The following is a 72,089-nucleotide window of genomic DNA, read 5'->3' as shown; positions in this document are numbered from 1 at the left end:
ACAAGCTTTAATGCAATTACTTTCTACATCTTTGTGTTCTGTGCAAAGTCTTTCCTAAATGGATCAGTGAAAATCATTCAGCTTGTTCTGCTGACCCTCATCTCCCACTTCCAAGATCACATTAGACTGCTGGAGCATTCATTAAAAAATAGTAAGGCTACCACTCATCTCATCATTGGCATTTCCTTGGGACCCAAACCTCTGTAGTGCCAAATGAAGGGCGCTATACAAATGATTTTGAATTATTCAAATGATTTTACTCAAAATGTTTTTGAATAATCTTTGAAAAAAAATACAGGATTTCTTACCAAAAGTTCATTAGCATTTAGGATACATAGGTTGTTTTATATAATTCTTCAAGGATTCATAATTTGTGAAAATTAATTTGTAATTGACAAGGAAGTGGAAATGTCTGGACTGGACTACTCTGTTCTTATTCACTGTCAACACTGTGTGTGTCCCTATTCAGCTACTCTGAGTGTGCATGTGTTTGTGCACATGTGTATATTAACATGTGTGGTTAACCACATATAATACATATATAAATTATTGCAAATTTTGACCATTGCATTTTCTCTTTGAGTTAGTAGAACATCCAAGGTTGTGTAGCTACAATTATGAACATGTGTCAACCCAAATCAATTTAAAAAAATTTCTTCAACTTTGGTTTTCTCATTTGTTGAGAAAATTATTTTTACCACCACACTTAGCTAAATGATAAAAACACTTTAGCAGGAGACTTCACATTATCCTCTATTAATTCCATGGCAGAACTCCTGAGTGTCTCAACCAATATTGGTCTCTCAACCAATATTTTATATTTAACTCACCTATAATTTCCAGTGTTTTCTACTGATCCTACCAAGGCTGATCTCTTATCTTTGTTCCTCCAGGAGGACACAGCACAGATCAATGCACTGTGCCAACAGACAGGAAGGACATGCATCAAATATTTCACCTATCACTTCCTCTGGCTACATGGAGTGAATGTTCCCAGGATGTAAAGGTAGAGGGCCAGGAAAGCAAGAAGGGGTTTTACAGTTCTCTCTCAGGTTTAACTAATAGTTAGAGTTAGAGCTCTGTTTTCCATATAAGAATCACATAAACTAAGACCAGGGTAGAAGATGGGAGTAAAAATCCAATAAATGTAATTGTAACCATCATGAGTTCCTTAAATGTAGCTGTTATTAAAAATTTGGAATGGGAATGTCTTAAGCTTTTCTACTATGCATGCACCCCCATAGTATTATGGAGACAGTAAATTTGTTTTCTACTTATTTTTTTCCACAGATAGAGATGAATTTTGCCAGAAAATAGATTCTACAAACAGTGTCACCTATACTTGACATTGATGATTTAGATGACAATTTGAGAATTGTGAGCTTATGCTATTTAGATGAGGTTTTGGAATTGCATTGAGGCTTCAATGTGTTGAGATGTTGGCATGAGAAGAATGTATTTTGCATATGGGATAAATGAATAAAATTGGGGGTGAAATATAAACACTGGAGACTGAATGATAGCTTGAAAATACCTGGTCCTGAATATGGTACCCACGAGTGTTACAAAAACTCAGAGGGGAAGGAAATGGAAGGGCAGAGTCTAAAGGGATTTGAAGATGGTGGAACTTGAATACTGGATAAATGTAGTAAAAAACAAACAAATAAACAAGGGGTTTTGGCAGCCACAATGACTGATGGAGGTGAGGGATATATTCTCCCCAGAACCATCTGACAAGAGTATGTCCTTAGAGACACCTTGATTTCAGACTAGTGATACTGATCTCAATTTTCCAGCCTCCAGTATTGTTAGAGAGTTTATTTTTGTTATTGTGAATCATCAGGAGTCTTCTAATTTATTAAAGTAGCCACAGAAATATAATTTAATCATTAAAACTTAATGAATAATTGAGAAACAAAGGCATTTTTTGATTGAGACACGAAAGTGCTACTAATGGCAATAATCAAGTATTTTCTATGTATTGGGTGCTGCTCAAAGTATTTTATGTGTAGTGATACATTCTGCCTCAAAAAATCCTACAAAATAGCAGCAAATTTATATCCATTATACATCTGAAAGACCTTTCCACAGAGAAGATAAATAATTTACTGAAGGACACATGGGAAGGAGATTTCAGATATGTAAAAAAACCTGATACCTAATGGAAGAAAGTCCCTGGGGAATTTGCAAACATTGATAATTAGGGTTAGATAATTGGGGAATGGCCCTTAATAGGAGGAAAATGACTGAGAGTAATCATTTTTTATCTTTCAATTTTTTTTCAATGAACATAGGAATGAGAAAATGCATTGGGATAAGACCAAACAAATGTAGCACGTAGTGCCTGCTTGCCCAAGTCATTTCCTCTCACAGCAGGCAGGTCTCTGTTTACTTAGACTATGCAAACTTTGAGATGTCTCACTCACCCTGGGAATGTCTGAAAATGCACATAAAAGATGAGACAAGTTCCTGTAGAGCTGCCTTCCCTTCTGTACATCAGCATGTAGTCTCATGTGCTGCCAACCCCTTTTGGGTGCTCTTACTCTCAGACGCAACTTGGGTGAGCCCTATGGCCATAGACAAGTAAAACCTTCTTCCTGAAACTTCAGAGCCTTGGTTTGATCTATTTCCATGTAATGTTTCTGGAGGCTTGCAGCCTTGTTCCTGGTTTCACACAACACAACTACAATCAGAAAACCCTCAGGTGAAAGGCCTGGCTGAAACTGAGGCTCATGTATGTAAGGCAGGAGACAGGCAGACAAGATCACTGGTGGAAATTTTGAACCTGAGAAGATCTGTCTTCTTATCTTGATAGTGGATTTGGAGGATAGTACCAGGGAGGGGAGATAAAAGATGAGGAATTGAAGGAGATGGAGAGGGAGTTAACATAGGTAGGTTTAAGTCAGGAAGGCACAAGTAATTGGTAGTTGATACAACAGGGTAGAAAACTCTCTGACCTTGCATGGCAGAGGGCAGAATGACAGCTTTGCTATTTCACTCATGAGCATCTATCTCTGACACAGGCAGTTTCTGGTGATCCACAAATCTCCTGAAAGTATAACAAGGGTACATTGAGAAGGGATGATAGGTAAATGTCCAACCTATCTAAAGGTGTCATCGCTATAATCCCTGGATTATGTGCACATGTTATCTTACATGGCAAAAGGAACTTTGAAGATGTGAGTGACCTTGAATGGAGGAGATGTCACAGACTTCTCACACCTCCAAAAATAAGAGAACCTGAACATGAAACACAAGAGTAACTACAGAATCACAGACAGCAGATAAGTCCCATTAGACTTCAGATTTTCAAATTTCCAACATTTTATTTAAGAAAATGATAAAAATATTTGTAAAGAAAAGAAACTAAGTGACTATATTGCACTCTTAAAGAACCTTGCTCCCGAAACATACAGAGCCAAGTCTTTTCCTTTGTTCGTTATTTGAATCATACTTGCATGTAAACCCATGTTCACAGGCTTTTTAAAAATGTGACTTTTAGTTAATGCATGGAGAACTGAATCAATTTGGGTTTTAATCGGGATTACTGGAGTTGTTTATAAACGGAATGAAATTCAGATGTAGGGGTAAAGCCAGAGAGCAGCAAGACATTGGAAAACAACAGAAGCCAGCAGAGACAGAAGATGTGGCTATGTGCATTCGCCTGTGAGGGGGAAGTCAAAAGCCAAGGGTTGCTGGCAGGCAGCACAGGGATACCAGATCCTCTGTGGAGAAAGCAGAGCCTTGCTGATGCCTTGATTCTGGGCTTGCTTATCTCCAAAGTATAGGCAAATGGTATTTCCTTATCGCAAGAATCCCAGGGTCTGCCTCCTTCTAGACTGGTGGGCTGCAGTGGTCTGGGGGAGACATGGAGACACCTATCTTCAGGAAAAGAGGGAGGGAGGGAACAGTCCTGACACAAATATTAGCCTACAAATAGAATAAGATGCAGGGACCCACAGCCTTAGTCCCTTGTGGACAGGCACTCCCAGCAATGTGGGACAATTATCCCCACATACAAAAATAAAATCAGAAGGTCACAGAGCAGAAAACATAATGTACCTATGCAGGGCTGTGTGGGACAGGTGACCAAAAAGCACCATCTCCTTAGAAGACTGGGGAAGTGCAGTCTTAGAAGCTGCTTTCCTGTCCCTTTCTCTATGGCATTTTGGAAGGGGACTGCACTCCATACATGGGAATACGGCACTGGTTAGGCTGCAAAATACAGCAAAAGGAAACCTTCAACATGAGCCTAATCAAAAGCCAAATCTTGCACAAGAGGGAGAAGCTGACTTTCAAGATAATCTTGTCAAGATAATTAGATGTCCAGAAATCATAATCAATTACAAGGTACATTAACAAACCTGAAGATATGGCCACTCAAATGATAAAATCAAAAAGTTAAAGGAAACAAAGAATTTAGAACATCTAATCAAATAGGTTCATGCAAAACTCTTAATTTCTGTAAGTCATTAAAGAGATAAAGGATATCAAAAAGATACAAGAAGATCATAAAGAAGAATTCTAAAGAATACACAATAATAGCAGTTTTATAGAAATGAAAGGTACTGTAGAAGAATTTAAGAATATTCTAGAAGCACAACAGCAGTTTTAAAGAGCCACAAGAAAGGATTAGTGAACTAGAGGACATAGCATCTATAACACGCGAAAGAATCACTGGACACAAATATGGAAATATTTGAGCTGGATCTCAGGGAAATGGTTGACAAAACAAAGCATACAAATATTTGAATTATAGGTGTCCCAGAGGGAGAAGAGACAGGCAAAGGGCCAGCAAGGATATTTCCAACATGATGGCTAAATACTTCCCATCCATGTAAAAGACAAAAATATGCAAATCAAAGTCACCTAATTCTTTCAGTTTGCTAAAGCTCTTGGAGCACAGGATACTAGAAATGGATTGACACTTTGCAAGGGGATTTATTACATTACAAACCTGCAGTTCTAAAGCCAAAACAATGTCCAGTTCAAGGCAGCCAAACAAAGACATCCTGATTCTGAAGAAAATTGGATGGTATCTGTATTTCTGTCACATGGGAAGGCACATGGTGATGTCTGCTGGCTCTTCTTTCCATGAGTTTTTGTGTGTCCTTGCTTGTGTCTCCTTGGACATTTATGCATCTCAGCTCTCTCCAAAATGTCTTGATTTTATCCTCTCTTAAAGGACTCCAGTAAAGATGATTAACAACAACCTTGAATTGGGTGGGTCCTATCTCCATTGAACAACTTAAACAAAAACTTACCACCAAAAATAATGGATTAGAAGACCATAGCTTTACTGGGGGTACATAACAGATTCAAACCAGTGAAGCAACATACTCCAAAATAGAATAAATCTGCATCACTCCTGCACAAATAACTAAGCAGACATAAAAATGCCAAAGAGGAGAGAATCCTGAAAGAAGCAATAGAAAAGTGATTCATTACATATAAGAGAAACCATATATCTAAATGCTGACATTTCATCAGAAATCATTGAGAGAAGAAGTCAGGGGTACATTTATATGTTTATGTTAGTGAAAGAGAAAATTTGTCAACCATCATTAAACAAAGTGATACTTAAAAAGCAGGGGAAAGCTTAAAATAGTCACATATAAACAGAAGCTGAGAGAGTTTGTCAATAATATCTTGCCCTTCAAAAATATTAAAGGGAATTCTGCCAGCTGAAAAGACAAGCAGGAGATAGAGTCTCAGTGTAGTGTATAAAAATGATGATTTTCGTCAAGGGCAGGAGGGGAACTCCTTGAAAGTGAACAATGGACTGGGTGAGACCAAGGCAAATTAAACAAATTAATTGGCTCTTGCTCTGAAGAGATATAGAGGATACATAGAAGGAGCAGCTCTGGAACTATCAGTTTTAGGCCATCCAGGCAAGGACTCATGGGCCTGCCTTTGGCTGTGGCTGACAAATCACCCCAAGGCCTGAAGATGGCTCGTGTTGAGAAAGGAGACTATGTTGACTGTCTTGTCCGAGCTGTGACTTCCAGAATTTCTCCAAGGATTTCATAATATCTGTGCTGGTTTGAAAGGCTGTATGTCCTCTAGAAAAGCCATGTTTTTTTCAAAATCCTATTTTGTAAAGGCATAATAATCCCTGTTCAGTCTTGTATGTTTGAACCTGTAATTAAATCATCTCTCTGGACATGTGATATAATCAAGTGTGGTTGTTAAACTGGATTACCTGGAGATGTGTCTCCACCCATTTGGATGGGTCTTGATTAGTTTTATAGGACTGGAATCCTATAAAATGGAATGACATGAGAGAAACCCAGACAATTCAGAGAGAGAGCAGAGAAGGCTGCAGCACCATGAAGCAGAGAGGCCACCAGTCAGTGCTTTGGAGATGAAGAAGGAAAGTGCCTCCTGGGTAGCTTCATGAAACAGGAAGCCAGGAGAGAAAGCTAGCATATGATGCTGTGTTCACCATGTGCCCTTCCATCTGAGAAAGGAGCCCTGATCATGTTCACCATGTGCCTTCTCACTTGAGGGAGAACCCCTCAACTTCACTGGCCTTCTTGAACCAAGGTATCTTTCCCTGGATGTCTTTGATTGGACATTTCTATTGACTTGTTATAATTGGGATATTTTCTCAGTCTTAGAATTGTAAACAAGCAACTTATTAAATTCCCCTTTTTAAAGCCATTCTATTTCTGGTATATTTCTTTCTAGCAGTTAGCAAACTAGACCAACATCCCTGAGTGAGGGGAACATTTTTCTGGACAGAGCCCATACAGAGGGGAATATTCCTGCTGGGGTAACAGGGCACCCCATGAACAAAGGTCCACTAAGATCTGAGACCCTTATGTTGCTGTTGTCTGCACTGTGGTCACTCACCTCCACAACCCTGTGGTTTAAATTGTCCTATCCTTGATGCTCAGTGGCCAAGGATCTCATGGGAAAATGCTAGTGACTTGAGCACCTTGTGTGGGCTCCACCTCAGACCTGTAAATGAGTTTCCACCTTACTGAAGAAAGGTGAGACACCCAGGATTTTGGGATGGGCTTGGTTGAGCACCGCATCCTGTCAGCATGGTAGAGGGCTGTTCTCAAGAGCACGGGGTCTCGGAGCCTTGCACAGTGGTTCAGCCACTTGGAAGGTGAAACCTGTGGGTCCTACCTGCTTTGACCTTAAGCAGGACACCTTGGAGAGAAAGACAGCAGAATCTGAGACAGGACAGAGGGACCAGAAATGTTTTTCTTAATGACCTAGATTAGCAAAACCTGGAGTACAAGAAACAAATTATGCAACCATAAATATTACCAGACTAGAAATTCAAAGTTCTCGAAGGATTTGTTCAGAAGGAATGAGAAGCAGCAGCTGGCTGGCAACCTGCATTTGTGCCTCATCACCCAACGAACTTTCACATTACTTTCAAAACACACTTAGAGAGCTGACTTTTTCCATGATAACAATTAATGTTAAAGACACTAAAGTGTTATCTTCAAAGAGGTGAAGAAAATATCTTCATGTCAAGAATTCTAAATGTAAAAATATACTACAAGAAAGTGAAATCACTGCCCTCCCTCTACCTGGGTCATGGTATCCAGGGGTGAAATTCTCCCTGGCAGTGTGGGAGATGACTCCCAGGGATGAGTCTGACCTGGAACAGTGGGATAAACATTCCATCCAGACCAAAAGGGGGGAAAGAACTGTAACTAATAAAGTATCAGTGGCAGAGAGTATTCAAATAGAGTTGAGAGGCTACTCTGAAGGTTACTGTTTTGCAAGCTTCAACTGCACAATTGCTCCCTACCACAACTTGCCAAACCCTAACCAAAACCATTCCAGCCAATCCTAAAGAACACCTAGGGCAATATATAAGATTCTACAAAGATTTCATACACTTTAGTAACATTCTAGAAAGGCACAACCTCCATGTGGGCCACTGGACCAGATAAGCCCTGAAATTTAAAGGCTGCAGCCCCTCCAAAACATAAGCTACTTCCCTCTCCCTACCCCCTATTAGTGACAGATCCTTCAAACATGAACATGTTAGAATGGTCATAGCCCAAATATCCCTTAAGAGGAAGATGTAAAGATCAAAGTTGATGCTAGAGTTATACAGAGAAGAAAGGATTTAACAAATGTATATGATTGCTGAATCATTAAATTGATATGTTTTTTATTGTATCTTAGAGCAGTTAGACATAAAATTCCAAAATTGTGGAATTGTGAGCCCTGCCAAACTCTGAAATTGGTTCTACAACTAATTGTGATGCTGTGCTTTGAAATATATTGTTTTTTTATATATATGTCATTTTGCACAAAAAAGAAAAAACATCTATTGTGATATTTATTCCATCTAGCCTCCAAATACTGGAGCAGCTAGATGAAAAATCTGAGAGGATCACATAGTAGCCCATGACAAAACCTGGGATCTGTCCTGTAAATATGTGTTGAAGAGTGCTTTGAAAACTACTGCTTTTTTCTTTCTTTGTTTGGTATATATGGTATATTATACCACAAAAAAATTTAAAATATATGTATATATACTGTAAGAAGAACAGCTATCTGAGGAGATTTCTTGACAAACGAAAAGCAAAAGTATACATTACTATCAGAAACTTTCCAGAGAAATTCTAAAGGATCCTTAAGCTGATCAAAATTATTCATGGGGGAATTTTGTGAAACAAAGACCAGTAGAAAGTCATGATAGTGGTTAATAAATATGCATATTAATTGCATAATCAGTAATAGTGATATTTAGTGACATGTAAAGGTAAAGCAATGTACTTAAAATAACTGGCAAAATTGTTTAAGTCAGTATGGGAACTGAAGAGAATTTAAGTGATCTAAGGATATTGCTTTAGCCATGAGGACAGTGGAACATTGCATTAGTTTGTTAAGTGCTGACAGAATGCAATATGCCAGAAATGGAATGGCTCTTAAAGAAGCAGTTCATTAAGTTGAAAGTTTACATGCTAAGACTATAAAAATATCCATGCCAAGGTATCCTGAAAAACATAACTTGACTCAAGAAAGGCTGCTGGGTCGGCACACTTGGTGTGGTTCTGGCTGATGTCTGTGGGTCCTCTGACTTCTCATTTAAAACAGCCTCCCTGGAAGCATTTTCTTTCTGTATCTCCAAACATCTGGGCTCCTGTTGACTCTGACAACTCGGACAGCTGTGTCTGCTATGAAGTTTTTTCCAAAATGATTCTCTCTTAAATGACTCCAGTAAGCAATTCCACCTTGAATGTGTGGAGACACATCTCCATGGAAATTACCTGTTCAAAAAGTCCCACCCACAACTGGGTGGGCCACACCTCCATGGAAACAACTTAGTCAAAAGTTCCCACCAAGCAATATTGAATCAGGATTAAGGAATCACTTTTCTGGGATACACAACAGTTACAAACCACCACAGAGATTTTTATTAATTTTAGACATTAATATTGTTATGTGTGTTATAATTTCTTGAATAACCACTAACAGAATTAAAAGCACATTATATATAAGGTGCTAAGAAAAAAGGGACAATAAAATTACCCAGTCAACATAAAAGCATAATAGGATCTTATGTATCGTATTCTCCAACTAAAACAAATGTCTTCACATTTTATGAATCTCACTCACACAGAATCATAGTCCTTAAAAGGAGTAATATTGAAAGCATCATAAAGCTATGGAAAGGTTGAAAGTAAAAGAAAGGAAAATGACATATATATGTTCAAAATTGTAACATTAACAAAAAAATAATAAAACTGTTTACGGTAGTTATAATAACATCCAAAATTCATATGCCTTAAAGCAAAAATTGTCACTAAGTAAAGCACTTCATGATGACATCTGTTTCAACTCATGAAGAAGATCTAACAATACTGAATTTTACCCATCTAATAAACAAACCTCAAAATATAGAGAGCAAAAAATGAGTAATTATAAAGAGAAAAAGCATAAATGTACAATGGGAAAGTGGTATCATTAATCCCTAGTTTCAGCTTTAATAAACACACAGGAAAATTGTATAAAAATAAGAAAATCTGAAGAACCAGCAAAAAGAAATATCAAAACATTAACAGATTGACACATTCACTTCAATCACACCTGGAACCACATTAAAAAAATGCTCATACGTAGAGAGAGCAAACACACATGAGCACGTTTCAGAACACTGGACACTTTCAAAGCAGATTTTTTTACTTTCAGGCAGCTAAGCTACAGACCAATAATAAAACATGGTTTTAAAATGTCCATATATCTTTAAAATAGTAATTTCTTATTTATGTTCCACATCTGACAAGCACAAGTAAGCTCCTACCAGACAGAATGTTCCATAGACAAAATAAACTCACCACAAAATTAAAAATAATAGAAGCACTGGAACTTAACAAAGCCTGGTAAATCCTGGAAGAGAGTCAACAGTTTGGAAAAGGGATGTTTAATATAAAGAATTGCTAAACTGACAGAGAAGCAACTTTGAGATGAAAGAGAACTCCACATGGTATCTGAGCAGAGGATGCATCCCTGAGAGAAACACAGGGAAGTGGGGAACCCTCCCCAAGACTGCTTTTAGACCTTCTTGGAGAAGGTGTCATTTCAACCCTCTGAATGGCAGGGAAGTTTGCTGGATTGCACAGGCCAGAGCTGTCTGCAGTGTCTGGGCAACAGGAAGGAATCCTCCAGGCATGGGAGGGGCTCAGGAGAACCACAGGTAGGGTCAGAGTGCAGGTGTGCAGAGGGAGTGGGGACACAGGTGCAGGCAACAGGCATGGAGCCCACAGTGGCCGCATCAAAGGGACCCTCAAGGCCATGGAATTTATGGTGTGTGAAGAAAACTGTTTAAAAAAGAGTTGATTTGATACATTTTGGTGGATTCACACAGTGAACTTCTATTCAGCAATGAAAGTGAATAAATTGCAGATGCATACAACAGAAGAGATGTTCTATAAACATTGAATGAAAAAAGCTAGCAACAAAACAATGTGCATTGGGGGATGATTTCATTTATATAAAACTCCATAACAAGACAAACTATATGGTTTTGTGATGTGCATGTGGCATTTCAAAGTTTGAATCAAGTTAGTGATTATTATGAGATTCAGAAAAATCAAAAAGAAAGAGTTATGTTTGGTAAGGGAGGAGTGGATTTCGGTAGGATGTTGGGCAGAAATATGCCAGGTCATGGTGAAATCTTGGTGACTGCTAGGTTGTTGTTAATCAAAATTGTGTAGATGTGTGCGTTTTATGCAATTTTCATCAAAGCACCCCACAGTGTATTTGACAGTCTGTCAATTAAAATTTGCTGAGTAAATTAAAAAAATAAAAATAAACTGAAGGTAGAAAAGCTTTAATTCTATCAATAATCATGTTAGTTGATAGAACAGTTATATCTTGTTCTAATTTATTTATACTGTCAATTCAAACTTCTCTTCTGAGTTATAAATTCTTCCCTCCCATGTGTCTCTATGGCACTTCTCGCTCAGTATCTCTGACACTTATCTCATGAGCTTTACACCTCCACACAAGCCAACCCCACCCAATGCCACCCAAGGGAAAGGGCAACACATATCCTATTGTCTACACCAGAATCAGTGGAGTCATCCTCAGCAATACTCTTTACTGCAGCACTCATAGCCAGCTCCTGTCAATTATGCAACTACATATTCCCCAATGCATTCACTTCCTCCTGTCTCCACTACCATGGCTTTAGATCAATCCACTGACATCTCTCTCCTGGATTCCTGAAATAACTTTTTAACTGGTCTTATTACTTCTATTCTTGACATTTTTTATAATAAGTTGACTTCACTAAAACCAGATTGTTCTTTTTAAAAGTCACATTTCTCATGGCATCTGGCTGCTTAAAAACCCTCTTTAAGCATGACATTTTCTGTAAATATGCCTATGTTTAAACAAACTAATGTACCCATTGTTGGTCATTCTAAGTGTATTGTTTGTTTTCATAAATAAAAAAATGAAATTAAAAATAAAAATAAATAATAAAAAAACCCTGTGAAACCTGGGGTGCAATCGTAGATCAATGGTAGAATTCTCGATTGCTGTGTGGCAGGCCCGGATTTGATACCCAACCCATGCACTCTCAAAAACAAACAAAAAAGCAAACAAAAATCAACAAATCATGCTGCAATAAAGGGATACTCACCTGGAAAAAGAATGAAATGTGACCCTGCCTTACAGGATACAAAAACACACAGACACAGACACACACACACACACACTCAAACATAGAAGGCACAGCCTTATTGGCCTCAAACATGCATATCTTACATCAAATTTTGCATTTCCTAATTTTCTTTCATCAATATCTGCTACCCCTTCAAACTTAAACTCTGACAGACAGACTGATTTTTTAATTCCTTATTACAATTATTATAACACATACCCAGAAGTGTATTTGGCATATAATAGATTCTCAATTAGAATTTATTTAATGAATGAAAAAGAAAAGAAAAATCAATGAAGAAAAGTCTTAACTATAACAAATTCATGCACAAATATAACACTAAAATAGAATAATCAATTGTTTAATGCATCAATGTTAAGCATTCCAGCTTTAATGGAAGTGTAAATAAGTTAGCATGAAATAAATACCCAGGGGAAAGAAACTTGGTGAACACCTAGTGCTGTCACATATGAAAACAATGTCTCATTGTTGATAAAGATTGTTTCCATCTCAACCAAAATACCAGCCTCACTCCTTCATGCCCCTTTCACACTGATTCCCTCCTCCTCACCACCTTCACACCAGGGAGAGCAGAGAAGAACAACTTGAACTGCAAGGAATAGACAGAAAACATGGCACATTCAAACTCTAACTATTTTAAATACCAATGTACCAGGAATTCCCCATTACATTCCCCCCACAGCCCAGGGAGACTCCTAACTAGGCAGCTCCTTTTCTCCCTCTTCCTGTATCTCTGCCCTTACAGGCTCCAGGTAGCCCCATTACCTCAAAGGAAAAATTTTTGAAACCAAGTTGTGAGAACTACAGAATTGCCTTTGAAAGAGTAAGTAAAGGAAAGGGAAAAAGTGAAGGAAAAAAGGCAGTTAGAAGGGAGGTAGAGTATAACTATTTCAGTAACAAAGAGAAGGAACACTTGAAGGAAAGACAGAGTCCACTGAAGGAAAAAGTAGGACAAGAAGACTAACTACTAGGCAGAAAGTTTCAATATGAAGAGGCAGGAGGAGGGGGAGCAGCTGCTGATGCAGGACTCAGTGCCCTACAGCTGGGAGAGGAGGTTTGTGTTCGAGGCTGAAGCACTGTGGGAGGAGAGCTGATGGTTTGCTGACAGTAATAAGTGGCCACATCTTCAGCCTGGGCTCCACTGATGGTGAGAGAGAAATCTGTCCCAGACCCACTGCCACTGAATCGGTCAGGGACCCCAGATGCCCGTGTGGATGCTAAGTAGATGAGCAGTTTGAGAGAATGTCCAGGTTTCTGCTGGTACCAGGCTAAGTAGTTCTTCTGATCAGAGCTGTACAAAAGACTCTGGCTGGCCTTGCAGTTCATGGTGATGGTCTCCCCTGGAGTCACAGCCACAGAGACTGGAGACTGGGTCATCACGATGTCCCCACTGGCACCTGCAGGCAGAAGAGAACAAGATCACACAATAAATCACAAATATATGAAATGTATATTCACATGTAGGCTTCCTCATTTATCATATATAATCAGATCATTTTGAGATGGAATAGTCTGTACACTCTGCATGTGAAAACCATCTCTCCAACTTTATAAAGACATTGCTCTTCTGAAGCTCTCACCTGAGACCCAGAGCCCCAGGAGGATGAGGAGTTGGGACTGTGACAGCATCTTGCTCACCATCTGGTGCACTCAGGCCCTGTCTCCAGGGAATCCCCATTAATAGAGTCTGAGCAGCAGCCGAGTCCCCAGGAGTCTATGCAAATAAGTTCAGGGTATAAAGGGAAACGTGCTGTGCAGTAAACTGTGAAGACAGATAACGGAAGGAAGGGGACAAAATAACATTACCACAGTAAATGTGAGTGTGGTCCTGCAAACGTCCCAGAAATCAACTGCAAACTATACTTTTCAACAAACTGTATCAGAATTACAAAATTTAAAATACTTTACTACTCATTTTATGGTTCAAACTAACTGCAATCATCTTGTGTGCCTAAAATTAATTTTGTAATAGAATATATGTATCAGTGAGTGTAAAGTTTCTGAGCTAATTGAACTTTTAAAATATGGTAGCAGGAACTATGTGGAATATATTCATATCATGGGATAGAATGAGGACACAGTGCACAAATTATGCATCTATCTCAGCCTATTCTGAACTTTAAATATGTATATGAGGTTCTTTTTTGACATCTCAGTGTCACCTCCGTATGTCCACAACACAACCTCTGATACTGCTCTCAACCCAAATAATATCTCTGAAAATGAGTCACCTGACACGTAAGAATTACCCCTGGCCCTGCCCATTAGACCCCGAGTTTTCAAATCACAGGTGAAGAGATTTCACAGCCTAAAAAGAACTGCGCCATCTTGTGGTAATAGGGAAAATAGCCTCCCTCCCAAGGTCTCAGAGTAGGTTCTTTATTTACTCCTTCCAAAAATAAAACATACGTGTTGAATTATACAAATAATAATATGAACCTTTCTACGCTTAGGACATTAAATTATGAGCAAATGAAACAGAGCTGCTGACCCTTTAACTTTTCATTTATCTGGGAGAGACAGACAATGAACAAGGGACTTATCCTCAGCCTCTCATATCTGGCTTATCTGAGATTTCCCCCCTGCTGCAAAACTGTTGATACAGGACAAGTGGGGCGACGTATATCCAGGTCCATTTCATAGTCATCCCTCATCATGAACAGAGTCAGAGGGAGAGAGAAAATTTGAGAGAGTTTAGCAATCTTATACACAACACAGTCCCTCCTGTTTCATAATTTCCACTTTTTCTGCAAAGCAACCCCCCTTCTGCCACCAAGAAGCTTCCCTTAATGTGGTACATACTAAGGCAGATATTGTTTCAGTTCTAATTAATAATACATTTATTTTTCAGTAGCTGTTTCCATATGAACCCAGTACATCAAGTGAAAGTGCAATTTTCAGGCATTGAGCAATGGGGTGGCCCAGACACAACCCCCCAGGAAGACATTCCTACTCAGTCAAAGGTCCACCATGTTCTTGGTCCACCATATATATGGGTTTTAAAGATGCCAGTACTTGCTTCTTGTTTGCCTTCATCCATGGTTTATTTTTGGTGCTTTTCCATGAAGGTAATATGCATATATTCTTAATTTAAATTTCTACTTTGTAATTGACCACTTTCTTGCCTCAGTACAATAGAGGCTCCTTTTTGTGCCTACATGCATTAAATAACTTGAGATTGTCATAGATGACATGGTGATGACGCAGGTTGTGTCATGTGAATGACAGTGTCAGGGGTCCACATAAAATGTGTGGGAATGTTCTCTCTGAAGAGTAGGCAGTTGACCTCATGCATGAATAAATACAGACTTGGCTTGCAATGCTCAGGGAAAAACACTTCCAAAAATGCACAGGATGTGGTCTTGTATGATTAAGAAAGTCAAAAATGTGAAAAGCAGACAAGGACCTGATTCTAGGCACCCAATAAAGTCTGGATGAGAGCTGTGGGTTTAGATTAAGGGCAGTGAGATTCCATGGAACATGAGTCAGAATTCATTAGTTGTTCAGCAGATATTTTCTATGTCATTTTATGGGCATTAACACTGTGAAGAAGTGGGTAATGTGGAATAATTATCCTTTCTGTGCCAGCTGGGAAGATAAAGCTGGTATCATCTTCTCTAAAGCCATATCATGACTTTTTAAATTTAAGTTTTCCCAAACTCCTCACTGCCAAAAATTAAAATTGGGGCAAAACAATACTTCATAAAACATAAAAAGAGCATTGAGGTAAGTAGAATATAAGAGGGTACTCAAGTTTCCTGGCTGCCAGCAAGTACAAACCATGTCCCAGATGTTCAAACACTAATTTAGGTTCTGCTATGAAGTGATTTTGCATACTTAATGAAATCTTTTGACATTGATTGCAAATGAAATAAAATCTGTTGACATTAAAAAGCAGAAACTATTCAAATGGGCTTGACCATTTCACAGGAACCCTTTACATATTGCTGTAATGGCCAGAGATGAAGAACTCAGCAAAATTCGTAGATAATTAGGATGTGACATGGCAGAAAATATCCAATGTTGACTGTGGAGGTTGAGGTGCCACATGGCAAAGAATGAGGGCAGCCTGCAGGAGATGATGACACCCAGCCAACAAGGAATAGGATCTCAATCCTACCACCCAGGGAAGTGATTCTGTCCAACCACATCAGCTTGGAAGAGAACTCCAAGCTCTGAAAAGAACAGAGTCTCACTGATTACTTGATTTTATCCTAAGACCCTGAGCAGAGAACCCTTCACACTGTGCTCAGACAGACTCCTAATCTACAGCACTGAGAACTAATGAACTGCTCACTGGTTATTAACTTATAAATGCTAATATGTGTTTATCAACATATCTCATGTTAAAGGAGATTCCTGAACTCGGAGAGAAGAAACTGTTATCCCATTTACTTCATTGTTGAGTGATGCTGATTCCTCTCTCCTCCATCCAGTACAATGAGTGTGTTTTACACCTCTGTTACCCATGAATGATATCCTTTCATTAAACCACATTCACAGGATAAGGGCTGAATACTAGGCTATGAAAACACAAGGAAGAACAGAATTAGCTGTAAGGGTGGTCAGAATTTGTCCCTTCTTTGACTATATCATCATGCTTTCACATTGATAGAATTCCAGACATGGAATCTGTCATAGAGGGGAGTGATCTTGGAACATTGCTTGAAGAACTGAGCCACTCTGCTGCCTATTTTCTCACACTGCCCCATGCCCTTAATTAGGGAAATTCGGCACATGTGTTCCTGTTGCAGATGTAACATCAGGCTAAGTGAGTTATAAGAGTTGATTCACACACAGACAGCTTTAATATGCATCAGCATTCTCAAAAATTGTGGTCAATGTAATGTTCATTCCTGTTGTAGCTGCAGGGCCTGATGAAAGCACCCAATTATGTTGTAGGATGAATGAGTGCATATGATGATTTAGCCAATTGTTACTAAAGAAGGGAAAGCTAATTGTTCACACAGTGGATACTTTGCATTAGCAAATTAGAGAAAGGTCTTTAGAAGGAATATGGATGAGAGAAATGACTTTCCATCCTTTTGGTTTTGCTGTCTTTTGTTTTAAGAAGAAAAGACAGAATTGAGCAAAGGAACTAAGCAGAACCACAAAGAACTACAGTCAGAAAATGATGAGCAGAAAGTCCTGGCTGGAAAGAGGGCCCAGTAGGAAGGGACAGTGGGAAGCTGTACAGAGCCACTGGTGGGGATTTTTAATCTGAAGTGGCCAGGATTATATCTTGAAAACCCTTTGATGTGGGAGAAAATGACAAGGAAAAATGGGAGAGAAAGAAATTGAGAAAGAATTAAAACAGAGAGGTTTAATATTCATTCATCAGAGTATAAATCTCACTGGGTCTCAAACAAGTCAGGGCTGCACGGACTTTGCTTGCTTCAGTCATGTGCATCCATCTATACAGAATTTATTGACAATGGGCCTGACAATGTGAGAAATGCAGATGGTTTTGTGAGTTAGATTAATAACCCCCAAAGACATTCTCAAAACTAATTTTGAGTCTGTAATCTGTTACCATATATGGCAAAAAGGACTTTGAAAATATCATGAAGTACATGGACGCTGAGATGGGAAATTACCCTGGTTATCTGAGTGCCCTTCTGAAAACATACGAGCCCCTAAAAGAAAAGAACCATGGGATGTGACATTGGTTCAGTGGCAGAATTGTCTTACCTGCCATGCTGGAGACCAGGGTTCCATTCTCGGTGCCTGCCCATGAAAAAAATAAAGGAAAGAATCTCTCAGGACTGTGGTCAGAGAAACACATGATAACAGAAGCAGGGTCAAGAGATGAAGTGCTGATTACTATGAAGAACAGTGAAGGGGGCACAAGCCAGGGAATTGGGAGGTCTCTAAAAGTGGAAAAGGTAATAAACAGATTCACCCCTTGAGGCTATGATAAGGGGACACTGCCATACAAGCATTTTAGCTGAATGAGATCTATTTTGCTCTAATGATTTGCAGAACTGTAAATGAGTCATTTCTAATGTTTGTGGGAGTTGTTACAGGAGTAATAGGAAACTAAAACAGAGATCTTTACTGCATTGTCCACAGTGATCATCACAAAAAGGGTTTAAAGACACCAGACCTTTTAAATGTCTTCCGGACTCTGAAAACCTCTTTGAAAAGTAATCAGGAGGAAACTTTCAAAGCAGATAGAGGAGGTAGGCAAGTCCAGGGTTGTGTGAACAGGAAACAGCTACTTTGTAACAGACATGCTGACAAGCAGCACAGAGGAGCATACTGTATTCAACAGTGAATCACCACAGGAAAGTTATAATACTTCAGACAGAAGTAATCTGCCCATCTTCAGCCTGGAGCCCACTGATGCTAAGAAGGAAGTCTGTTGTTATCAACTGCCAGGGACCTGTCAGGGGTGCCAAATGTCCAGTGGATTATGAGGTAATGTGCAGTTTGCAGCCTCTCCTGACCTCTGCTTCTGCTGTGTGACAGTTTGAAAGTATTATTATCCCCAGGAAAGTCATGTTTGAAACCTATTCCTATCTTATGGGAGCAGCCATTTCTATTAAAGCTGATTCAATTTCTAGGTTGGAATCTTTTGATAAGATTATCTCCATGAATTGTGAGACACCCAATTGTTGGGGTGACTTTCAATTAGAGAGAGATGTGACTCCACCCACTTCAGGAGGGTCTCGATTATTTTCCTGGAATCCTTTAGAAGGAAATATTTTGGAAAGAGTCAAAACTGACAGAGGCCTCAGAGCTGACAGAGTCATGAGAAGACACTGGGAGAACAGAGACATGGGTGTCTGGAGATGTTTAGAGCCTGAGAGATGTCACTATGAGATTTTAAACAAGCTAGACCTTAGGGGAGACAAGGGAAGCCAAAGGATGAAAGCCAGCCCTGGAGAAGAGAGGAGCCCATACAAGAAGAGAGGCTGAAATCAATGGAGCCCAGGAGCAAGGGAACAAAAGATGCCAGCCATGTGACTTCCCAGCTGACATACATGCTCCTGACCCATCAGCTTCCTTTGGTATCTTTTCTTGGAGGCCTTAGTTTGCACATTTTTATAGTTCAGAACTGTAAAATTGCTACTTATCACATTCTTCTTTTTGAAAGCCATTCCAGTTCTGGTATATCACACTCTGGTAGCTTGCAAACTATCATATGCTAGTACCAGGCTAAGTAGTTCTTCTGACTGACACTCCATAAAATACTAGGGCAGCTGAAGATGACCCTCAGACATGGAGACACAGCCAGGGAGACTGGAGGCTCTGTCTTCACAAGGTCCCCACAGGCACCTGCAATTAGAATGAACAAATAACACCAATGCACAGGTTATGCCAACAAATTCAAAAGCAGCTTATCCACACTGTTTCCTTGTGATTATACATACCTCAGAGACCTATTTCACTCAAGATTGTTTATAATACTATCTGGAAATTACAGCTGTTTTCATGTGTATCTAAAGTAGCTTTTCCTTATCTGCAAAGATTTAAACCTTGTTTGCTTGAGGCTCTTTCACACCTTCCACCAGAGCAGCAACATCAGAGAGAGGTAGGTAACTGACCATGACAGTTCACCCCTTGTCAACTTGGCAGCTTGAGCAAAATGGATACCAGTAGCCAAAAGAGTGAAAAAGGACACTTACCTTACACCCTATACAAAAATTCATTTAAGTGGATCAAGCACCTAAATATAAGAACTAGTACAATGAGACCTCTAGAAGAAAATGTAGGGCAACATCTTCAAGACCTAGGAATAGGAGGTAGTTTCCTAAAACTTTTTATACCCAAAGCACAAGTGACTCAGCATACCTCATCTCAGACTCGCAGCTTGGCCCAGGTCTTTGGAGATGCAGAAAGGAATCACCCCGGGGAAAGTTGTTGGAACCCAGAGGCCTGGAGAGAAGGCCAGCAGAGATCACCCTGTGCCTTCCTGTGTAAGAAAGAACCTCAGATGAAAGTTACTGCCTTTCCTCTGAAGAACCACTTGCTCTTAATAAATTTAAAAATTTGACCTTTTATTAAAAGTTAACCTATATCTGGTGTGTTGCATTCTGGCAGCTAGCAAAGTAAAACACCTTCAAACTTAAACCCAAGAGGCAGACGCATGTCTTTAATTCCTTAATACAATTATTATAAAGCAAATATAGTAGATTCTCAGAATTTAATAACTGCAAAATAAAAGATAAATTAATGAAGAAAAGTATTAACTATAACAAATCCATTCACAAATATATCACTAAAATGGGATAATGTATTGTGTATGCAAGCATGTAAAATATTCTAGATTTAACAGAAGTGTAAAGACATGAGTATAAAATACCCAAGGAAAAGAAACTTGATGGACACCTAGCACTGTCAAATATGAAAACACTATCTTATTGTTGACAAAGACTGTTTCCCATCCTTGACCAAGTTGCCAACCTCACTCCTTCATGCCCCTTTGCACTGACTCCCTCCTCCTCACCACCTTCACACCAGGGAGAGCAGAGAAGAACAACTTGAACTGCAGGGAATAGACAGAAAACATGGCACATTCAGACCCTAACTATTCTAAATACCAATATACCGGGAATTCCCCCTAACATTTCCCCCCTGAAAGACTCCTAACTAGGCAGCTCTTTTTCTCGCTCCTCCTGTCTCTCTGCATTTACAGGCTCAAGGAAGCATTGCATATTAAAGGAAACTAGTCCCAATAAGTGTGTAGAACTACAGAATTGTGTTTGAAGGAATGAGTAAAGGAAAGAGAAGTGAAGGAAAAGGACAGTTAGGAAGGAGATAGAGCATAACTGCTTCAGTAACAAGGATAAAGAAGGTTTGAAGGAAAGACAGAGTCCATTGAAGGAAAAAGTAAAACAGGAAGACTAACTAAGATGAGGCACAAAGTTTCAATATGAAGGGGTGGGAGGAGGGGAGCAGCTGCTATGGCAGGACTCAGTGCCCCACAGCTGGGAGAGGAGATTTGTGTTCGAGGCTGAAGCACTGTGGGAGGAGAGTTGTAATATTGCTGACAGTAATAACTGGCCACATCTTCAGCCTGGGCTCTGCTGATGGTGAGAGAGAAATCTGTCCCAGACCCACTGCCACTGAATCGGTCAGGGACCCCAGATGCCCGTGTGGATGCTAAGTAGATGAGCAGTTTGGGAGCTTGTCCTGGTTTTTGCTGGTACCAGGCTAAGTAGTTCACTGGTAAGATACTGGATGAAAGACTCTGGCTGGCCTTGCAGCTCATGGTGACAGTTTCCCCTGGAGTCACAGCCACAGAGCCTGGAGACTGGGTCATCACGATGTCCCCACTGGCACCTGCAGGCAGAAGAGAACAAGATCACACAATAAATCACAAATATATGAAATGTATATTCACATGTAGGCTTCCTCATTTATCATATATAATCAGATCATTTTGAGATGGAATAGTCTGTACACTCTGCATGTGAAAACCATGTCTCCAGCTTTATAAAGACATTGCTCTTCTGAAGCTCTCACCTGAGACCCAGAGCCCCAGGAGAATGAGGAGTTGGGACTGTGACAGCATCTTGCTCACCGTCTGGTGCACTCAGGCCCCATCTCCAGGGAATCCCCATTAATAGAGTCTGAGCAACAGCCGAGTCCCCAGGAGTCTATGTAAATCAGCACAAGGTATAAAGGGAAATGTGCTGTGCAGTGAGCTGTGAAGACAGATAACAGAAGGAAGGGGACAAAATAACATTACCACAGGATATGTGAGTTTGTCCTGCGAATGTCCCAGAAATCAACTAAAACTAGTTTTTTCAACAAACTTTAGAAAACTGCTGAATTTAAAATATTTTATTATCAACTTTATGATTCAAACTACCAATAATCATCTTTTATGCTTAATTTTGTAATAGAATATATTTGTCTGTGAGTACAAAATCTCTGAGTTAATTGACCTTTTAAAAAAATGGTACCAGAAACTGTGTGTAATACATTCATGTAACTGGATAGAATTAGGATGCAGTGCACAGATTGTGCATCTATCTGTCTATTCTGAATTTTAAATATATTAGAAATTCTTTGACCTCTCAAATCCCCTCAAGATATCTCAAACCAGACCACGCATATTGTTCTGAACCCAAATAATGTCTCTGAAAATGAGTCACCAGATATTTACAAGTTACCCTTCGCACTGTCCTTTAGATCCACCAGTTTCTCAAATCACCATTCCTCACACCAGTTTCTTAAATAAACTATTCAGTATCTTGTGAATACTTTACACACTTAAGGGGTAACTACCCCACCTAGTGGTAATAATTAAACAGCTCCACATCCCAAGGTCTCAGAGCAGATTTGCACTTATTCTTTCTAAAGCCAAAAATATTTATAGAATTATACAAATACTAATACAAACCCTTCTAGCCCCAGAAAATTAGGTTATGGAATGAGTGAAACAGAGCCCCTGACCTCTTGAACCTTTCAGTTATCTGGGAGAGGCAGACAATAAGCAAAGGACACTTCTGCAGCCTCACCTATCCTACTTTTCTGTGATTTACCTCCTGTAGCAAAGCTGCTAATACAGGACAAATGGGGCAAGGTGCACCCAGGTCCATTGCATAGGACATCCCTCACCATGAACAGAACCAGAGGGAGACTGAAAAAATTGAGACAGTTTAACAATTATGTACATAGCATAATCTGTCCTGTATCATGATTTCCACTTTTCCTGCAAAGCAACCACCCTTCTGCCACCAAGGAGTTCCCAAAATGTGGAACATCCTAAGGCATGTATTGTTCTAATTCTTATTAATAATATGTTTATTTTTCCATAGTTTGTCTCCCTGTGAGCTCATTATGTTAAGTGAGGGTGCCATTTCCAGGCCTTCAGGAATGGGGTGGCACAGACCCAAACCAGCAAGAAGACATTCCTAGTCAGTCACAGGTCCACCGTGTTCTTGGTCCACCACGTATATGGGTTTTAAGATGTCAGTACTTGCTTCATGTTTGCCCCGATCTCCATGTTTTTTTCCCTGCTGTTCCATGAAGTTAATATAGATATGTACATGCATATACATATACACATATATATATGCACATATATATACATATATATGTATATACATACTTAATATGAATTTTGCTTAATAAATGTCTGGTTTCCTGCTTCAATGCAGTAGAATGTCCTTCCTATCCCAACATTTATTAAAGAACATGATGACATGAGATGAAACAGGTTGTGTCATACAAATGACTGAGGCAGAGGGGTCCACATGAAACATTGTGCATGGAAATGTCCTGTTTGAATATGGTCATTTGACCTGCTGCATGAATGAAGTAGGGAGTTGGCCTGCAAAGCTCAAAGAACATGTCCAAAAATGCACAGGATGTGGTCTTGGATGATTACAAAAGACAAGCAAAGCTGTGAAAATCAGACAAGGGCCTGATCTTAGGGGAACCTTAAAGAGGATAAAAACTGAGGGATTAGATTAAGTGCAGTGAGAATCCATGGTGCATGAGTCCAAATTAATTATTTTTTTTAGCAGATACTCTCTAGGTCATTTTATGTGCATTAATATGGCAAGGAAATGGGAAGTGTGGAATGATTATGCTTTCTGTGCCAGCTGGGAAACTAGTGCTTCTATTCTCTCCTCTAAAGTCTTATAGTGATTTTTTAAATTTAAATTTCCCCAAACCCCCCACTGCCAAAAATAAAATTGGGGTGAAACAATACTTGGTAAAAAGAGCATTGTGGTAGGTAGAGTTCTAAGCGGGCTCTCAAGTTTCCTGAGTGCTGGCATGTACAAACCATGTTCCAGTTCTTCAAACACTAATTATATTTGGCTGTGAAGTGATTTTGTGGACTTTATTTGCATAAGAAATAAAAACTATTGACATTAAGATGGGTAGGTCAATCAAGTGGGCCTGACTATTTCACAGGAGCCCTTTAAATACTTTTGTACTGCTCAGAGACTAAGAACTCAGTAAAGCTCACAGATAGTTAGGATTTGACATGGTAGAAAATATCTGATGTGGGGTATCAAGGTTGAGGGGCATGTTGGCAGGGAATGAGGGCAGCCTCTAGGAGATGAGAGGCACAGACAACAAGGGAATAGGATCACAATACCATGACCCAGGGAGCTGATTCTGTCCAACCACATCAGCTTGGAAGAGAACTCCAAGTTCTGGAAAGAACAGAGCCTCACTGACTGTGATTTTATCCTTCTAAGTCCTGGAGCAGAGAACCCTTCACACTGTGCTCAGTCAGACTCCTGACCTACAGCACTGAGAAATAATGAACTTCTCAGTGGTTATTAACTGATAAAAAATCTAATATGGGTTTATCAATCAATCTCATATTAAATGAGGATTCCTGACTCCAGAGAGAAGAAACTATCTCATTTATTTCTTTACTGGGTGATATTGACTCCTCTCTCCTCCAGTAGAATGAATGTATTTTACACCTCTTACACCACAAATGATTTCCTGTCATCAGACCACAACCACAAGTTCAGGGCTTAATATTGTGCTATGAAAACCAAAAGACGAACATAATTAGATTTAAAGATGGTCCAAATCTGTCCCTTCTTTGACTATAAGAATTATGTTCTCAGAGAGTTGAAGGAATTCTGGGCAGGAATCTGTCATAGAGGGGAGTGAACTGGGGACATCCCTAGAAGACCTGAACCTCTCTGCTGCCTGTGCATTTGCTCTCCCTACCTCATGCCCTCACCTGGAAACACTCAGCACACGTGTTCCTGTTGCAGATATAACATCAGGCTAAGTGAGTTGTAAGGGTCAATTCACATGCAGCAGCTTTAACATGCGTCAATCTCCAACACTTGTTGTGGTTTATGTAATGTTCATTCCCCATTGTAGCTGCAGTCCCATAATTAAAGGGCTAATTTTCTTTTTTGGATGAATGAGTGCATGTGATGATTTGAAAAATTGTTGCTAAAGAGGCAAAAACTAATTGTTCATATTAAAATAATGAGATTAGTTGAAAAACACATAGAATGTTCATGTACAAAATAAAATACTGTGCTACTGATTTCAGATAGGAGCATTGCATTAACAGAGATCAGGATGTTCTTCTTTAAAATCATTCAGTGTTCTTGTAAAAACTTCATGGAAAGCTTATATGACATGTGCTGGTTTGGATCCTAGAACAGGAAAAATACATTAGAAAACAAAAGGTTAAACCTGAATAAAGTCTGTATTCCAGTTATTATTATTTTACCAGTATAAATAGCTCAGTTTTGCAAATGAACCATGCTTATGTAAGATGTTAGCATCAAGAGGAAGTGGGTGAGGATATCAGGAATTCTCTGTACTGTCTCTGCAAATTTTCTATAAATCCAAAGTTACACCAAAAGAATAAAGTGTTATAAAAAACATGGAATGCTGCTTGGGAAGTGCTGAGTGAGACTGTGGTGTTACCAAGTGAGGGCTGTTAAAGATGACCCAGTGTAAGTTACCATTCCCAAAAGCCACTCCCCATCTGGAGTGACATTAGTGATCTCACCCTGACATTCAGCATCTCAAATGAAAGTGAGAGCTGTACATTACATGGAAATGTGCTTCTCTGACCCCAATTTTCCACATCTCATTGGATCCTTTGGTCCAAAACACATCCTTTAGAGCAGGAATATTCAAACCATGGTCACCATGGGTGGATGCAAAGGATTTCCCAGAGGTTCATGAGCATGACCAGCTGTAATGCATTTATTTTCTACATCTCTGTGTTCTGCTCAGTCTTTCTTTAGTGGATCAGTCCAAGATCAATCAAGTTGTCCTGCTGATTCTTTTTACCACATCAAACATCATATTAAACCTTTTCTGCTTAAATTTAATTTAATTTAATTTTTTGCTTTTAATTAAGAAAACATAGTACCACTCAACTGAGCATAGGCAGTTCCTTGGGATCCAAACCTTTGTCATGACAAATGCAGGGGACTCTCACATTCCCACTAGTGTCAACATTAAGAATAAATGACTCTAAAATCTGGAAACAGTTATGTGGTGACCAATGTTTTACATCCAATAAAATGGAAGGAGAATCTAATTGTATTCTTGGTCCAAATATTCCACAATTCAGCTATGAAATTTCCAATTCAAATCTTTGGTCTAGTTTTCATTGATCATTGTTTTTTGTCTTCCTCCTTAAATTTAGTATCTGCCGGGTGAAAATTTTGCTGTTAATAATTGCACCTAGCTAATGTCAGCAAAATTGAGATTTTGCTACTACCTTGAATGATTGGAACACGATTTCCAAGTTTTTTTTTTTACATATTTTATTCTATAATATAACATACATACAAAGCAAAGAAGAGAGAGTGAAGCCACATTTGAGCAACTAAGCAGGTCCTCCAGATGTCACTCTTAGGCACACCTATAGGCAGGCTAAGCTTCTCCACTACCTATGTAAGCATCACAAGTTTAAACCACAAGACCAAGGGCTTGGCCTATTGCTTTGGGTATCCCTAATATTTGACACAGTATCAGGGGATTCCCTGATGATAAAGTGTAATAGTTCCATATTTTTTCTCCCATCTCTCAAGGGATTTTGCCAATATTTTTTAACTTTCTGCTTAATATATTCTAGGATGTATCCAGGCATTACATTATGATATACAGGTTTAAAGGCCCTCATTCTTTTTCTGGGTTCCCGGTGTTTCAATTGTTCAGTGAGTTATTCAGAAGGTAGAGTTAGATTAAGTGCTTCAGAAAATTTTGGTTCTAGACAGAATAAACCTTTCTTCCTTTGGTCTCAAAGAGTAGGTGCGGCTCTAAAATATAAATAAGGTCTTCCTTACCCCTGTGTTCTCAAATTCTTTAATCCTGATGTGCTCAGCTTTCCTTTTATCTCTCAATACCAGGTTGTAGATATATATAAAACAGTCTTTCAAAACCCAGAAATAATAATTACCTCTTTGGACTAAATGTGTCTTCTATAAGAGCTTACAATCTAGGCCTCTGTTTTCTTGCAAGTATTTTCCAAAGGAGACCATTCAATAATTGTTCTTTAGTTTCAGGCTTATTTTGTCTTACCAAATGTCCTACAGGTTCATTGACATCACCACATGCCTCACAACTGTGTTCCTTTTTGTAGCAGCACAATATTCGATCATATGTATGCACCATCATAGACAATCTACTTCTCAGTCAGTGCATCCTTCAACCACCTGCATTCATTAGGTGTCATGTACACTGCCTAAAGCCCACACTCCATCAACACTCTCAATTCTATATAATTTCATTGTTCCCCAGAGAATGATAACTAATAAACACTCCTCATGAAATAGGGTTAACTCTTGTCACTCCCCTCATTGTTGACCCCTACTGTTGCTGTGGTACTGCTGATGCTTTCCTGTTAAACATAGCCCATCACATGCAATTGCAGTTTTCCTCCTGAACTCTGGACTTAGACACTCTTTGTGCATGAAACAGACATTTGAAGAAGTTCTTGAAGAGCTAATGCATATTTCTCATGTTAATCACTGGGACACATAGGTCTATAAACCCCTTTAAATCTTGTTCAGCTTCAATATGGTAATATTACTTATAGATCCCCAAAAGGACCACCAGCTCTTCTATTTATCCCTTTATATTTGAGTTCACCCTCTGTGCTTGTTTGAAAGGATGTATGGACACTAGAAAAGCCATTCTTTAATCAAAATTCCACTTTGTAATGACAGAATAATTCCTATTCAATACCGTATGTTTGAATCTGTAATTAGACATGTCCCTGGAGGTGTATCCCAATCAAGGGTGGTTGTTAAGCTGGATTAGGGGAGATGTGTCTACACCCATTTGGGTAAGTCTTGATTAGTTTCTGAAGTCCTATAAAAGATGAAACATTTTGGAGAATTGGAGATTCAGAGAGAGCAGAGAATGTTGCAGCACCACGAAGCAGAAAGTCCATGAGCCAGCGACCTTTGGAGATGAAGAAGGATAACACCTCCCGGGGAGCTTCATGAAACAGGAAGCCAGGAGAAGAAGCTAGCAGATGATTCCATGTTCACCATGGGACATTCCAGTTGAGAGAGAAACCCAGACTGTGTTCCCCATGTGCCTTCTCAGTTGAGAGAGAAACCTTGAACTTCATCAGCCTTCTTGAACCAACGTATCTTTCCCTGGATAAAACCTTTGATTGGTCATTTCTATTGACTTGTTTATAATCGGGACATTTTCTTGGCCCTAGAACTTTAAACAAGCAACTTGTTAATTTCTCCTTTTAAAATCCGTTCCATTTCTGGTATATTGCATTCTGGCAGGTAGCAGGCAGGAACACCCTCATTAGCTAACTGTTCACCCATCTCTAGCTTCTATGTATCTCTAAGTCACTTATATTCTACAGCATAAAGCTCTAATTTGACCTTTACCATGGTCATAAAAACGGAGTCATATAGTATCTATTCTTTTCTGTCTGACTTAATTCACTCAGCATTATGTCCTCAAGGCACATCCATCTGTCATGGTCTTCAAGATGTCATTTTGTCTTAATGCTACATAATATTCCATCATATGCATATACCACATTTTGTTAATCCACTAATTTGTTGATGGGAATTTGGACTGTTTCCATCTTTTGACAATTGTGAAATATGGTGCTATAAACATCAGTGTGCAAATGTCTATTTGTGTCACTGTTTTCAGCTCTTCTGGTTATATATCAAATAGTGCTATTCCTGGGTCATAGGGTAATTCGATATTTAGTTTCCTAAGGAACTGCCAAACTGTGTTCCATATTGGCTATGCCATTATAAATTCCAACCAGCAATGCATAAGTGTTCCAATTTTTCAACATCTGCTCCAACATTTATAGTTCACTGTTCATTTAATAGCAGCTATTAGGTGTGAGGTGGCATCTCATTGTACTGTGGATCTGCAGTTCCCTTGTAGCCAATCTCCATGGAAACAATTTAGTCTAAAGATCCCACCAAGCAATATTGAATCAGGATTATAGAATCGTTTTTCTGGGGTGCATGACAGTTTGAAACCAGCACAAAGATTTTAATTAATCTTAGGCATTAATATTGTTATGTATGTTATAATTTGTGAAATAACCACTAAAAGAATTAAAAGCAGATTATATATAAGGCACTAAAAAAGAAGAAGAAAGGGTAATAAAAATTATCCATCAACACAAAAGCATGGTAGTAAATAATAAATATATTAGTAATTATCTTGCATATCAGATTCTGCAGTTAAAATACAAAGTTCATCACATTTTATGAATCACACTCTCCCAGAATCATAGTCCTTAAAAGAAGACACATCTAAAGCAGCATAAAGCAATAGAAAGCTCAAATGTAAAATATGGAAACTCATATAATCATATATATATATATACATATATATATATTTATAAAATTACAATCTTAGCCAAAGAAAGGGAAGTTATAAAAATATAGTAAAGCATATAAATGCATATTCTTTAATGCAAAAATCATTACTAGGTAACACACTTCATTTCATTGATGGTTCTTTCAATTCACCCTGAAGAAAAAATAATGCTGAATTTTACCCATCTAATAACCTCAAATATGGAGACCAAAAATTGAACAATTATAAGGAGAACAAGCATAAATACACAAAGATGAATGTGGTATGTTAGAGCCCCAGCTTTATAAACAACCAGGAGAAATTAATAAATATAGGAAAATCTGAAGAACAAACAGAAAATATCATGAAAACATTAAAAGATTTACACATTCACTTCAAGCCACACATGGAACCACCAAAAAAAATGCTCATAGGGGTGCATGGGGAGCGTAGCTGTGAAAGTTCCTGCCTGCCTTCCATGTAGGAGACCTGGGCTCATTGTCTGGGCCATGCACTCAAAAAAAAGCTCATCAGTAAAGACAGAAAACGGACATGAACACATTTCAAAATATTGAGTGCTCTGACTTGCAGGAAATTAAGCTAGAGATCAAAAATAAAAGAAGATTTAAAAACATCTATACACTTTTAAAATAGTAATTTCATGTCTATGCTCCACTTTTGAAAAGCACAAGTAAACTCCTACCAGACATAATGTTCCACAGATAACAATAAACTCACCACAGAATTTAAAATACTAGAAGCACTGGATCCTGAAAAAAGAAGACGGATTTTAGAAGAACATCAACAGATAGGAAAGGGGAAGTTTAATATAAAGAATTATTAAACTATGATAGAGGAGTAAGTATGAGATGTAAGAGAAAGCCACATGGGACCCTAAACTGCAGGTAAAGGTTTGCTCTCACATCTGAAACACAATGTGAGAAACACAGGAAAATGGGGGTCCCTCCCCAAGACTGGCTTTTAGACCTTCTTGGAGAAGATGCAGTTTCAGTCCCCTGAATTGCAGGGAAATTTACTGAATTACATAGGCCACAGCTGGTCTTCAATCTCTGTGCAACAGGAAGGAACACTCCAGGCATGGGAGGGGCACAGGAGAACCACAGGTAGGGGCAGAGCGCAGGTGTGCAGAGGGAGTGGGGACACAGGTGCAGGCAACAGGCCTGGAGCCCACAGTGGCCGCATCAAAGGGACCCTCAAGGCCATGGAATGTATGGTGTGTGAAGAAAACTGTTTAAAAAAGTGTTGATTTGATATATTGTGGTGGATTAACACAGTGAAATTCTGTTCAGCAGTGAAAGTGAATAAATTGCAGATGCGTACAACAAAATACTTGTTTAATGAATATCTAATGAAATATGCTAGCAACAAAATAATGTGTTCAGGATGTTTCTATTTATATAAAGTTCTGTAACAAGCAAAACTATATGGTTTAGTACTATCTGTCTGGAATTTAAAAATATGAATCAAGAAAGTGATTCTACGAGATTCAGAGAATGAAGAAGGGAGTGTTATAGCTGATAAGGGAGGAGTGGCTTTGAGTAGGATGCGGGGCAGAAATGTGCCAGGTCATGGTGAGATTTTGGTGACTGCTAGGTTGTTGTTTATCAAAAATATCTATGTGTGTGCATTTTATGCAATTTTCATTGCCATATTTTATAATAAAATATTGAATACAAATCTATGATACACATAACTTCACACATTTATTGCTATGTATGAAAAATAATATTCTCAAATTACCCAACCATTGTATTTGACAATGTATTTGGTCAACTAGCATTTGATGAGTAAATTAATAAAAAGAAATAAACTGATTAGAGGAAAGCTTTAATTCTATCAATATTCCTGTTAGTTGATAGAACAGTTTTATGTTGTTCCAATTTATTTATATTTACAGTTCAAACTTCTCTTCTGGTGTCGAACATTCTTGAATGTCTCTTTGGCACTTCCAGCTCAGTATCTCTGGAACCTATCTCATGATCTTTACACCTCCACACAAGCCAACCCCACCCAATGCCACCCAAGGGAAGGAGCAGCACACATCCTGTTGTCTAAGCCAGAATCAGTGGAGTCATTCTTGACAACACTCTTTACCTCAGCACTCACCTCCACCTCCTGTCAATCTTACAACCACATATTCCCCAACATATCCACTTCTTCTTAACTCCACTGCCATGGCTTTATACCAAGCCACCAACATGTCTCTCCTGGATTCCTGAAATAACCTCCTGACTGGTCTTCTTACATCTTTTATTTATTCTTTTTTTAAAAAAAGTTAACTCCACTAAAACTTGAGTGATTTTTCAAAAAGGCAAATTTAGTCATGTCACCTGTCTGCTTAAAAACCTACCAAACCTTTCCATTGCATTAAGGTAAGTGCACACACATGCAAATATAGAAGGTATTCCCTGTTGGCCTCATGCATACATATCCTAAAAAGCTTTGCATTTTATGACATTCTTTTATTGATATCTTTTACCCCTTAAAACTTAAATTCTGAGAGACAGGCTCATGTTTTAAATTGGTTATTACTATTATTATAGAGCAAACATCCAGAAGTGTACTTGGTATATAATAGATTCTCAATTAGAGTTTATTTAATATATGCAAAAGGAAAAGAAAAATCAATGCAGAAAAGCAAACTCATTTGCAAATATAGCTCTAAAATAGAATAATGAATTGTTTAATGCAGTATATAAAATAATCTAGGTTTAATGTAAGTGTAAAGCATTTAGTATGAAATAAATACCCTGGGAAAAGAACCTGATGGACATCTAGTGCAGTCATATATGAAAACACAGTTTTGTTGTTGACAAAGACTGTTTTCCATCTCTTGACCAAGCTGCCAGCCTTGCTCCTTCATGCCCCTTTCCCACTGACTCCCTCTACCTCACCATTTTGAAGCCATCTGTGGGAGAAGAAGAACTGGAATTGAAGGGGAATAAAAGGAAACAAGTGGCACATTCAGACCCTAACTATTCTAAATACCAACATACTGGGAATTGCCCCTCAAGTTCCCATACCTTAGAGATTTGTAACATGGTAGCTCCTTTTCTCCCTCCTCCTGTCTCTTTGCCCTTACAGGATCCAGGCAGCCTGAGTACCTCAAAGGAAACTATTCCCAACCAAGTGGTCCAAAAGGAAACTTCAGTGAATCCATCTCGCACTCTTGTGACCAACAGCAAGAATATAATGCCTTTCCTCCAACATACGCAAAGTCATTGTAAAGCATATAGACTTTTGTTTAAACAAAGGTGAATTCTACTCCCCATAACCCACTATAAATGGCCCTGAATAAAGTCACTGTGGCCTGTTTGACACTGTCTGGTCCAGTTTTTGTTCTTTGATTTTGGGCAAGGATTTGGATGCAAACAACAGTAATGTGTTGGGGCCCCTCTAAGGTAAAGCTGAAATGGCAAGCAACATCCATGGTTTACAGATTTGAGGAGTCTAGGGAACATGGTGGACAAAATATATTGGAATGAGGATGGCATGTATGGAGTCCAAGAAATCACAGAAATAGTTTCATATGCTGCCACTGTCAGCACAGATGGACAGCAGACAATCCAGATGGCCCATTTGCAGTGGACTCCAGTCATGGGACGTTGGATAATAGAAACCTCTATTCCTGCCCTCATCAGAGAGAATTCAGTCAGTAAATGCTTAAATTTCATGATTTAGAATTCAGAAAATTTCCACATATATTCTTTTGTGTGTCATCATGAACATATTTCTGTTTTGAGCACCTGTACCAGCACTGCTAAAATATCAATATAACTCCCTTTTGCTTGTTAGAGAATCCCAGGCAAAAGGTGTTGTCTCCTCTCATAGTCAAAATGTAAGTAAGGAATGAGAGCTTATAATATTTTAACCCATCCCAGGGCTTCAGAAATCTCCTCTCTTTTTCTTTAAAAGAACATTCCTGAGGCAGCCCCTTGCCTCAGCTCTGATGATCTGACCCTCATGAATGGAGCCTTTTCAGGGGGTTGGAGAACATCAGTGAGAAGAGAAGCTGTGAGATGGTTTCACCAGCCCAGAGCTTCTGGGTTCTGCTCTACTATGTTCCAGATAAAGACCTATTTCCCAGCTTACAAATATAGTTTTTCCACCAAATCATCACTCTATTTAGTAAAATTTATGACATTAAAATAGGATATGAAATTAATGCTAAAGCTGCACAGTCTATCCAACTATCACAGTTACAAATTACTACCACATCATTTTATCTTCTGTCCCTGAGTGGCACTGCATGTCTGCAGCAGTACCTTCTCATGTCCACAACACTGATGTTAAACACATCATACCCTCTCAGTCCACTCCCTGGGGCCCTCTGTGGTGGATCAATTGATATAATCTCCCAAATATTTGATGTCTCCCTAGATCCATTTCTTTTTTTTTTTGTATGCTGTATATTGGAAGTCACATTTCATTATTTTTCCATGTGAGTATTCCATTATTGCACCAACATTTCTTGAATTTTGTTTCTTTGTTTGTTTCTTTGTTTGCTTGTCTGTGGGGAAATTCATTGGCCTGGAATTGATCCCAGGTCTCCTGCATGGTAGGCAAGAATTTTACCACTGAAATGCACTTGCGCCCCCATGATCCATTTGTTTTGAAATGTATCTCTGTAGCCTTCTCATAAACAAGCATAGCAACTTGCCCTCTCATTTAATACAATCTGGTCATGTGAATTACATTGAACAAGAGAATGGAGTATAAGCTTAAATTAACCTTTTAAGCTTTTACATTTTCTCTTGCAAACCTGACAAGAGTCATCAGAATCAGCAAGGACTATTCTGGCAGAAGATGCAGAGATGTGGACCAATCAACTCAAAGCCAAGCTGATGGCCAATAAAAGTCATGTGAAAGACAAGAAATATGTTTGTGCCTTTCTAGGTCTGGGAGGTCTAATGGGGCCTGGCAGCTACCTGGACATACTAGGACAAACCCAGTCAAGATGAGTCAAGCCTACCAATATCAACAGAGCTATCCAATCAACAAGACAGCTTTGAAAATGCTTTTCATACAAAGCACTGAATTTTTTGAGGTGGTTGATGATGTGGCAATAGCTTATACACCATTTTCTTTTCTTTCTTTTTTGTTATTAATTTAAAAAATTAACAACAAACAAAGAAAACAGTAAGATATCATTCCATTCTACATACTATACTTTCAGGGATCATTTCTATACTCCATTTTCTTTTAATACTTACCCTCTCTTACTATGAGAAAATATTTCCCCTCACCTTTAATTTTCTTCATAGCAAAATGACATAGGATATATTATGCTTATGTGTGAGCTTATTTTCTTTCTCAACAACTAGAATAGAAGGATTAACCTTTTTATCTGACAAATAGTAAACAATTGGTAATATTTTTAAAGCCTTTCAATTTTTAATATCAACTTTTGGAATCATTATGTAGATGTGTTCAGTTTACACTGCTCTGGCTTTCTCAGATAGTTCCTGAAACTGAAAGTCTTAAACCAGTGTGTTGGAGAAAGTTGTGCAGAAATAAGCTAGTTCACATGAAGTTTTCCTGTTTATGCAGCATAAATAAACATGTTAATTAAATATTTTCCAAAATATTCCACTTATAGCACATATAAAAGCCATGAATTTAGTCAATCAGAGATCATGGAAAGAGTGACAGTGTTAATGGATGGCAGAATTATCTTTGAAGGAATGAGTATAATGGAAAGAGAAGTAGCAAAGGAAATGGGCAGTAAGAAAGGAGGTGGAGGATAAATACTTCAGTAACAAGGACAAGGAAGGCTTGAAGGAAAGACTGAGTCAACTAAAGAAAAAAGTAGGACAGGAGGCCTAGCTACTAGACAAAAAGTTTCAATATGAAGAAGCAGGAGGAGGGGAACAGCTGCTGCTGCAGGACTCAGTGCCCTACAGCTGGGAGAGATTTGTTTTCGAGGCTGAAGCACTGTGGGAGGAGAATGTCTACTTTGCAGACAGTAATAACTGGCCATGTCTTCAGCCTGGGCTCCAGTGATGCTGAGAGTGAAATCTGTCCCAGGCCCACTGCCACTGAATCGTTCTTGGACCCCAGATGCCCGGGTGGAGGCCAGGTAGATGAGTAGTTTGGGAGACTTTCCTGGTTTCTGCTGGGACCAGGATAAGTAGTTCTTCTGGTTGGAGCTGTACAAAAGACTCTGACTGGTCTTGCAGCTCATGGTGACAGTCTCTCCTGGAGTCAAAGCCACAGAGGCTGGAGACTGGGTCATCACGATGTTCCCACTGGCGTCTGCAGGCCAAAAAGAACATATAATAAATCACAGATGTATAAATTATATACCCAAAAGGAAATTTACTCATTAATCATATGTAATCAGATCTGTTTGAGATGGAACAATCTGTACACTCTGCGTGGGTAAACCATCTCTCCAGCTTTATAAAGACCTTGCTCTTCTGAAGCTTTCACCTGAGACCCAGACCCCCAGGAGGATGAAGAGTTGGGACTGTGACAGCATCTTGCTCACCATCCGATGCACTCAGGCCCCTTCTCCAGGGAATCCCCATTAATAGAGTCTGAGGAGCATCCCATTCTCCATGAGTCTATGCAAATCAGCACAGGGTATAAAGGGAAACACACTGTGCAGTGAGCTGTGAAGACAGATAACGGAAGGAAGTGGACAAAATAACCTTGCCACAGGAAATGTGAGCGTAGTCCTGCAAACATCCCAGAAATCAACTGCAAACTATACTTTTCAACAAACCTTAGCAAAATTATGAAATATTAAATATTTTACTATCCACTTTATGCTTCAAACTTCCTGCAATGATCTTGTGTACCTAAATTAAATTTGTAATTGAATATATGTGTTAGTGTGAAGTATATGAACATAAATGAACTTTAAAAATATGGTAGCAGGAACTATGTGGAATATATTCATATCATGGGTTAGAATGAAGACATAGTGCATAAATTATGCATCTGTCTCAGTCTATTTTGAATTTTAAATACATATATGAAATTCTTTTTCTACATCTCAAAGTCATCTCAATATGTCCACAACCAGTCCTCTGATACTGCTCTCAACCCAAATAATGTCTTCAAAAATGTGTCAACAGACACATAAATGTTAACCTTGATGCTGCCCATTAGAACATGAGTTTTCAAATCATAAATGAAGAGATTCCCAGTCTACAGGGAAATGCACCATATCATAGTAATATGGAAAATATCCCCACTTCCCAGGGTCTCAGAATAGGTTCTTTACTCACTCCTTCCCAAAATAAAAAAAATGTGTAGAATTATTCAAATAGCAATATAAACCTTTCTACACCTAGGACTTTAAATTATGAGAAAATGAAACAGAACCCCTGACCTCTTAAACTTTCATTTACCTGGGAGAGACAGACAATGAACAAGGGACATACCCTCAGCCTCTCATATCTAGCTTCTCTGAGATTTCCCCCCTGCTGCAAAGCTGTTGATACAGGACAAGTGGGGTGAAGTGCATCCAGGTCCATTTCATGGTCATCCCTCATCATGCACAGAGTCAGAGGAAGAGATAAAATGTGAGACAGTTTAGCAATCTTATACGCAACATAATCCCTCCTGTTTCATAATTTCCACTTTTCCTGCAAGGCAACCACCCTTCTGCCACCAAGAAGTTTTGCTTAATGTGGCACATACTAAGGCAGATATTGTTTCAGTTCTAATTAATGATAGATTTATTTTTCCTTAGCTTTCTCCATATGAATCCAGTAGGTTAGGTGACGATGCAATTTCCAGGCATTCAGGAATGGGTGGCACAGACTAAAACCCCCAAGAAGACATTTCAATTCAGTCAAAGGTCCACCGTGTTCTTGGTCCACCACATATATGGGTTTTGAAGATGTCAGGACTTGCTTCATGCTTGCCCTCCTCCCTCATGGTTTATTTTTGCTGCTTTTTCATGAAGTTAATATACATCTATTCTTAATTTAAATTTCTACTTTGTAATTGACCATTTTCTTGCCTCAGTACAATAGAGGCTCCTTCCTTGTGCCTACATGCATTAAAAACCTTGAGATTGTCATGGACAACATGGTGATAAAACAGGTTGTGTCATGTGAATGATGGCATCAGGGGCCCACACAAAATGTATGAAAATGTCCTCTCTGAAGAGTAGGTAGTTGACCTCATGCATAAATAAATAGAGACTTGGCTTATAAAACTCAGGGAAGAGCACTTGCCAAAATGCACAGGACGTGGTCTTGGTTGATTAACAAAGTCAAAACTGTGAAAAGCAGACAAGGGCTTGATTCTAGATGTCCATTAAAGTCTAGAGGAGAGCTGAGGGTTAGATTAACTGCAGTGAGATTCCATGGAACATGAGTCAGAATTAATATTTATTTGACAGATATTTTCTATGTCATTTTATGAGAATTAACTGTGAAAATGTAGGTAATGTAGAATCATTACCCTTTCTGTGCCAGCTGGAAAGATAAAGCTTCTATCATCTTCTCTAAAGCTATATCATGATTTTTTGAATTTAAGTTTTCCCCAAATCTTCACTTCCAAAAATGAAAATTGGAGCAAAACAATACTTGATAAAACATAAAAAGAGCATTGAGGTAAGTAGAACTCTAAGAGGGTCCTCAAGTTTCCCAGCTGCTGGCAAATGCAAACCTTATCCCAGTTGTTCAAACACTAATTGAGATTCTGCTATGAACTGTTTGCATATTTAATGAAATCTTTTGACTTTGATTGCAAATAAAATAAAATCTATTGAAATTAACAAGGGGAAACTATTCAAATGGGCCTGACCCTTTCACAGGAGCCCTTTGCATATCATGCTGTACTGGCCAGAGATGAAGAACTCAGTATAATTCATAGATAGTTAGAATGTGACATGGCAGAAAATATCTGATGTTGACTATGGAGATTGAAGGGCCACATGGCAGAAGAATGATGGCATCCTATAGGAGATGAGGACACACAGCCCAGAAGGAAATAGGGTCTCAATCCTACCACCAAGGAAACTGATTCTGTCCAACCACATCAGCTTGGAAGAGAACTCCAAGCTCTGGAAAGAACAGAGCCTCACTGAGTCCTTGATTTTATCCTAAGACCCTGACCAGAGAAGACTTCACAAGGTGCTCAGCCAGACTCATGACCTACACCACTGAGAACTAAGGAACTGATCACTGGTTATTAACTAATAAATACTAATATGTATTTATCATTTGATCTCATGTTCAAAGAGCTTCCTGAACCCAGAGAGAAGAAACTGTCATCCGATTTACTTCATTGTTGAGGGATGCTGATTCCTCTCTCCTCCAGTACAATGAGCTTGTCTTAACCACTTCTATCCATGAATGATATCCTGTCATTAGATCACATCCACAGAATAAGGGCTGAATATTGGGCTATGAAAACACAAGGAAGAACAGAATTAGCTGTAAAGATGGTCAGAACTGTAACTGATGATATAGTATATTCTTGACTATATCATCATGCTCTCATACTGATAGAATTCCAAGCAGGAATCGGTCATAGAGGGGAGTGATCTTGGAACTTTGCTTGAAGAACTGAGCCACTCTGCGCCCTATATATTTACTCACACTACCCCCACCCTTACGTAGGGAAATTCATCATGTGCTTCTGTTGCAGATACAACATCAAGCTAAGGGAGTTATACGGGTTGATTAACACACACAGACAGTGTTAATACGCATCCGCATTCTCAAAAAAATTGTGGTCAATATAATTCTCATTCCCACTGTAGCTGCAGTGCTCAATTGTGTTTTTGGATGCATGAGCGCATGTGATGATTTATCAAATTGTTACCAAAGAAGGAAAAGCTAATTGTTCATACAAAAATAATTAGATTGTTTGAAAGTACATGAAATATTCATGTATAGATTAAAATACTCTGCTATTCATTTCAAATCGGAACATTGCATTAGCATTGACCAATATGTTCTTGTGTAAGACACTCAACATTCTTTCAACAAATTCACACAAAGCATATGCCACATATTGTGCTGCTTTGAATCTTTTAACAGAAAAAATACATTAGAAAAGAATTGCTTAAACCCAATAAAGTCTGGACTCCAGTTATTATTATTTTACCAATATAAACAGTGCAGTTTCAAAAATGAACCATGATTATGTAAGAAGTTACCATCAGGAGGAAGTGGGTGAGGCTGCACAGGAATTCTTTGTACTATTTTTGCTACTTTTCTACATGTCTGAAATTATTCCAAAATAAATTTTAAAAATTAAAAGAAAACAGCACAAAAACACGGCCTATTGCTTGGGAAATGCTGAGTGAGACAATACTGCTACCGAGTGAGGTCTGCCGAAGGTGATGTAAAGTGTTAACAATTCTCTAAAGCCAGATGTCATCTGGAGTGACATTACAGATCTTGCTCTGATGCTCAACATTTTATTTGCAAGTGAGACTGGGCAGTGTTTGAAAAACATCCTTCTTTGACCCCTGATCTTCCTCACTTTTTGGAACATTTGGTATAAATGCAATCCCTTAGAACAGAACTATTCTAACCAGGGTATGTGTCACAATGGATGGGTGCAAAGGTTTTCCCAGAGGTTCATGGGCATGACAAGCTTTAATGCAATTACTTTCTACATTTTTGTCTTCTGCTCAGAGTGTTTCCTAAATGGATTAGTCTAAGATCAGTCAAGTTGTGCTGCTGATTATTTTTTCCACATCCAAAATCATATTAACCCTCTTCTGATTCAATGAAAAAATTCATCATAGACATTTCCTTGGGATCCAAACCTCTGTAGCCCCAAATGAAGGGAATTATCACATTCCCACTAGTGTCAACATAAAGAATGCATGACTCTAAAGACTGCAAACAGCCCTGTGATACCCAGTGTTTTGCATTCCACAAAACAGAAGGAGAATCTAAATGAATTGTTTATCCAAATATTCCACTATTCAATATGTTCTAGGTTTTTGTATTTGTTTGTTTGTCTTCCTGCCTGCATTTAGAATCTATCTGGTGAAAATTTTGCTTTGAATAAGTGCACGTGGCTAAGGTCAGCAAAATTGAGATTTTTCTATGTCCTTGAATAATTGGAATTTACATTTTAAAATGGTTTTGAATAGCATTTGATAAAAATTTACAGAATTTCTTTCCATAAGTTCATTAGCAATTGGGACATATGGGTTGCTATAAATAATTCTATAAGGGCTAAAATTTCTGGAAATTAACCTATAATTGACACCAAAGTGACAAGGCATGGAGTGAACTACTTCATTTTTATTTACGATCAACATTGTAGAAGTCCCTATTCAGTTACATTGTATGTGCATGTGTTTGTGCTTGTGTGTATTTTAACATGTGTGTTTAAACACATGTGAAATGTGTTCCTTAAATGCAGCTATTATTAACACATTTGGAATGGGAACCTTTCCAAATCTATTATGTGTGTACCCACTATAGTATCATGGAATCCATAAACTTGTTTTCTATTTATTTGTTCAACACATAGAGATGAATTTTGCTAGAAAACTAATCCCACTCAGAGTGTCATCCATACTTGATATCAATGATTTAGATGATGATTTGAGAATTTTGAGCTGATGCTATTTAGGTGAGGTGTTGCAATAGCACTGCATCTTCAATGGGTTGAGATGTTTGAGCACGTTGGGATGGAGAGAATGTATTTTGCATGTGGGATAAATGAATACATTTGCGCTGAAGGATACACATTGGAGACTGAATAATAGCCTGAAAATACCTGGTCATAAATCCTGGCACACATAGGTGTTACAAAATCTCAGAAGGGAAGGTAATGGAAGGGCAGAGCATAGGAAATTTGAAGATGCTGGACTTGAAGATTGGAGAAATGTAGTGAAAAAATAAAACAACAAGAGGTTCTGCAGCCATAATTGGTTGATGGAGGTGAGGAATATATTCTTCCCAGAAGAATCCCAAAGAAGTGTGGTTAGAGACACCTTGATTTCAGACTAGTGATACTGATTTCAATTTTTCTGCCTCCTAACTTGTGAGAGAGTTGATTTTTGTTATTTCACGTCATCATGTTTCTTGTAATTTGCTACAGCAGCTACAGAAATATAATTTAATCATTAAAACTTAATGATTAATGGACACTCAAAAGCATTTTTGAATGAGACATGAAAACATTATTAATGGTTATATCCAAATATTTTTTCATGTCAGGTGCTGCTCAAAGCATTTTATGTGTCATGACCCATTTTGCCTCGAAGTATCATACAAAATAGGAATAATTTTTATACCTATGATACATCTCAAAAAAATTTCCTCTAGAAGTTAGGTCATTTACTAAAGGACACACAGCAAGGAACTATCAGAGATGTAAAAAACAAATTGATACCTGAAGAAACAAAGTCATGGGGGGATTTGCACACATTTATAATTAGAGTTAGAGAATTGGGGAATGGCCTTTAATAGCAAGAGAATGACTTAGAGTAATAAATTTCTATCTTTCAAAAATATTTTTTGTTTCCAAAGAAAACATAGAAATGAGAAGACCTGGGACAGGATTGTACAAGCACAAGCAGAAAATCCTGAACAGAAAGGCCTGGCTGGAACCGAGGATGCAGTAGGGAAGGAGGGAGACAGGCAGACAAGTTCTCTGGTGGGAATTTTGACGTGAGAAGATCAGAGTTACATCTTGATATTGATCTGGAGGGTGATGGCCAGGAGGGGATGTAATTGCAGAAGACATGAAGGACACTGAGGGAAGTTAACATAGAAATGCTTATGTCAAGAAGGCACAGGGAACTGGTAGTTGACACATCATGGGAGAAAACTCTCTGATCTTACATAGCAGAGGACAGAGCTGCAGCTTTGATTGTTCAGTCATGAGCATCTATCTCTATGGAAAAGGCAGATCCTGGTGATCCAGTAATCTCCTGATAATATAACAGAGGATACATGGAGAGAGGTGATTAGTAGATGTCCAAACTGTCTCAACTGAAGCAAAATATGGAAAATTTTGAACTGAGTCTCAGGGAAATGATTTCCGAAACAAAGCATGCAAAAATTTGCATCATAGGTGTCTGAGAGGGAGGAAAGGAGGGTAAAGGGCCAAGAAGAATATTGGGAACATGATGATTAAATATTTTCCATCCATGTTTAAGACAAAAATATGTGACTCAAAGAATATGCAAATCAAACGCTTTCAGTTTGCTAAAGTTTACAGAATGCCATATACCAGAAATGGATTGGCTCTAACCAAGGGGATTTATTAAGTTAGAAATTTATAGTTCTAAACTCAAAAATGTCCATATGAAGGCATCCAAAGACACCAAATGCTGACTCTGAGGAAAGGCTGATGGCATCTGTATTTCTTGTGACATGGGAGGGCACATGGTGATTTCTGTTGGCTCTTCTTTCTCTGACCTTCTGTGTCCTTGCTTGTGCCTCCTTGGGCATTTCTGCATCTGACCTCTCTGTAAAATGTCTCTGCCTTTTTTTCTAAAGGACTCCAGAAAAAGTCATTAACCAGAAACTTGAATTGGGTGGGCCCTATGCCTATGGAAATAACTTAATCAAAACATCCTACCAACAATAATGGATTAGGAGAGCATAGCTTTTCTGGGGTAACTAACAGATTCAAGTATGCACACTTTTTATATTAAAAATGGATAAAGAGAGATACATACTAGATCTGAAAAATAAAAGCCAAAAGATAAAATGGTTGAACTAATGGTGACTCACAGTAATGACATTGACTGTTAATGGATTAAGCTCCTCAAGAAAAAGACACATATTGGCATAATGGATACAATATAAGATCTGACTTCTGGCTTTTTAAAAGTGGCTCATTTTAGAGAAAAGGATACAAATAAGTCAAAAGTGTAAGGACAGAAAATGATATTTCACACAAGCATTAATGAAATAAAACCTGGGAAAGTATACCAATACCAGAAAAAAAATGACTTTAAATGCAAAAATGCTTGAAGGGATAAAGAAGGAAACTATATATTAGAAAAAGGGACAATTCACCAGGAAGAAATATCAATCATAAATATGTATATACCTAATCAAGGTGGCCCAAATTCACGAGACAAACCCTGGCAAAACTGAAGTTGAGGAATAGGTCCTCTACAATTATAGTGGGAGACTTCAACACACCACTCTCTGCAATAGCACATCTAAACAGAGGATCAACAAGGACAAAAATAATTTAAATAATATGATAAATAACATAGATCTAACAGACATATATAGATCATGGAATACCAAAAGAGCACTATAAACATTCTTCTAAGTGCTCATGGAGAATTCTCCAGGATAGACCACATGCTGTGGTACAAGCAGGTATTAATACATTTGAAAAGACTAAAATTATACAAAGTGCTATCTCTGATCATAATGAAGTGAAGCAGGAAATGAATAACTACTGGAGAGCTGGAAATATAAATAATATATGGAGAGTAAGCAGTATGCTCCCAAAAATATTGCATCAAAGAAAAAAATTGAAAGAGAAATTACGTTTTGTATTCATTGTTCCTGTTTCTTTCATCTTTTGTTTTTATTTTATTTTGCTTTATTTCTCCACACTTTTCTTACCTTCTCTGGTTTGCTTTTGGTGTCATATATAATTTTATTTTCTCTCATCTTATTGCATACCATAAAGGGTCCCTGTTGCAGACATTTCATCAGACTGAGTGAGTTATAAGGGCTGAGTCACATGCAGCCACCTTTACCATGTGTCAGGTGCTCAAATAACTGTTCATGGTGTGTGGGATTCCCTTTCCTCAATGTAGGAGGGAGATGAAGCTGTCCAACTATTTCTTTGTATGAATGAGTGAATGTAATGAGTGGGATAATTATTAAAATAAAAGCAAAAGCTCATCAGTAATCATACAATAGTGAGATTGGCGGACAAACTCATACAATATTGATGCAAAGAATGCAATTTTATTCTGTTCATTTCAGATTGGAGCACTGCATTACCAGTCACCATAACATTCTTCTCTAAAGATCATATAATTTTGCTATAAAAATTCACGGAAATGATGTGCAATGTGGTATCCTGGATTGGATCCTAAAAAAAAGAAAAGGACATGAGAAAACAAATGGTTAGCCTGAATAAAGTCTGAATTTTAGTGAATATCAGTGTGCCAATGTAAATTTCTTAGTTTGATAAATTTACTATTTTTACATAATATGGAGTTAGGGGTAAATGGTTGAGGGTATATAAGAACATTGTACAATTTTTGCCTCCTCACAAGAAAAAAACTAAAATTATTCCAAAATTAAAACAGTTTTAAAAACACATGGAAGGATTCCTTAGTATAGCTGAGTGAATATTGGATGGGACCATGGGAACCTGTCATAAATGACATAATGTAAGGTCACCTTTCCTAAAAGCAAGACCCCATCTGGAGTGACATTGTAACTACTGTTTTAGACATTCAGTTTCTCTCCTTGCAAGTGAGACCTGACAGTATTTACAAAATATGCTTCTTTGACACTTGATTTTCCTCACCTCATTAGACTCTTTTTTCCAAGCATACGTCATTCACAGTAGCCCTCTCAAACCTGGGCAAGTGTTCCTCTGGGTGACACCAAGGTTATCTCAGAGGTTCATGTCCATAAAGAGTTTTAATGCAATTAAATTCTACATCTTTGTGTCTTGGGCAAAACTCTTTCCTAAAATGGGTAAGGGGAAGAACAGTCCAGTTGTGCTACTGACACACCTTCCACTTTCAAGTTCACTGTTGACCTTTGCTGCTTTAATATAAAAACAAATTCCAGCACTCATCTCACCACAGATATTTCCTTGGGATTCAGAACCTCTGCAGCATCAAGTGAAAGGATGATTCGCATTCCCACTAGGATGGACATTAAGAAAATAAATGACTCCAGAGGTGGCAACAGTCCTGTGGTGCCCAATGCTTTGTATTCAACAAAAATGAAACAGGATAAAATTGAATTGTCTGCCCAAATATTTCACAATGCAATTATGGAATTTGAAAATTAAGTCATTGCTGGAGTTCTTGCTTAATTTCTTTTTTCCTGACCAATTAACATGATCTATTCCAGAAGTTTTTCTTTGATACTATAAATTTGATGAAGAAAAGTCAAATCATTATTGGAATTAAAATATGTTCTTTTGAAGCAGGTGAGTTCATTCATATAAAATAGGTATATTGTACAGTTTGCAAAATAATAATTCTGCTAATGAGCCAAGCAAAGAATGTGTCACTTCACATTTCATATTTGCCCAAGAAAACATGGAATCAAAGTTAAGGAAAACAAATTTAGAAGAACTTTCACTGTATCTAAGGAGAAATCATATTTCAGAGTGATATTTAACTCTTCAGAAATATAAATGGCAATTTGCTATTGGACCCAGCATTGTTAAAATAAATTTTCCTTATGAAATGGATGTAAACATCTTTTCATGCATAAGTAACTTCTAGTTTTCATGTGTTCAGCCCCAAGACATATATATGGTAAACAGCAACAAATGTTCTATGTAAGTTACACATTTATCATTTTGTACTTATTGAGGATGTCATTTTTTCATTTAGCTCTCACTTTTATTGGTTTACCATTTTGCACCCTAAAAAGGTGTCATGAAATTTAAAAACAAACTGTTACCAAACAGTAATATGTCACAATATATACCTACACTAAATGGAAGAAAAGAAACCCCTATAGTAAGATAAAAAAAACTGTCCTCTATTACTTGTGCAGTTGTGCAGCAGGACTCCTGAGCATTTCCTTCAAAAAATATGCTTCAAATAATTAACTGCTCGCTTCCAACACTAACACTGCAGCCACTGAGTGCACCTGGCCACTCCGTGCACTGAGGACTGCACAGCACAGAGCAAAGCACAACTGGGAAGGGTGCCAAGAGGTTGCAGGGACAGATGCACCAACCAGGAGGATTCGGTTGCCCCACGATTGAAAGGAAAATGGCCAGTGGTAGAAGAAGTTTCTCTCAGTTCTCTCTCAGACTGAGATGCAGTTTTGAGAGACTGATTTCTCAAACACACTAGGATCCATAGGCTGATTGTATCAGAGGCTGCGAGTAAAACATTTATAATAAAATGATAAAGTGTTTTTAAACCTCTATGACTTCTTTAAATGCAGCTATTAATGACACTTTAACAGAAAATTTTAGAATACTTAAGCAAATACTCAACTGGACAGTCATCTCAGTAAATGCATATGAACAGCCTGTTTCAGAATGGTAGGTAGATAAAAGTTACCCTAGAAGGGAAAGAATTCATCCACAAAGTGTAACAGAAACAATGATGCATCTTCTGCAAGGATTGTCACTGTTTCCCAGATGAGCTGTAAAACAGAATCAGGTAGGAAACATTGAAAATATGACTGTTTATGTAAAATACAGTCAAACAGTTTCTAATTCCCCAAATTGGGATTTGTGAATCTGCATTGGATGAAATCTACAGATTCAGTTTTTGTAGCCTCTCTCATGAGTCAGTGAACAGGCATTAAGAAAGCAACTCTACAATACATGCACAGTTCCCAGCAAAATTGGAGAGAACAATAAAACATATTTCACCTGGTTTAAATGAAGATTAAAGAAGATATTTGAAACATATCATAGGTACTAGTCATTATCATAATTATCTAAATATTGAAGTATTGACAACTTGACTAATGACTGAAGCATGACTATTCAATGCAGAAATTAAAAATCCATGCCTGAAATCACTGTGAGATGAGGTGAATTGAAATGCACCATGATGCTAAGTGTTCAGATAAAATATGGCAACAAAAATGTTAGGCAGGAACAAGAGATTCTGAGCTTGAATGATATAGTTATATTGTGATAAATATTATATTGAAGATATAATAGACTGAGAAGAAAGAGGCATGTGTGCAGCACAGAAAAGATGGCAGTGCCCTCCTGTGGTCCAGGTGCAAGGAATTGCTCAAAGCAATTTACATGAATTACCTCATTGTGCCCCATGACATTCCTACAAAATAGATGCAATTATTTCAGCCATTGCACATATGTGAAAACTACCCATAGAGTAGGAAAATAACTAAGTTTCCAGAGCTAGCAAGTGTCAGAACAGCACAAAATAAATTTCATACTTTAGGGATCAGTGTATACTCCTTATGGTATTTTGGTTTTCTAAAGTTGCCAGAGTGCCATATACCAAAAATTGGCTGAATTTCATTTCAGATCTTATTTTCTTAGAAATTTACATTTCCAAGGCCATGAAAATGTCCAAATTAAGGCAGCAAGAGGAGGAAATTCTCTCTGAGGAAGGCCGCTTGCATCCAGAGTTCTTCTGTCACATGAGACCACACATGGAGATGTCTGTTTGTCCTTCCTTACTGGCCCTGGTTTCAATGGCTGTCTCCAAAATGTATATAGGCATCTCTCCCTCTGTTCTCCTTCTTTACCTGCTGCACTAGTTTGCAAGATCCTGGAATACAATATACCGGAAACAGAATGATTTTGGGAATTTATTATCAAGTTGCAAGTTTACGTGTTCTAAGGCTGTGAAGATGTCCAAATTAAAGCAAGGTTGTCCAAGATCTAAGGCATCCTGGGAAAGATACTTTGGTTTAAGAAGACCAATGACACCCAGAGTTTTTCTCTCAATTGGATAGGCACGTGGCAAACATGGCAACATCTGCTAGCTTCCTTTCCATTATTCTTGTTTCATGAGGCTCTCACTGGGGCATTTTCCTTCTTCATTTCCAAAGGCCTCTGGCTCAATAGGCTCTAGAGCCTTTTCCAAAGGCTTTAAAGGGCTCCAGTAAGCAACCCACTTTGAACGGTGGGAGACACATCTCCATGCAAACAATCAAACAGCTCCCATCTGACAATACTGAATGAGGATTAAAAGACATGGTTTTTCTGGGATCCACAACTGATTAAACTGGCACACATGCCTTTTAATCTCTCATAAATGACTCCAATTAAAGATGAAGACCCACCTTGAATGGGCTGGGTCCCATCTCAAATGAAATATCTTAACCAAAATGTCCAATTCACAGCATATCTAAACCCACAAGAATGGACTAAAGAACATGGCCTTTTGGGGGTACATAACAGCTCTAAAACACCACCTGTGTATGGATACTTAGGTTTAGAGAATTAGAGAAAGGTCTTTAGAATCCATGTTAATGAGATAAATGTCTGTCCATCTTTTTGATTATGCTTTCTCTTGTTTTTTAGAAGAAAAGGAAGTATTGAAAAAAGAAACTGAGTATGACTACAAAGATCTACAGTCAGAAAATGATGAGCAAAAAGTCCTGGCTATAAAGAATGTCCAGTAGGGAGGGAGGACAGGAGGCAGTCCAGGGACAGTGGTGGGGATTTTTAACCTGAAGTGGCCAGGATTATATCTTGAAAAACAATTTGATGTGGAAGAAAATGACAGGGAAGAGTGGAAGAGTAGGAGATTGAGAAAGAATTAAAGCAGGAAAGTTTAATATTGATTCCTCAGAGTATAAATCTCACTGGGCCTCTAACAAGTCAGGGCTGCAGAGACTTTGCTTAATTCAGTCACGTGTATCCATCTGTACAGAACATACTGACAATGGGACTTGCAATGTAAGGAATACAGAAGGTTATGGGAGTCAGATTAAGAACCCCCAGAGAGGGGGCAGCATTCTGTTACAAAAGATGGCAAAAAGGACTTTGACAATATCATGAAGTATACTGATGCTCAGATGGGGAATTACCCTGGGTTATGTGGGTGCCCCTGTAAAAATATATGAGCCCATAAGAGGAAAAAACCTCTCAGGACTGTGGTCAGAGAAATATGTAACAACAGAAGCAGAGTCAGGAGATGAAGTGTTGATTACTATGAAGACTCATGATGGGGGGTATGCCAATCAGGGAATTGGGAGGTCTCTAAAAGCTGGAAAGGGCAAGAAACAGATTCTCCATGGAGGTTACCATAAGGGGACACTGCCACATAGTACTTTAGCTGAGTGAGATCCATTTTGCTCTAATGATTTGCAGAACTGCAATGAGACATTTTGAATGTTTGTGGAAATTGTTAGAGAAGCAATAGAAAACTTAAACAGAGATCTTTACAGCATTATCCACAGTGACCATCACAAAAACGATTAAAGAGACCATATCCCCTAACTATCTCCTAGATTATGAAAACCTTTCTGAAAAGAAATCAGGAGGCCACCTTCCAGGCAGATAGAGGAGATAGGTAAGTCCAGGGATATGTGAACAGGAAAAAGCTATTTCATAAGTGACTCACTAACAAATAGCACAGAAGAGGAGATTGTATTCAATGGTGAATCACAACAGGAAAGTCTTAATACTTATGAGAGAAGTAATTGGCCCATCTTCAGCCAGGAGCCCGCTGATGCTGAGAGGGAAGTCTGTTGTAATCAACTGCCAAGGACCTGTCTGGAACTCCAGACACCCGGCAGATGTCAAGGAGATGAGCAGTTAGGTGACTGTCCTGGTTTCTGCTGTGTACAAGCTTGAAAGCATTATGAATCCCTGAAAAAAATGTGTTTGAATCCTGATCCAATTCGTGGGGGCAGCCATTTCTACTAAACCTGATTCAATATTGGAGGTTGGAATCTTTTCATTAGATTTTCTCCATGGAGATGAGGGATACACAATTGCAGGTGCAAATCTTTGATCAGATGGTAATGTGATTCCACCATTTCAGTTAGACATTGATTATTTTACCAGAATCATTTAAAAGACAAAAATTCTAGAGAGAGTCAGAAATAACACAACCCTTAGAGCCAACAGAACCCAGAGATAACACAGATGCTGATACTTGGATAAGAGAGGCATGGATGTTTGGAGATGCTTGGAGCCTAACAGACATCACCATGAGATGTTAAGCAGCCAGAACCTGGGGAAAGCTAAGGGAAGCCAAGAGATGAAATCCAGCCCTGGAGAAGTAAAATGAAGAGGTCCCTCAGGAAGAGAGGCTGAAAGCAATGGAGTCCAGGAGCCAGAGACCACCAGATGCCAGCCATGGGATTGCCAAGTTGACAGAGGTGTTCTTGACCCATCAAGCTTCCTTGAATTAAGGTATCTTTCCCCTTGGAGGCCTTAATTTGGACATTGTTACCGTTTAGAACTGTAAAATTGTAACTTATTTAATTCCCTTTTTAAAATGCATCCCAGTTCTGGTATAACACATTGTGGCAGCATGCAAACTAACCCATTCTGGTACCAGGATAAAAAGCTCTTCTGGATGAGACTGGATAAAATACTAGGGCTAGACTTACAGATGATAGTGACCATCAGAACTGGTGAGACTGCCATGGACACAGGAGATTCAGTCTTCACAATTTACCCTTGGGCACCTGTAGTAGGATGAACAATTAACACAGATGCACACAAATTCAAAATATATGCCAGCAAATTCAAAAACAGTTTGTCCACACTTTGTTTCCTTGTAGTTATAGATAACTCAGCAACCCATCACATTCAATATTCCGTATAATATTTCTGGAAATAACAGCTATTTCGGTGGGCATCTAAAGTAGATTTTCCTAACTTACAAAGATTTAAATTTTGTTCGATTGAGATTCTCTTACACCTTCATCCAGAGTCCCAGAGCAGTGGCATCAGAAAGAGGTAGGGATGTGCCATTACCAGCCTCCTTTGCCCTGCCAGTGACAGCTCTTTTCCCATCACCAAGGCACAGAGCCCAGCTGGAAATCTATGAGCAGCTGGGCAGTGCCAGAGGAGGCTGTGCAAAGCAGGTGGTGATCATACAAGGATTTACATAGTGGATTGTGGAATGATGTAACGTACATTGCCAAAAATATCATCACAGAAAATATGATTTATTAAACATGAAACATGTAATCAGTTTCAAAAATGGAATTTGCAATAATTAATTTGAAAGTAAATATATATTCAAATGCCCAGGGGACATCTCCCCCATCCATGAAGTCATACACTTACCTGCTGCCATAGCTCCATGCCTTTGCACAAAGGACCTCATGTCTTAGATCAGCATACACCAGGGTTACAAAGCCCCAGACCAGTGCAACTGCACATCTACATCCTCCATGGCTGCTGGGCTCCCACATTCATGAGAATAAGTGTAACCTCCCCATCCTGTACTTATATCTACTCCAAAACAAATCACAACACTGAGCACCCCACCCTGTGCCCTGCACCCTGTACAACCATCCCGCAAAAACAAGGCTGTTTTTGCCTTGTTTGAAAGAAATCAACTCCCAAAGTAAATCAATCATTATATTTACATGCCACAATGACAGCAGAAGATCACTAAGCATATCACAAGCAGAAAAATATAGACCTGCCTAATGACAAATCTAAAACACCAGAGGATACAAAGATGTTGGAACAACAAATCAAAGATGTTCATGCAACTTTACTTAATAAAATAAGTGGGATAGCAAAGGGTATAACGGAGATCAAAAAGACAGTAGAAGAGCATAAGGAGGAACTTGAAAGCAAAATAGCAGATATCACAGAGATTAGAGACTCTGTTGACCAAATACAAAACATACTAAGGGCACACAGCACCAGATTTGAAGAGACAGAAGAAAGAATAAGTGATTTAGAGGACAGGATAAGTGACTTCAAAGACTCTACAGCAAATGGAAAAAAGATTGAAAAAAATTGAACTGGAACTCAAGGATATGATAGGCAAAACAAAGCATGCAAATATAAGAATCAGTGATGTCCCAGAAAGAAAGGAGAAGAGTAAAGGACTAAGAAGAGTAGTTGAGATTATGGGGGAAAACTTCCCTACCCTCAATAAGGACATAAATATTCAAGTCAAAGAAGTCCCTATAATTCCAAACTAAATAAATCCAAATAGGCCTTCTCCAAGGCACATGCTAAACAGTCTGTAAAATTCTGAGGATTAAAAGAAAATCCTGAAAACAGCAATAGAAAAACAATTTACTGCATACAAGGGAAATCAAATAAGACTGAGTTCAGACTACTCAATTAGCACCCTGGGGATGAAAAGGCAGTGTTAGTATATATTCAAATCCTGGAAGGGAAAGACTTTCAGCCAAGAATTCTGTACCCAGCCAAATTGGCCTTAAAATTGAGGGAGAAATTGAAGTTTTCACAGATGAAGAAGTCCTTAAAGAATCTGTCATCAAGAGACCAGCCCTACATGAAATACTAACAGGAATTCTGCCAGCTGAAAAAAAAAAAGACAGGAGTGAGAGGTCTGGAGGAGGGCACAGAATTGAAGAGTGTCACCAAGGGTAATTTAAAGAATGCAAAGAGAAAGTTAAAACAATATATAGATATGAAATAAAATTAAAAAGATAAGATGGTGGATTCAAGAAACACTTCTTCAGTAATAGCTTTGAATGCTAAAGGAATAAATTTACCAATTAAAGGATACAGATTGGCAGAATGGATTAAGAAACATAATCCAACTATATGCTGCTTGCAAGAGTTTCATCTTAGACACAAGGATACAAAAAGACTGAAAGTGAAAGGATAGAAAAAGATTTTCCCTGCAACTTGTAATCAAAAGAAATCTGGAGTGGCTATACTAATATCAGATAAAATAGACTTTAAATGTAAAGATATCATAAGAGACAAAGAAAGACACTTTATACTAATTAAAGGGTCAGTTTACCAAGAAGATATAACAACCATAAATGTTTATGCTCCCAATCAAGGTGCTCCAAAGGATATGAGACAAACATTGGCAACATTTAAGACACCAATAGGTGTTTCAACAATAATAGTAGGAGATTCAATACACCACTCTCCTCTATAGATAGAACAACCAGACAGTAGATAAACAGGGAAATAGAGAAGTTAAACACCTTGATAAATTAATTAGACCTAACAGACATATATAGGTCATTGAGCCCCAAAACGTAATATACAGTCTTCTCTAGTGCTTATGGAACATTCTTCAGCATAGATCATATGCTGGGGCACAAAACAGATCTTCATGAATTTAAAAACATTGAAATTATTCAAAGCACATTCTCTGATCCAGTGGAATGAAACAGGATCTCAATAATCACTGAAGAATAAGAACATTCACAAACATATGAAGATTAAATAACAGACTCTTAAACAACCCGTGGGTCAAAGAAAAAAATGCTAGAGAAATCTGTAGCTATCTGGAGATGAATGTAAATGAGAACATAACTCATCATAACTTATGAGATGCAGCAAAGGCTGTGCTGAGAGGGAAATTTATTGCCTTAAATGTCTATATTAAAAAATAAGAAAGAGCAAAAATCAAGGACTTAACAGCACACCTGGAGGAACTTGAGAAAAAACAGTAAACAAACCACAAAGTAAATAGAAGGAGAGAAATAGCAAAAATTAAAGGAGATATAAATGAATGGGAGAACAAAAGAACAATAGAAAGAATCAATAAAATCTAAAGTTCGTTCTTTGAGAAAATCAATAGAATTGATGGGCCACTAGCAAGACTGACAATGGAAAAAAAATAGGTTGCAAATGAACAAAATCAGAAATATGAAGGGGGGTGTTACCACAGACTCTGAAGAAAAAAATAAATCATAAGAGGATAATATGAACAACTATTCACCAACAAACTAGACAACTTAGATGAAATGGAAAAATTTCTGGGGATACATAAATAAGCTACACTGACTCAAGATGAAATAGAAGATCTCAATAAACCAATCACAAGAAAAGAGATTTAATCAGTCATCAAAAATCGTCCTACACAGAAAAGCCCAGGGCCAGACGGCTTCACAGGAGAATTTTATCAAACATTCCATAAGGATCTAACACCAATCCTCTGAAACTTTTCCAAAAAATTGAGGAAAAAGTAATACTATCTAACTCATTTCATGAAGCTAATATTATTTTAATACCAAAACTGGGTAAAGATGCTATAAAAAAGGAACATTTCAGTCCAATCTCCCTAACGAACATAGATAAAAACTCTGAATAAAATATTAGCAATCTAATCCAAAGACATACTGAAAGAATTATACACCATGACCAAGTAGGGTTTATACCAGAAATGGAAGGATGGTTCAGCACAAGACTATCAATTCATTTACTACAGCACAAATTAACAAATTGAAAAGGAAAAATCACATGATCATTCTGAATGATGCTGAAAAACATTCAAAAAATTCAGCATCATTTTCTGATAAAAACACTCCAAAAGATAGGAATCAAAAGTAATAACCTTTGGTAAAAGTTATGATATGATAAAGGGAATATATGAAAAACTGATACCCAGCATCATACTCAATGGAGAGAGACTAAAAATTTTCCCCCTAAGATCAGGTAAAAGACAAGGATGTCCGCTGTCAGTGCTATTATTCATCATTGTACTAAAAGTTGTAGCTAGAGAACTCAGGCAGGACAAAGAAATCAAAGTCATTGAAGCTGGAATGGAACAAGTAAAACTCTCATTATTTGCAGATGATATGCTACTATACTTGGAAGATGCTGAGAAATCTATAGCAAAGTTATTTAAGCTAGTCAACAAATTCAGCAAGATGATGGGATATAAAATTAACGTGCAAAAATCAGTAACGCTTCTATGCACAAGGTCATTACCTAGCTGAGGAGTCAGTTAAGGAAAAAAATTCCATTCAAAATGGCAACTAAAAGAATAAAATACTTAGAAATTAACTTAACCAGGGGCATAAAGAACTTGTACACAGAAAACTATATAACATTGTTAAAAGAAATCAAAGAGGAGATCTAAATAGGCAGAAGGGCATTCCCTGCTCATGGATAGGAAGAGTAAAGATAGTTAGATGTCAGCTCCACCCAAATTGATCTAAAAATTCAACCCAGTAACAATGAAAATTCCAAAAACCTACTTTGAAAATTTGGAAAAGGTAACTACTAAATTCATCTGGAAGGGAAAGAGACCCTGAGTATCTATAAGCATCTTAAAGAAGAAGAACAAATTGGGAAGAGTTGCACTCCCTGACTTTAAAACCTATTATAAAGCCACAGTGGCCAAAGCAGCATGGTACTGGCACAAAGATAGAAGCACTGACCAATGGAATAAAATCGAGAGTGCAGAAAGAGACCACTAAATCTATGGCCAATTGCTTTTTGACAAGGTCTCCAAATCCTCTGAGATGGGACAAAATAATCTTTTCAGTAATTTGTGCATGGAAGAACTGGATATCAATAGCCAAGAGAATGAAAGAGGACCCCTATCTTATGCCCTACACAAAAATTAACTCAAAGTGGATCAAACACCTAAATATAAGAACTAGCATCTTAAAGCTTCTAGAAAAAAATGTAGGGAAACATCTTAAAGAACTAACAAGAGGAAATAGCTTCCTAAAATTTACAACCAAAGCACAAGCAACAAAATAAAAACTAGATAAATGGGAACTCCTCAAAATCAATGCTTTTGTGCCGCAAAAGACTTTGTCAAAAAGGTGAAGAGGTAGCCAACTCCATGGCAGAAAATATTTGGAAATCACACATTGGATAAAGGTTTGATATCCATATACATAGAGAAATTATACAATCAACAGCAAAAGAGTAAACAACCCAATTATAACATGAGCTCAAGATATGAATAGGCATCTTTCTGAAGAGCAAATACAGGTGGCTCAAAAGCACATGAAGAGATGCTCATTGGCTATAAGGAAAATGCAGATCCAGACTACAATGACATACCACCTCACATCTATAAGTATGGCTGCTATTAAACAAACAGGAAACTATAAATGTTGGAGAGGATGTGGGGAAACTGGGATACTTATGCACTGCTGGTGACAATGCATAATGCTGCAACCACTATGAAAGACTGTTTGGTGGGTCCTTAGGAAATTAAATATCAAGATACCCTTTGACCTATCAACAGCACTACTTGCTATATGTCCAGAAGAGCTGAAAGCAACAACACAAATAGACATTTGCACATGGATGTTCATAGTAGCATTATTCACAATCACCAAAGGATGGAAACAAACCAAATGCCCACAAATGGAAGAGTGGATCAACAAAATGTGATATATACATACAGTGGGATATTATGCAGCAGTTAAACAATGACATCTGGAAGCACATGACAAGATGGATAAGCCTTAAGGACATAATGCTGAGCAAAATTAGCAAAATAAGAGGATGGACACCATATGATTCCACTTTCATGACTAGTATAAAAGTATAATCAGAGGCTTATACAGGATATAGGCAACTTAGAGATACATAGAAGCTAGAGATGAGTGAACTGTTAGCTGTTGAGGTTGAACTCTAATATAAGGGAATAGGTAGGAGTGAAGGTGGTTCTCTAGTGCATCTATATGTAATAATATCATTTGAAGATGCCAAGCTTGAGACGGCTGTATAGACAACATGTCCCAATGATTAGAAATATGAATTTGTTCTTGCAATAATTTCTTCAAAGATATGATTCTTATATAAAGAGTGTTCAAATGCAGGGTGCAGGGGGAAAACTGCTATTGCATGATATAGGCTAAGTTCAAAGGAAAACCATCAGTATCACCACAGCAACAGCAGAGGTAAATAATGGGGGTAGGGGAAAAATTTAAGAGGAAGTTTAGATTTCCTATTTGGCAAGGGTGTGTTTATTGGTTTTCTTTCTCTTGGAAACAATGAAATTATCTAAAATTGAGAATGTGGATGGACTGTAGACTTTGGGCCTTCTACATGATGCTCGATGAATGCAGGTGGCTGAAGGTTGCACTGATGGAGAAATAGTTTGGCAAAGGATGGCATATACTTATGAATGAAGGTTGTGCTGATACAGAAAGGAACAAAGTCTTGAGGCATGTAACAATGTGAATGAACATGTGCATCCTTTGGTGAGACAAAATAAGCCAGAAACAAAGGAACAATAAGAGTATGGTCAACTTTAGAAAATTCTTATAGGAAAACAGGGGCCTAGATTGTAAGCTTTTAAGCAGACACATTAAGTCTGGAGTGATGATTATTATTTCTGGGTTTCGTGATGCTGTTTTATATATATATAACCTGATATTTAGACAAAAGAACAAAGCTGAGCAGGTTGGGGTTAAAGTATTTCAGAACATAGGGGAAGGGAAGATGGTGTCTGTATTTTAGAACCACACATACTTTTTGAGACCAGTGGAAGAAAGATTTATTTGATCTGGAATTGAAATTTTCTGTAGTTTTTAATCTAATGAATTTAATCTAATTCAAGCTATCTGTTTAACTCATTTGAACAACCGAAACACAGGATGCATAGAACAAGAAAGAGGTCCTTTAATCCTGTATAGATTATTGTAATGCCTAGAAACATCCTAGAGTTTATTAAGCAGATAATCAAAAGTATTGGCAAAGTCCCCTGAGGGATGGGTGAAAGAATGTGGAACTATAAACCTTACCATCAGGAAATCCCCTGATCTTGTGTCAAACTTTAAGGACACCCAAATCAATCGACCATACTCTCAATCATGGAGCTTACTCTTGTGAAGCTTATGTAGGTAGTGAAGAAGCTTAGCCTACCTATAGGCATGCCTAAGAGTTAATTCTGGAGGACTTCTTTTGCTGCGCAGATGTGGCCTCAGTCTCTCTGAGGCCAACTCTGCAATTGAAATCATTGCTCTCCTCCCTAGGTAGGGCAAGATATCCCGGGGTGAAAGTCTCCCTGGCAAAGTGGGCCATGACACACAGGGATGAATCCAGACCTGGCACCATGGATCAACAATTCCATCCTGACTAAAAGAGGGAAAAGAAGTGTAATTATTAATGAAGTTTCAGTGTCAGAGAGAGTTCAAATAGAGTCAAGAGGCTATTCGAGGGGTTGCTCTTAGCAAGCTTCAGTTAGACCTTGCTACGTATCATAATCATCCAACCCCCAACCAAGACCATTCCAGCCAATTCTAAGGAATACCAAAGGCAATATATAAGATTCCAAAAGGGTTCCATGCGCTAGAGTAACTTTTCAGAAACTATAAATTCCAGATGGGTCCCTGGTCCAACCCCTCCAGAACAGCAGATAGTCCCATCTCCTTACCCCATATTAGTGACAGACCCTTCCAGTATGAAAAATTTAGATTTGCCATGACCATAACACCCCTAAAGAGAGGTATGGAAAGATCAAAGTGATGATGGCGTTACACATAGAAGATAGGATTTAAGGAATGAATATGAATGCTGAATCATTAAGTTGGTATCTCTTTTAGTCTCCAGTATTTTAGAGCAGCTAGAAGTAAAAACCTAAAATTGTGAAATTATAACCCACGTCAAAATCTGAAATATGTTCTACAATGAATTGTAGTACTGTGCTTTGAAATTAGTAACTTTTTGTATATATGTTATTTTTCACAAAAAAGAAGGAAAGTCAATTGTGATGATAAAAAAAAAATTAAGCCCTCTAGCCTCATATATTCTTGAGCAGCTAGAAGAAAAAATATGAGAGGATTGTATGGTAGCCCATGACAAACTCTGGGATCAGTCCTGTCACCACTTGTTGAGAGTACTTTGGAAACTATTGCTTTTTTTTGTTTTGTATATATGTTATACAAACAACAAAAAAGTTTTAAAAAAATTAAAAGTCTGTCTGAGGACATTTCTTGACTACAAATGAAAGTATGCATTACTATCAGAAACTTTCCAGAGAAATTCTAAAGGATGTTTAGGTTGATCAAAAATCTCCATTGTGGAATGTTGGGAAACAAAGATAAGTAGAAACTGATGAATGTGTACAATAATAATGCATGTTAATGACACAACCAGTAACAGATATTTAGTGAATTATAAAAGGGAAGTAATGTACTTAAAATAACTGGCAAAATTATATTATGGAAAAAAATGGAATTTGGTGATCTAAGCATATTGGTTCAGCCATGAAGACATTGAAGATTGTATTCATTTGTTAAATGATGCCAGAATGCAATATACCAGAAACGGAATGGCTCTTAAAAAGGCAATTCATTGAGTTGTAAATTTACATTCTAAAGCTACATAAATATGCAAACAAAGGCATCCAGAGCAAGATACCTTGACTCAAGAAAGGCTGATGAATCCAGCACACCTGTGTCAGGTGTGGCTGTAATCTGCTGAACCTTTGGCTCCTCATTTCAAACAGCCTCCCTGGAGGCATTTTCTTTCTACCTCTTGAAATACCTGGGTCTTGTGTTGACTCTGACAACTCTGTTGGCTGTGTCAACTTTGAAGTGTTTTCAAGAATGGTTCTCTCTTAAGAAGCCCATTAAGCCACTCCACATTGAATGGGTGGAGATGCATCCCCATGGAAACCACCTCTTTAAAAGGACCCACCCACAACTGAGTGGGTCACATCTCCATGAAAATAATTTACTTAAAAGATTCCACCAAACAATATTGAATCAGGATTAAAGAACTGCTTTTCTGGAGTACACAACAGTTTCAAACCAGCACAAAGAGTTTAATTAATTTTAGACATTAATATTGTTATGTGTACTATAATTTGTTGAATAAACTCTAAAGGAAGTAAAAGCACATTATATATAATGCACATAAAAAAGAAGGAATAATGAAAATTATCCAGGCAACACAATAGCATGCTAGGAAGTATTTAATATATTAGTAATTATCTTACATTTCAGATTCTCTGACTAAAATATAAAGTTTGTCACATTTATGAATCACACTCACCCAGAATCATGGTTGTTAAAAGAAGACACATCTAAAGTGTCACAAAACCATAGAAAGGTTAAAAGTATAAGAATGAAAAATTATACACATATATTTATAAAATGATAGCTTTAATCAAAAAAGGCAGTTATAATAATATCCAAAATGCACATGCTTTAAAGCAAAAATTGTTACTATGTAAAATACTTTATTCCACAGTGATAGATGCTCCAATTCACCCTGAAGATATAATAATACTGAATTTCACCAATCTAATAACCAAACCGGAAAAGATGGAGAGCAAAAAGGGATGAATTATAAGGAGAAAAAGCAAAAATACACAATTATAAAGATGGCATATTAGCTTCACAATTTAAAAATAGGGTTGTTTGTAAAACAACCAGGAAAAATTAATAAAAATAGGAAAATTTGAAGAACAAGCAGAAAAAAATTATAAGATTAATAGGTTTATATATTCACTTCCCAGCCACATGTGGAACCACCTAAAAAATATGCTCATAGACAAAGACAGCAAATAAACATGAATACACTTCAAAACACTAAAGACTTAAAATATATTCTCTGACCATTAGGAAATTGAGAATTAATAATAAAACATGATATTAAAATATCTCTTCTATATATAAAACAGTAATTTCATGTCAGTGTTCAACCTCTGAAAAGCACAACTAAGCATGTGCCGGGCAGAATGATCCATAGATAGCAATAAAATCACGACAAAATTCAAAATACTAAAAATACTGGATCCTGAACAAAATCAGACATATTTTGGAAGACAGTCAACAGATGGGAAAAGAAAAGTTTAGTATAAAAAATTATTAAACTATGATAGAGAAATAACTATGAGATGTAAGAGAACTCCACATGACACCCTAGGACTAAAGGCACACTCCTGAGGGAAACACAGGGAAGGGGGGGTCCCTCCTCAAGACCGGCTTTTAGACCTTCTTGGAGGAGGTATAGTTTCAATCCCTGAATGGTGGGGGGGGTGTCTCTGGATTGCAAAGGCAAGAGCTGGTCAACATCTCTGGGCAACAGGAGGGAATCCCCCAATAATGGGATGGGTACAGGACAACCACAAGTAAGGGCAGAGTGCAGGTGTGCACAGGGAGAGGGGACACAGGTGCAGGCAACAGGCCTGGAGCCCACAGTGGTCTCATCGAAGGGACCTTCAAGGCCATGAATGTATGGGTGTGAAGAAAATTGTTTAAAAAAGAGTTGATTTCATATATTGTGGTGGTTCACACAGTGAAATTCTATTCAGCAATGAAAGTGAAGAAACTGCAGAAGCATATAAAAAACTAGATATTCTAAAAATATGGAATGAAATATGCTAGTGACAAAATAGTGTGTGCAGGATGATTCTATTTCTGTAAAGTACCATAACAAGCAAAACTATATGGTTTAGTGATGTCTATCTGGAATTAAAAAATGTGAATCTAGGAAGTGATTACTATGAGATACAGAGAAGTCAAGAAGGGAGGATTATGGTTGGTAAGGGAGGGGTGGATTTTAATAGGATGTGGGGAAGAAATGTGCCAGGACATGATGAGACCTTGGTGACTGCTAGGTACTAAAAATATGTATGGTGCCTATGTTTCATGAAATTTTCATCATCATATCTTATAATAAAAATTAAATATTAAATACATATTTATCATCTGTATAATTTTACACATTTATTGTTGCATATGAAAAATAATATTCTAAAATTACCCAGCACTGTATTTCACAGAGTATTCAGTCAATTTAACATTTGTTGAATAAATTAATAAATAAAAATAAACTGGATAGCTTAAAGCTTTAATTCTATCAATATTCATGTTAGTTGATAGAACAGTTTTATCTTGTTCTAATTTGTTTATATTTGAAGTTCAAATTTCTCTTCTGAAGTTTAACATTTTGAATCTTTCTATAGCACTTCAAACTCAGTATCTCTGGAACATATCTCACGATCTTTACACCTCCACACAAGCCATCCCCACCCAATGCCACCCAAGGGAAGGAACAGCACACATCCTGTCATCTAAGCCAGAATCAGTGGAGTCATCCTCGACAACACTCTTTACCTCAGCACTCACATCCACCTCCTGTTAATTTTACAACTATGCATTTCCCAGTGTTGGCCTCATACATAAATATTCCTTGAAAAAAATGCAATTTCTGATACTCTTTAACAAAATCTGTTACCTCTTCAAACTTAAACTCTGAGAACCAGACTCATGTCTTTAATTGGTTATTATTGTTATTATAAAGCAAATACCCAGGAGTGTACTTGACATACAGTAGATTCTCAACAAGAATTTATTAAATAAATGCAAAATTAAAAGAGAAATCAATGAAGAAAAGCAGATTCATTCATCACAAATATAACATTAAAATAGAACAATAGATTGTTTAATGCAAATGTAAAATATTTTAAGTTTAATGGAAGTGTAAAAACTTTAACATTAAATTAATACCCTAGGGAAAGAAACTTGATGGACATCTAGTGCTGTCAAATATGAAAACACTGTTTCATTGTAACAAAGACTGTTTTCCATCTCTTGACCAAGCTGCCAGCCTTTCTCCTTCATGCCCCTTTCCCACTGACTCCCTCCTCCTCACCACTTTGAAACCAGGTGTGGGAGAAGAAGAACTTGAACTTCAGGGGAATAGAAGGAAAAAATGGCACATTCAAATCCTACCTATTCTTAATACCAATATACCACGAATTGCCCCTCATGTTTCCCCCCTGAAATCCTCCTAACTAGGCACACCCTTCTCTCCCTCCTCCTGTCTCTCTGCTCTCACAAGCTCCAGGAAGCCCCATTACCTCTGTGTTAGTTAGATTCAGTTGTCAACTTGGCCAGGTGAGCACACCTAGTCTTGTTGCTGCGGACATAAGCCAACGGTATGTGAACCTCATCTGTTGCCAATTACATCTGCAGTCAGTTAGGAGGCGTGTCTGCTGCAATGAGTGATGTTTGACTTAATTGGCTGGTGCTTAAATGAGAGATTGCAACATAGCACTGCTAAGCAGCTCGGCATTCCTCATCTCGGCACTCACAGCTCAGCCCAGGCCTTTGGAGATGCAGAAAGAAGTCACCCTGGGGAAAGTTGTTGGATCCCAGGGGCCTGGATAGAAGACCAGCAGAGACCATCCTGTGCCTTCCATGTAAGAAAGAACCTCAGTGGAAAGTTAGCTGCCTGTCCTCTGAAGAACCAACAAAATAAATCCCCCTTTATTAAAAGCCAATCCATCTCTGGTGTGTTGCATTCTGGCAGCTAGCAAACTAGAACATCTCAAAAGAATATATTCCCAACCACAAGGTCCTAAAGGAAACCTAGTAAATCACTCTTCCACCTCTGTGGAACAAAACCATCCAAAGAGCAACCTCACCAAATCCCTCCCTCTCTCTAGTAACCAACCTGTAAGAACCTAGTGCTTTTCCTCTAACATACTCACAACCCTTAAATCTTAATGCCCTTTGTTTAAACAGAGGTGAGCTCTACTCCCCATCCCCTGCTATAAACAGTCCTGAATAAAGTCCTTGTGGCCTATATTAACATCGTCTGGTCCAGTTTTCTTTCTTTCACATTGGTCAAGGATTTGGATACAAACAGCAGGAAGGAGTTGGGTTCCCTCTAACTAAAACTTAAATGGCAGACTGAATATCCATAGTTTACAGATTTGAGAAGGAGTTCAGAGAAAATGGTGGAGAAAATGTAGTGAGATGTGGGTGGCATAGATGGAGTCCAGCAAATCACAGAAATGGGTTCATATGCTCCCACTGTCAGCATGGATGAACAGTGGACAATCCTGATGGTTCATTCACAGTGGACACTAGTCATGGGACATTGGATAGTGGAAGCCTCTACTTCTCCCCTCATGGGAAAGGATTCTATTTGCCAACATTTAGACATCGTGTTTTTTTTTTTTTTTCATGGGCAGGCAACGTGAATCTAACCTGGGTCTCTGGCATGTCAGGTGAGAACTCTGCCTGCTGAGCCACCATGGCCCACGCTATTTTTAGACAATTTCCACATGAATTCTTTTAATAAATGGTTCATCATGAACATATTTCTGTTACTAGCAACTGTACCAGCAGCACTGAAATATCAATATATACCTCTTGGTTTTCTTAGAAAATCTCAGGCAAAAGGTATTGTCTTCTCTCATCATCAAAACCTAAGTAAGGAATGAGAACTTATAATATTTTTAACCCAAACATGTGGTTTCAACTTCCTCCTCCCCTCTCTTTACAAAAATATCCCCCAGCCAGCACTTTGGGTTAACCTTGATAACCCGAGCCTCATGAATGGAACCTTTTCTGGGGTTTGGAGAACATCAGTCAGAAAAGAAGCTATAGATGGTTTCACCAGCCCAGACCCTCTGGGTTCAACTCTGCTGTGTTCTAGATAAAGACATATTTAACAGCTTAGAAATAAGGTTTTTCCTCCAAAGTCATCTTTCTATTCAGATAGATCCATGGCATTAAGATGAAACATGAAATTATTGCTAAAGCAGCACAACCTATCTACCTATCACAGCTATAAATTATTACAGCATAATTTTAACTTCTGCCCCTGAGTGTCACAGCATCTCTGCATTAGTCCCTTTTCATTTCTTCAACAACACTGATGTGGGGCAAATCACACCTTCTCAGGGCATGCCCTGTGGCCCTCTGTGATTTATCAATTGCAATAATGTCCCAAATGCTTCATGCCTCCCTGTGTCCATGTCTTTTAGTTTGTATGCTGTATGACAGGGGTCACATTTCATTACTTTCTATGTGAACATCCCATCATTGAAGCACCATTTGTTAGATTTGTTCATTTGTTTGCTTACTTCCTTGCTTGCTTGTTTTGTGGAGAAGTATATGGAATGGGAATCAGACCCAGGTCTTCCTCATTGCAAGCAAGAATTCTGATTCTTGATACCTCTGAATGACCCTCACAGCTCCTCCATCTGGGTCTTTTGAAATGTGACTTTTTTCTGCAGCCTCTTCCATAAACAAGTATGGGCAACTTATACTCTCCTTAAATACAGTCTTGTCCTGTGAATTACTTTGGTCATGAGAATAGAGTCTAGGCTTCAATTAACCTTAACCTTTAAAGCTTTTACATTTTCTCTTGAAACCTGACAAGAGCCAGCAGACACAGCTAGAATTATTCTTGCAGATGATAAGACACATGTGGCCCAGTCAACTAAAAAACAAGCTGATGCCAAAAACAGATATGTGAAAAACAAGAAATGTGTTTGTACCTTTCTAGGTCTGGGAGGCCCAACAGTGCCTGGCAGCTAACTTGACACACAAGGGCAACCCCAACCAAGATGAGACAACCCTGTCAATATTGACAGGAACAACCAATCAAATAGAGAGCTTTGAAAATGCTTCTCATTTTAAGCACTGAGATTTGGGGAGATTTATGACATTGCAATAGATAATACATCATTCTCTTTTAAATAGCTATCCACTTTACTACAGCAAAACATTTCCACTCATCTTATTTTTCTTCATAGAAAAATGACATGGAAGCCATCATACTTATGTGTCAGTTTATTTTCTCTCCCAACAACTCAAAGAGAAGAGTTGATCTGACATATAGTAAACAATCAAGACATATTTTTAAAGGCATGGATTCTATAATATCAACTTTAACAAGAAATGGTTATGTAGGTGTGTTTGGTTTACACTGCTCTGGCTTTTTCAGATAGTTCCTGAAATTGAATGTCTAAACCCATGTGTTTCTGAAATGTGTGCAAAAATATTATGTGACTTAAACTTTTTCTGCTTATATAGCTGAAATAAGTGTTTAATTAAATATTTTCCAAGATATTTCACTTGTAGCAGATGTAAAAGGCATGATTTTAGTAAATAACAAATCATGGGAAGAATGACAAAGTTAAAGAAGTACAAATTTCCCTTGGAGTATGAGTATAACTGAATGAGAAGCAGTGAAGAAAATTGACACATAGAAAAGAGGTAGAGTATAATTACTTCAATAACAAGCAAAAAAAGGTTTGAAGGAAAGACAGAGCCTGCTGAGGGAACAAGTAAGACAGGAAGATGAACTTCTAGGCAGAAAGTTTCAATATGAAGAGGCAGGAGGAGGGGGATCAGCTGCTGCTTTGCCCCACAGCTGGGAGAGGATGTTTGTGTTCAAGGCTGAAGCACTGTGGGAGGATAGCTGCTACCTTGCTGACAGTAATAAGTAGCCACATCTTCAGCCTGGGCTCCACTGATTTGGAGAGAGTAATCTGTCCCAGACCCACTGCCACTGAATCGGTCAGGGACCCCAGATGCCCGGTTGGATGCACTATAGATGAGCAGTTTGGGAGCCTGTCCAGGTTTCTGCTGGTACCAGGCTAAGTAGCTTCTAACACTCTGGCTGGCCTTGCAGCTCATGGTGATGGTCTCCCTTGGTGTCACAGCCAAAGAAACTGGAGACTGGGTCATCACGATGTCCCCACTGGCACCTGCAGGCAGAAAAGAACAAGATCATACAATAAATTGCAGGTATATAAAATATATATCCCAATGTAGGCTACCTCATTTATCATATATAATCAGATCTCTTTGTGATGGAATGTCTTTACACTCTGCATGTGAAAACCATCTCTCCAGCTTTATAAAGACATTGCTCTTCTGAAGCTCTCACCTGAGACCCAGAGCCCCAGGAGGATGAGGAGTTGGGACTGTGACAGCATCTTGCTCACTGTCTAGTGCACTCTGTCCCCATCTCCAGGGAATCCCCATTAATAGAGTCTGAGCAGCAGCTGAGTCCCCAGGAGTCTATGCAAATCAGCACAGTGTATAAAGGGAAACGCACTGTGCAGTGAGCTGTAAAGACAGATAATGGAAGAAGGGACAAAATAACATTACCACAGGAAATGTGATTGGAGTCCTGCAAACATCCCAGAAATCAACTGAAATCTATAATTTTCATCAAACTTTAGCTAAATTATTAAATATTAAATATTTTACTATCCACTTTATGCTTCAAACTACCTGCAATCATTTTGTGTACTTAAATTAATTTTGTAATTGAATATATGTGTCAGTTAGTGTAAAGTTTCTAAACTTAATTGAACTTTTAAAATATGGTACTAGGAACTATGTGGAATATATTCATATCATGAGACAGAACGTGGACATAGTGCACAAATTATGCATCTTTCTCAGTCTATTCTGAACTTTAAATACATATATGAAGTTATTCTTTTACATCTCAAAGTCACCGCAATGTGTCCAAAACCAGACCAATGATATTGCTCCCAACCTAAAAAATTTCTTTGAAAATGATTCACCGGACACGTGCAAGTTACCCTTGGCACTGTCTTTTGGGTCCACTAGTTTCTCAAATCACGAATGAAGTATACACAGACCCACCTAGTGGTGATATGTAAAATAGCTCCACCTCCCAAGGTCTCAGTGCAGGTTCTTCATTTATTCTTATCAAATATATATATATATATATATTTACCAAATTATTCAAATAACATTATGAACCTTTCTTGAATGAGGACATTAGATTATGAAAAAATAGAACATAACACCTGAGCTCTTAAAATTTTCATTAATCTAGAAGGGACAGTGAATAAACAAAGAATATTTCTGCAGACTCACCTATCCTGCTTCTCTGAGATTTTCCTTCTGAAGCAAAGCTGTTAAGCAAAATGGGGCCAGGTACATCCAAGTCCATTTTGTGGGTCATCCCTCACCATGAACAGAGTCAGAGGAGGAGAAGAAAACCTGAGACAGTTTAACAATTTTATCCATAACATAATTCCTCTTGCTTTGTGATTTCAACTTTTCCTGGAAAGCAACCACCCTTCCATCCCCAACAAATTTCCCTTAATATGGATCATCATAAATCATGTATTGTTCTAAGTCTAACTAATAATACATTTATTTTTCCATAATTTGTCTCCTCATGGGTCCATTACCTTAGGAGAAGGTGCCATTACCAGGCGCAGGAATGGGGTGGCCCAGACCCAAACCACCAGGAAGACATTCCTACTCAGTCAAACGTCCACTGTGTTCTTGGTCCACCACATATATAGGTTTTGAAGATGCCAGTACTTTCTTCAGGTCTACTCTCATCCCTCATGGTATTTTCCCTGCTTTTTCATGAAGTTAATACACATATATTCTTAATTTAAATTTCTACTTTGTAATTGACAGGTTTCCTGCTTCAATACAATGAAATCTCCTTACTATGCCTACATATATTAAAAAACATGAAATAGTCATGGAAATGCATTGATGAAACAGGTTGTCTTATATGAATGACTGAGACAGAAGGGGCCAAATAAATGTTGTATATGGAAATATCCTTTTGGAAGAATGGATAGTTAACCTTATGCATGAATGAGGTAGGGAATTAGCTAGCAGAGCTCATGGAAGAACACATCCAAAAAATGCACAGGGCATGCCCTTGGATGATTACAAAAGACAAATAAATCTGTGAAAAATAGAAAAGTGCTTAATCCCTGGGGAAATTTAAAGACTGGATGAAAGCTGAGTGTTTAGATAAGTGCAGTGAGAATCCATGGAGCATGAGTTAGAATTAATTATTTTTTTCAGCAAATACTTTCTAGTTCATTTTATGTGCATTAATACTGCTAGAAAGCAGGAGGTGTGAAATCATTATCCTTTCTGTGTGAACTGGGAAGCTAGTATTTCTTTCTTCCCCTCTAAAATCATATAATTTTTTTTAAATTAAATTTTTCCAAACTCACCACTGTGAAAAATAAAATTGGGACAAAGCAATACTTGATAAGAGGTAAAAAGAGCATCATGGTAAGTAGAATTCTGAGAGAGCCCACAACTTTCAAGGCTGCTGCTGGCATGTACAAACCCTATCCCCGTTGTTCAAACACTAATTGGATTCTGCTGTGAAGTGGTTTTGCATATTTAATGACATTTTGGACTTTAATTACATATGAAACAAAATCTGATGACATTAAGAAGGGGAGATTATTCAAATAGGTCTGACTTTCACAGGAGCCTTTTAAATATTATTGTACTGGTCAGAGACTAAGAACTCAGTAAGGTTCATAGATAATTAGTATTTGACATGGCACATGATGTTGGCTGTGGAGGTTGAGGGGCCACGTTGCAAAGAATGAGGACAGACTCTAGGAGATGAGGACACCCAGCCAGTAGGGAAATAGGATTTCAATCCTACCGCCAGAGGAAACTGATTCTGTCCAATCACATCAGCTTGGAAGAGAACTTAAAGCTCTGGAAAGAACAGAGAATCACTGACTCCTCCTAAGCCCCTGCACAGAGAACCCTTCACTCTGTGCTCAGCCAGACTCCTGACCTACAACACTGCGAACTAATGAACTGCTCACTGGTTGTGAACTGATAAAAACAAGCATGGGTTTATCAATCAATCTCATAGTAAAAGGAGATTTCTGAGTCCAGAGAGAAGAAACTGTCTCATTTACTTCTTTGCGGCATGGTATTGGCTCCTCTCTCCTCCAGTGCGATGACTGTAGTTTTCACCTCCTTTCTCCACAAATGACTTCCTGTCATTAGACCAGATCCACAGATTCAGGACTGAATATTGTGCTTTGAAAGCACAGGGAGGACAGAATTAGATTTGAAGACAGTCAGAATCTGTCCCTTTCTTTACTATAAGGCCATGTTCTCAGACAGTTGAAGGAATGCTGGGCAGGAATCTGTCATAGACAGGAGTGAATTGGGGACATCCCTAGATGACCTGAACCTCTCTGCTGCCTGTGCATTTGCACTCACTACCCCATGCCCTTACCTAGAAACACTGGGCACTCTTGTTCCTGGTGCGGATGTAACATGAGGCTAAGTGAGTTATAAGGGTTGATTCATACACAGACAGCTTTAATATGCATCAGAGGTCTCAAATAATTACTGTGGTCTATGCAATGCTCATTCCCTTTTGTCGCTGCAGTGCCCTGAAGAAACTGACCAATTATGTGTTTTGATGAATGAGTGCATGTGATGATTTAGCAAATTATTATTAAAGAGGCAAAAAAACGATTTTTATATTAAAATATTAATATAAAATATTAATTGAGAAACGCATAGAATATTCAAGTACAAAATAAAATACTATGCTTTCAATTCACGTGGAAGCACTCAATAGCAGTGGCCATGATGTTCTTCTGTAAAAGTCACCCAATATTCTTGTAAGAAATTCACGGAAAGCTTACACAACATATGGTACTGGTTTAGAAGCTGGAATAGCAAAAATACATCAGGAAAAGAAAATGGTTAAACCTGAATGAAGTCTAGAGTCCATTTAATATTATTTTACCAATATACATAGTTCAGATTGCCACTGAACCATGATTATGTAAGAAATTAGCACAAAGAAGAAGTGAGTGAGGGTGTACAGGAATACTTTGTACTGCCTCTGCAACTTTTCTATAAAAGTAAAATTACTCAAAAATAAAAATAAAATAAAATAAAATAAACATGGAATGATGCTTGGGGAGAGGTGAGTGAGACTGTAGTGCTACCAAGTGAGGTCTGCTAAAGATGACCTAGTATAAGTTAACATTTCCCCAAAGCCAGACCCCATCTGGAGTGACATAGGAATTGCTCTGACATTCACTATCACACTTGCAAGTGAGAGCTGGACACTGTTGTGGTGAGTTGAGGCCTAATGTACATGGAGCTATTACAGACATCGTCTTTCCTTGAGTCAAAGTATCTTTCAATTGATGCCTTATTAGTTTGGACATTTTTATGGCATCAGAACTCTCAACTTGTAACTTAATGAATCCCTTTTATAAAAGCCAAAACACATCTAATGTTTTCTACTATTCAGACCAAGGTCAACCTGACATCTTTGTGTATCCAGGACACAATACAGACTAAAGCACAATTGGCTACTGTACCAACAGGTAGGAGGGACAGATGCATCAAATATTTCACCCATCACCTCCTTAGACTACATGGAGTTAACATTCCCAGGATGTAAAGGAATAGGGTCAGGAAAGAGAGAAGGAATGTTACAGGTCTCTCTCAGATTTAACTAATGGTTGGAGTGAGAGCTCTGTTCTCTACACAGGAATCTCATAAACTAAAAAAAGGGCAGAAACTGAGAGTAAAAGGCCAAAAAAAACAGTAACTGTAAAATCATGAATTCTTTAAATGCAGCTATTATTAACACATTTCAAATGTGAATGTCTTAAAATTTTCTACTATGCACCCACCATAGTGTTATGGAATCAGTAAACTTATTTTCTACCTATTTGTTCTGCAGATAGAGATAAATTTTGCCAGAAAATGGATCCTACACAGAGTCTCACCCATACTTGATAATGATGATTTAGATGATGATTTGAGAATTTTGAGCTGATGCGTTTCAGATGAAGTTTTGGAATAGCATTCAGACTTCAATGGAAAAAGATGTTTAGAGATGTTGGGATGGGAAGAATGTATTTTGCTTGCGGGATAAGTAAATAAATTTGAGGCAGTAAGGTACACACAGGAGAATGAATGATAGCCTGAAAATTCCTGGTCCTAAAATCTGGTACACATAGGTGTCACCAAAACCCAGAAGGGAAGGTAATGGAACAGCAGAGCAAAAAGAGATCTATGATGCTGGACTTGAAGACTGGATAAATGTAGCAAAAAAAGTAGTTCTGGCAGCAAAAATGGGCTGGTGGAGATAAGGAATGTGTTCTCCCCACAAGCATGCCAAGGGAGTTTGGCCTGAGAGACACATGGATTTCAGATTAATGACACTGATTTCAATTTTTCAGCCTCCAAACTTTGGAGAGAGTTGATGTTTGTAATGGTAAATCATCAGGACCCTTGCAATTTTTTAAACCAGCCACAGAAATATAATTTAATCACTAAAACTTAGCCCATTTCCTAATATAACTTATACGGACAGTTTACTCAAACACCATGAGTACATGGAACATTGAAAAAGGCATGAGATTTTGTAGGTTGTCCAGAGTGATGCCCTTATAAATCCCAGACTTATGTGAACAGTGAATAAAAAATTTTTGCAGAGCCCCCATGAGGGAATGGCGAGAAAGGTCGAAAATTCAACTTTGCCATTTGGAGAATTCCAGATATTCTCAAAACCAAATCAACAGTTCGAGCCCTGAATCTTGGGGGTTGTACACATGAAACATCTC

The 72,089-nt window shown here is 38.1% G+C and overlaps 2 pseudogenes and 1 gene segment (V, D, J or C); all 3 read right to left on the bottom strand.

The window, feature by feature from the left end:
• Nucleotides 1-19,319: 19,319 nt before the first annotated feature.
• Nucleotides 19,320-21,706, bottom strand: LOC143661221 (immunoglobulin kappa variable 4-1 pseudogene; annotated as a pseudogene). Its single transcript, XR_013164457.1, has 3 exons — nucleotides 21,641-21,706; nucleotides 21,101-21,457; nucleotides 19,320-19,450 (listed from the first exon to the last, which is right to left on the bottom strand). The product of XR_013164457.1 is annotated as an immunoglobulin kappa variable 4-1 pseudogene (transcript).
• Nucleotides 21,707-25,243: 3,537 nt separating this feature from the next.
• Nucleotides 25,244-35,948, bottom strand: LOC143661220 (immunoglobulin kappa variable 4-1 pseudogene; annotated as a pseudogene).
• Nucleotides 35,949-66,090: 30,142 nt separating this feature from the next.
• Nucleotides 66,091-66,684, bottom strand: LOC143661351 (immunoglobulin kappa variable 3-11-like). The segment is given in 2 exon segments: nucleotides 66,091-66,422; nucleotides 66,605-66,684. Coding segments are annotated over 2 exon segments (366 nt in total).
• Nucleotides 66,685-72,089: the final 5,405 nt, after the last annotated feature.

This window comes from Tamandua tetradactyla, chromosome 17 (assembly GCF_023851605.1).
Source record: "Tamandua tetradactyla isolate mTamTet1 chromosome 17, mTamTet1.pri, whole genome shotgun sequence".
Lineage (NCBI taxonomy): Eukaryota > Metazoa > Chordata > Mammalia > Pilosa > Myrmecophagidae > Tamandua > Tamandua tetradactyla.
The sequence above is the reverse complement of the archived record's forward strand: the minus strand, read 5'-3'. Positions and strand labels throughout refer to the sequence as shown.